At 35.1% G+C, this 72,089-nt stretch overlaps 4 protein-coding genes and 1 long non-coding RNA gene across 5 annotated transcripts; all 5 read left to right on the forward strand.

The window, feature by feature from the left end:
- Window positions 1-6,746: 6,746 nt before the first annotated feature.
- Window positions 6,747-8,711, forward strand: LOC110911073 (E3 ubiquitin-protein ligase KEG). The gene is made up of 5 exons (XM_035984280.1): window positions 6,747-6,827; window positions 7,008-7,153; window positions 7,760-8,096; window positions 8,266-8,423; window positions 8,498-8,711. Exons 1-5 carry the CDS (start codon window positions 6,747-6,749, stop codon window positions 8,709-8,711), a joined length of 936 nt encoding a protein of 311 aa, XP_035840173.1.
- A 1,319-nt stretch (window positions 8,712-10,030) lies between these two features.
- Window positions 10,031-13,566, forward strand: LOC110911075 (probable alpha-mannosidase At5g13980). Its single transcript, XM_022155654.2, has 8 exons — window positions 10,031-10,147; window positions 10,263-10,382; window positions 10,464-10,550; window positions 10,625-10,696; window positions 10,799-10,912; window positions 11,001-11,101; window positions 11,186-11,279; window positions 11,370-13,566. The coding sequence occupies exons 5-8, from the start codon at window positions 10,826-10,828 to the stop codon at window positions 11,529-11,531; spliced, it is 444 nt and encodes a 147-aa protein (XP_022011346.1). The 5' UTR covers window positions 10,031-10,147; window positions 10,263-10,382; window positions 10,464-10,550; window positions 10,625-10,696; window positions 10,799-10,825; the 3' UTR covers window positions 11,532-13,566.
- An 8,075-nt stretch (window positions 13,567-21,641) lies between these two features.
- LOC110911076 (trafficking protein particle complex subunit 5) lies at window positions 21,642-26,088 on the forward strand. The gene is made up of 8 exons (XM_022155655.2): window positions 21,642-21,853; window positions 22,088-22,176; window positions 22,544-22,607; window positions 23,920-23,997; window positions 24,153-24,229; window positions 24,674-24,740; window positions 24,826-24,933; window positions 25,883-26,088. Exons 1-8 carry the CDS (start codon window positions 21,782-21,784, stop codon window positions 25,910-25,912), a joined length of 585 nt encoding a protein of 194 aa, XP_022011347.1. The 5' UTR covers window positions 21,642-21,781; the 3' UTR covers window positions 25,913-26,088.
- A 10,881-nt stretch (window positions 26,089-36,969) lies between these two features.
- Window positions 36,970-38,063, forward strand: LOC118487171. The gene is made up of 3 exons (XR_004880588.1): window positions 36,970-37,057; window positions 37,175-37,372; window positions 37,766-38,063. It is a non-coding gene; the product is annotated as an uncharacterized LOC118487171 (long non-coding RNA).
- Window positions 38,064-59,594: 21,531 nt separating this feature from the next.
- LOC110911077 (amino acid transporter AVT1I) lies at window positions 59,595-62,840 on the forward strand. Its single transcript, XM_022155656.2, has 3 exons — window positions 59,595-59,876; window positions 61,212-61,819; window positions 61,997-62,840. Exons 1-3 carry the CDS (start codon window positions 59,699-59,701, stop codon window positions 62,510-62,512), a joined length of 1,302 nt encoding a protein of 433 aa, XP_022011348.1. The 5' UTR covers window positions 59,595-59,698; the 3' UTR covers window positions 62,513-62,840.
- Window positions 62,841-72,089: the final 9,249 nt, after the last annotated feature.

Raw genomic sequence — 72,089 nt, forward strand, 5'->3', positions numbered from 1 at the left:
TTTTTGGTTCCTTGTTCGAAGAATCAAAAGAAAGCATAAGAGGCCTTAGACCATCCACATTTATATCCCAACTCAATCCAATCTTTATTAAAAAACTAATTTCTCTTTCTTCTATTTACACAATCCAACCTTTCATACCCACTAACAACCCAACCTAAACCAACTTTTATAAATAAATATTTATTTTATATTAAAAATGTGTTTTTTAACAAAATCTGTTTTTAATAAAATTTATATAGGGATGTTCACAAAATTATTTTAAGAAATACTGTGTATTTAGTTTTTCTTATAAGATTAATTATAAAAAGTTATTTAAGTAATTAAATTGATGGGAGGAATTAGTAGTTAACAAAAAAAGGTGCACCAATCATGTTTGGACAAGTGGATGTGGTTTTGGGTCTTGACCTAGGTTGCTCCAACAACCTAGTCGTTGGTTTCATTTTCTTTTTTTTTTTTTAACTTTAGTACAACCAATAATATTTTAACAACTGACAACCCAACTACACAAAGGTCACGGGATAGTCTTAGGGGCAGTTTGACTTTTTACAAAGAAAAAGGTTTGCTTACAAGCCAAAAAATAGTCATTCTTGTTCTTTTGTTTGATTAGAAAAACTATTTTTTCTTAAGAACTTTGAATCAATTTTCTCAAGTTTGTTAATATCAAGGTCAGTATAAAAACCTTGAGTATTTGTTTAAGTCCTATTATAACGGGATATGGACCTTAGTTGACAAGATATCGGTTTTTGCGACTGGTTCTACCAACAACATCCTTCCGAATAGCACCATAGTAACCAGCCTCATGATTTTTGTGGATCCATCCACCTCCTAGGTAAAGTGCATGTAGTTATTCAAAGATCATGTCGAGTTTGTTGGCCCTAGCAAAGAGACTGTTTAACGCACACCACAAACCATCAACCTCATCATCTCCGTCATAAGAATGAAGAGGTTGATTTACTCCAACACAACTTGCATATGATACCAACTAACGCGAAGTGTAAGCTAATAAACAGGGAGTAATTCATAAAGGAAAAAAATATATCACATTTAGTAGTAAGGTACCTTAACCCATTACATCAATCCCTCTTTAACAAGCCTAGTTATGAACCGATCATGAAATCAATGATTTATGCTTTTAACAAAATAAAGTACCTATCTAAAAACAAATTGACTTACTAAATAGATGCATGAATATTCAAATCAATGATTCATGCTTTTAACAAAATAAAGAACATAAATTAATTAAATCTTTTACTTCACAAGTTAGGAGAATGTAGTATAGAGAAGGTAGCTTCGGCAGGGAGAAGTCTGTCTTCGACCCTGCTTGCCTATGCGTATCTGGTCCATGCAGTGATATGTTGATTCTTGGATCTGTTTAGTATCAACAATCGCTCTATATAACAAATTAAATGCATTCTTTTTAATAGCTTGTAAAATTTAACTATATTGTAGCTCGGATATGAAATCAAATCAAATCAAAACCCAACAAACAAAGATGATGCTTAACAATTTAAAGATGATAAAATTAAGAGCTTATTAAACATAGGAGAAGGTTCATTTGAGAAGAAAACTAAATTATGAAGAAAAAGAACAAAGGGTACAAATATAAAATATTAAATAATTTTTCTCTCAAATCATTTATTATTATCTTTGACTGATTAATTAATCATTAAATACTATTATCCTCCACACTTAAATTTTTGCTTACACACGTCAAAATTTATTCTACACGTTTTGAAATTTATTCTACACATATTGAAATTTATCCTACACACACCTCGTAATTCATACTACACACCTCGTAATTTATGCTACACTTTACATTATATATTTTTTCTTCTTTTGAAAAAATATGTTTTTTTTTAAATAAGTTACAAATTTAATGTAATTAGCTATTAAAAAGGAAGACTACCAATTAATGATCCATTTAAGTTTACCAATATACCCTTACACTAAAATTAAATACAAAAATTAAATGAATTAAAACGAAACATTTTTATTGGTTGAAATTTCTTCTTTTTTATTCTTACAAAAAATTTCTTCTCATTTGAACTCTCCACATTAAACATATCCCATGGAATCAAAAACAGTCCATTTTATTATTCTAATGATTTTACTTAAATATTAAAACAAAATCCAAATTCCTGGTTACAAAGATGTAGATAATTAATTTACATCCATATATAATTTGGTCGAACTTGGAGATTTTCTTCCTGGTTTGCTCTTCAATTCTTGTACCTCTTTAAAAGTGTATTCATGGATGTTTGGGAACCTAATAAGAAAACCCTTATCTGTTGATGGATTGAAGCATGGATTGGTTTCTGGTGTCAAGCATGCTAAAAAACTAACCATTACACTTCCGCAAGATCGGTTATTCTCACAAGTGTTCCATAAAATGCCACAAATAACTTAATTTCCTGTTAAACTATTTCACTTCTAGTTCTAGTCCATCGACAATATTACCAGAGTTTGGTAAATAATTGAAGGAATTACGTACACACACCCTACAAACCTCAAGCTGAAGTCTAACTAATAATATACTGAGTTTTTTTTTTTTGCAGAAGTAGGGGTTTTGAGCCCCCAAAGATTACTTTTAGGTGGCAACCAAGAAAATAAGCGATTTTAGGTACATTGCCAAATGATTCAGCGAGCTTCCTCAAGATTTCTGCCTAAAGCTGATGCAGGTTTCACTTTTCTAACAATTGAGTGAACCTCGCTGTTTTTAACAGCCAACTACTGAAGTTCGCTGATTTGATCAGCAGACCTGTAATGAACATCGGTGTTTATATGAACCAAGTTAAAAAGGCTCGCTGTTCTATAAGTTTCTTGTAGATATTTTATAAACCCTTATTGAGTACCTGCCATTCATCCATCTTTCTGTGGCTTCCTGTTTCATTGGGATTACTTATTAAAACTGGTTATCTACTTATCCAACCTCCTTATTCGGTCATTTACAGGCGAAATAAGAACAAGTTTGAAACAAACAGTTGTAACAAACACCCCATAAGTTGAACTAAAACATTTATAATTCATCCATACCCGGAGGCAGCCTCTTGTGGGTGTGACCATTTCGGCGTTGACCAAGAAAGTAGCGGTGGTCAAACATCTGGAAAAGACCATTCATGCATCCTACTTGCTTCTGTTTATCACCTCTCAAAGTATGCAAAACCTCCTTATCTCCCATTTGCACCACCACCACTGCATCGCTTCTTATTTTCAAATAATCAAAACTTAAAGATCTTATAAAAAAGATTATTGAATTAATATCATAAGATGCTTTCTTTTGTTGGGTGCAACCTAAAAAGTTCCAAGATTGTAGCTTTTTTGGTTCTTACTGTTTGCAGAAGAGGATATATATATGTAAGCATTGTTGATTTTTTTAGTGGGAACTGGGAAGTGAATTGGGTGTCAATATTAAGAATGAGAGGGAAAATATTTAACAATTCTAGAGAGAGAGAGGGGAATTAGTGGGTCAGATGTGCACTGGCCATCCATGTGGACAAAATAATGTTTGTGGGTCTGGAGTCTGGCCTCTTCATGTGGTGTTTGTCAGGTGATTGGAGTTTCAGTAAAATGTATGGAAACTTCAAGTTCTAAAGGTCTTTTGTAAACTTATCTTTTTCCAAAATTACCAAATTACCCTTTTGTATTCATCATATTCCTCATTCTTTGAGTTTTCTTGGTGGGTTGAGTTAGTAATTTAACATAAGTTTACTGTCTTTTATCTATAATACTATAAAATGGAGAAGTGATGTACACACATATAATTTTATATGGCTTTTATATGGCGTCCATCATTTTATGCAATATGTACAACTAAACAATGCTTATTTTATAAGTTATAAGGGTAAAATTGAAATGTAATTTTACCAAAGGTATAAATTTTAAAGCATTACTTACAAGGAAAAACAAGCTAAATAAAAAAAAAATTTAAGACGCCATGGGGGCAATTAAGAGATTTCATCAATGGAAACTGATACATTTATAACCTGTAACTTCAATCGTCACTCTCGCATATTTAGAGAAGAGCAGGGGTTAGACCGTGTGTAATGGGGCGTTTTTTTTTTAAATTTTTGCCCGAAAACGCCGCATAACGCCCACCCCCCATTACAGGGGGCGTTTTAGGGCGTGTTTTTCGAAAAAAATCCCCTCCGGCGTTTTAAATATAACGCTTAAAATCGCATGGGGCCCACCATTTTCGACCGTTTTCAAACGGTAACATTCCTTTATTTTTTTTAATTTAAAATATTCCCCACTATATATATTTACCCCACATTCACACCATTTTTTATACAAAAACTCACTATCTCTCCCACTTTCTTCCAACTTTTATAAAAAAAAAACCCACTTTCTTCTAATTTTTATACAATCATGCATCCATACCGCCCTCCTTTTGGTGTCCCCGCTAGACCCGCAAACCCGAACACAACCCAACCGCAAACCCCGTACAACCTTCAAGACATGGACCCGAGCTTTTTAACTTACGCGGCTTACTTGAGTGGCGCCCCTCCGTTTGTTCCTCCCACTTTCGGCTATGGTCAAGCCGGCGAGTCTCAACCGTCACAACCCGAAGCCGAACCCGATGTGGAAGTCGTACCGGAGACGCAACCCGAACCGGTGCAAGAAACATCGAAACGCGGCAAAAGGTCGCATAAGAAGAAGGATAAGGACGCACCGCGGCGTACAAAAAATATAATCAAATGGACGAAGGAAGAGGAATACGCGTTGACTCGGGCGTATGTCGACAATTTCGGAGGACGAAGAGACCGGTAACTATTTTATATAAATATTATTTTACTTATTTTGTTAATTTATTTTTTAACAAACAACTTATTTTATTTTTTTTTTTGTAGCAAACTTTCAAACGGGCCCGGTTTTTTGGGATAGGGTTCGTGCACTCTTCTTTAGCACGTGGGGTCAAGGCGAACATCGGGACAAAGACTCCATTTCTAGCAAATGGACCGACATCAACAACAAGTGTCATGGGTTCCAAGAAGTCTTCCAACGTAACTACGATAATCGGCCGAGCGGTGAAGGTGGCGTGGGGGTTTTAACGAAGAGTTTGGAGGAGTTCGAGAGGACAAAAGGCCCTTTCACGTACTACAAGTGTTGGGAGCTACTTCGAAAAAGTCCAAAGTGGGCGGTAGTTAATCCAATGACGTCTAGTAGTAGACGTCGGGCTAAAAGGTCAAAAACATCATCCTCCGTTGACCCGTCAACTCCGACATCGGATGCCCGCAATGTTGATTTAAATGAGGCGGTGGACGAGGGCATTCAAGAAGAGTTGGTCCGACCCACCGGTAGAAGAAAGGGAACCGGGAAAAAAACGGTCGAGTCGTCTTCCGATCTCGAGTTAAAGGATGATTTCGAGGAGATGAACCGTCGTCTCCAAGACATTCGCGACCTCGGCCACCAACGTTATGAGATTATGAAGGAACGAGTGGCCGAAACAAAAAAATTTAACGAGATGCAAGAGGCGAGGCAAATGGAAAAGGACATCGAGTTTTTGTCCAAACCTATCGACCACCTACAAGGCGATGCGTTGATTCTTGCGCAAATACGTCGCCAAAAAATTAAAGAAAAATATGGACTCTAGATCATGTTATTTTTTTATGTTTTTTTTTATTTTTTTCAGCTTTTTTTCTGTTTTTTTTTTATTTTCGGTTTTTTTTTTTTTTTCAAGTAATGTAATTTTATTTTTAAATTAATGAAGTTTTTTTTATGTTTTAAATTAAAAAAAATAATTGGGAAATGATTGTAAAATGATTGAATGGAGGTTATGGTATAATGCCCCACTACACCACTTTTGCTATAATGCCCACTAGGACGTCATGTGTCGTATAACCATGGTGGGGGCATTATAAGCTTCTACCACTACACATGGTCGTCTTAGAGAGTGAAAGACCGAGGGGAGAGAGAACGGGAAAGAGGGACAGAGAGAGAGGCAACGGAGAAGGTGAGACGAGCCGATGACGATGACAGTGATCGTGTCACTTGGTCGGAGAACGAAGATGGAAACAATAGGGATGGGGGTTCCGGTGATGAGATTGCTGGTGTATTCTTCATACGATTAGGTCATATGGTTCGGTTCTCTTCTTTACAAAACACACACAACCGAGAGAGACCAACTGAAAAGGGGAGTCGGCCAATAGGTTTCCGGCGAACCCCTACGTTTCCTGTCAAGAGAGAGAGATGATTGATGTGTAAATGATGGTGACAAAGAGAGAGGTGAAAAGCCAAATGGTGTATGAGGGCTATTTCCTTGGAAACCCTAACCTGAAATGAGAAATCTCCTTCTTAGACAGAGCTATCTTCGCCTTTAAATCAATATGTTCTCCAAGGTAATGCAAATACTCTATTTAGAGATTTCCTTTTCACGCGATAATCTTTTTAAGTTTACAGTATTTGGTTGAATTGGCAATGACTCTGATTTCTGATTATATGGTCTAAGTGTTTTGCCCTAAATTGATTATTGGTATTTAATATAAAATTTTCTTTTTTATTATTTATTCTGCAATTAATAAAATAAACAAAGCTTAGAACCTGGAAATTTAATCAAGTTACTTGTGTTTTGTAAAAAAATGCGTAGTAATATGATGAGAGCCTGGTAATTAACCCTTTTCTCACTCTTGATCCAGAATATGAGGCTGCTAAGGTAATTAAGCTAAATCAGTATGACCTCTAGGCTATTTTCATTTGCTTATTTATATATTTATTTATTGTTATTTTAAATTGAAGTGTTTGGGCAAATGGTTTTCAAAGGGTACTGGAGGAAGCCGGTTCACTGGATTCTTTCATCCCGCTCTGGTCTTGCAGAGACTGAGTTGGAGGTAAGTAAATTAACAGCTTCTTGTTATTGCCGTTATGAAGGTTTATGTAACAAATGTTTATGAGACGTATACTTGATAACAACATCAAAGCTTAAAATCGGGTCGTCGGTTTTGTGTGATTACCCGAGACCAATCATCAAAGCTTAAAATCCGGTGTGTAATACTTAAGTTTCGTTCTAGAAATTATCCAAGCTTGCAATTCCATACTTTTCTCGAGTTGGTCTCACGCCACTTTATCTCAATTCCTCGAACACCTTCATGAGTTCTTTAAGAAGAGTAGAAGACCAGAGATTGGTTGACCCTGTGATCCTTGATGTTCAGTTATGGTATTTGAATGCTTCCCTCCTGTTGATAGATTAGGTTACAGGTCCATATTATTTAGTTAACAGGCTTGGGCCTTTTTTTGTTTTTTTTTTAATTTTCGGTCCAGTTTAAATAAGTTCGGCTGTATTCGGTTATATTTGGTATAGGACCGAGAACTGACACGATACATGTCAAGTGTTATCATATTGCTTTAGTGGTTTTGTATTTGCACATTATGGGTGTGCCTATTAAACTTGCCAGATAGTGAAACTTTTATCGAGAACACTCCCTCTTCACATCTCCAAGATTCTTGCCTACACATTTAGATTAAGCGAAAAAACATGCAAATCTACTACATGTGAAGTGTTATCATATAGTTTTAGTGGTTTTGGATTTGCACATTATGGGTGTGCTTATTAAACTTACCAGATAGTGAAACTTTTACTACGTAGTTATAGTCTTTTTAGTTGTATAAAGTTATTTGGTAACTTAAGCTGCAAGTGTGCCAAAACAACATAAGTTGGTGTGAGGTCAGTATTTAGTACTCCTTTGTATGTGCTTTATAATGCTTACCTTTGATTTTTTTTTCGTTTAATGATATGTTATACGGTTCCTCTTATGTCTTAAAGTGAGCTGTTAGCAAGGGCCTCATCAAAAAACGATGGCAACTCATTTCGTTCTCTGCTTGAAGCACAAAATGCTGATGGTCAAACTGCTCTTCATCTGGCATGCAGGCGGGGCAGTGCTGAACTTCTTGAGGCTATTTTGAGTTATCCAGAGGTCAACGTTGATGTTCTTGATAAAGATGGGGACCCGCCACTTGTCTTCGCGCTTGCAGCTGGATCCCCAGAGTGCGTTCGGGCCCTTCTTAGTAGATATGCTAATGTCAGATCTAGGCTGAGGGACGGGTTTGGCCCGTCTGTTGCTCATGTCTGTGCATATCATGGCCACCCCAATTGCATGCGCGTAAGTGTTTTAACGAACTTTACTTATCAATATATGGTTTTGATTGTGTTTTGATTCAAACGGGTCAAATTGGTCGAACGGATTGAAAGCCACCCTAAGTCTATATATACAATGTATACAACCCTCTTAATCTATTGATCATAATAATATTGTTAATAAATAATAACAGGAATTGCTATTGGCTGGTGCCGATCCAAACACAATTGATGATGAAGGTGAATCTGTACTGCATAGAGCCGTGACAAAAAAGTATACAGAATGTGCTCTTGTTATATTAGAACATGGGGGCTGTAAATCTATGGGTATCTTAAACTCGAAGAATCTAACGTAAGTACACAATCAAATTTCCTTTTTTCTTATAGATGTATGTGTCCTAATAAATTGGTTTTACAACTGCATAGGCCTCTACACTTATGTGTCACAACATGGAATGTAGCCATTGTGAAAAGATGGATTGAAGTTGCATCTTCTGAAGAAATTTCTGAAACGATAGATGTACCTTCTAGAATCTTCTGGATTCTCTCGTGTGGCAAGTCTGCCAGCGTGGAGTGGTATGGTCCCTCTAACATATGTGCATCTGTGATTCGGGATCATACCTCTTCAGGGTTCAAGTGAGAGGTTAGTGTATTTGTGTGTGAAAGCGACGGACAAGTTCTTGATGGTCGGTCACAATGATGGTAATTAACGCCTCATTGCATAGCGGTGATGTGGTAATATATAGCAGCAGTTGGCAATCGAACAGGAGAAGCGACCAATGGTAGAGATGTCGCCGATATGTGGCAATTCACAAAGTACCAGGTCAAGCTAATCTGCACATGGGAGTATAATTATTGATGTATTAGAAGATCTGGGTGCTTGTAACTGATCAGACCTTGAGGTTTGTAAATTTTCTTACTATGGTATTTCACATTTTCTTAAAAGTCGTCTTTGAAAAAAGAATTATATGTTGTATTTTTGTTATGCATCTGGTTGGTCATGTAGCTAGGCTCTTTTGACAATTTAAACGAAGAACCAAATTATGAAATGATTTGCCAGGTGATATATGAATCCTCACAAAACTAGCTTTATATTTATGTAAGTCAATATAATTTCCATTTTCTAAAAAGTATATTTTTTGAGTCGTTTGGTCGTGAACCCATGGTGTTATATCTACTGTGGCCTGTTTCCAAGTAACAAAGTTGATTCATTATATTATAAAAACTTGTACCATCGTATGCTATGCTGATGTTGGATATTATTGGTGGTCAAAGGTCTGGTTTTTAAGTAAGATATGTTGATAATGTATACTAATATACTTTAATATTTGTGGATAGATAAGATGCTTTAGTAGGACAAGAACATATAATGTATTATACATCACATCGTACGCTACCCAAGTCTTCCTATACTCTGCTCACATGCCGATCACCTGTTAGCTAAATATTAAAATAAAAGCAGTGACTCCGCCGCAACGCGCGGGTTTCCCACTAGTAAGTTATAAGGGTAAAATTGAAATGAGCATGAAATTTTAAGACACTGTGATGTGAGGTATAATAGTAATTCGACCTACCCATCACACTCACACACCCAAAATCCTTTCCGTCACTGCCCTCAAAGAAACTTAACAGCCCTCAAAGAAACCTAACAGACTTCTCGCAATCAAACCCAAGAGTGAATATAGCAAATGAAAGGGTCGAAGCAATTATAGATGAAATCAATTGGATGAGGGAGAGGAAGAGAAGAATACAGAGAGGGGAGAGAAGACCTAGGGCTCTCCGGCCACATCGACATCAATGACGATGGGGGATTTGTGTTGAGAGAGACGATCTAGAGAGAGTACATGATTGAAGCTCGACCTAGGGTTTCCGATGGCAGCGCCCGACACATGGATGGTGGTCGATCATCCGAAAAGACTGGTCGTTCGGCTGATCTGGTGGTGGTTAAAGATCAGGTGATGGATTAACCGAGGGTTGGTGGTGGTTAAAGATCAGTTTAATGTAACGCCACCGATTGGTTGGCAAATAGACCCGTTTGGTCATTCAGCTGTGCAAGCTTACCTATTGGGGGCAGAGGTTAGTTATTCTGTTCTATCGATAGTCTGTAAACCACCATTATCGATGCATCTTAGATTATAATCTTGCTACATGTTTTTAACTCATCTAAACTTGTGTTCTTATGGTTGTTTAGCTTGGATTTGATTCTGTTTTCTTTGGGAGAATTGATTACCAAGATAGAGCTAAGCGAAAAGGGGATAAACGTCTTGAAGTTATCTGGCGGGGCTCCAAGAGTCTTGGTTCATCTTCACAGGTGTTTTCTTTAATTTTGGTATCATTATTATCGATTTTTGTAATTGGAATTACTGTCTAACATGATCATTAAAATTGACAGATTTTCGCGGGTGCTTTCCCCGAGAACTACAAACCTCCACCTGGTGGTTTTTACTTTGAAGTTAATGATGATTCCCCGATTGTCCAGGTAACCTATTAAATAAAATTTAAGGTTTAAGAATGTTCAAGACATGTACCGTAATTTTTTCTTTTATACTGAAGGATGACATCGACCTGTTTGATTACAATGTTGAAGAACGAGTTAATGATTTTGTTGCTGCTGCCTTATCACAGGTATGTTTTAAACTTTTAATGGCTATGTGTATACTTTTTCTTAAAAGATCTCAAGATGAAAGATTAACTAAATAATTAGTTAACGTTTTCTTATACTACCAGGCGAACATTACTCGTACAAATCATGTAATGTGGACGATGGGGGCCGACTTCAAATATCAGTATGCAGAGTCATGGTTTCAGAATATGGACAAGTTTATTCTTTACGTCAATAAAGTTAGTTATTCTATCAATCCTTTCTGAACTTCTCATCCTGCCACATTTTCTTGTTTGGTTTTTGAATTTTGACTACATATGCATACAGGATGGCCGGGTCAATGCTTTCTATTCAACGCCATCTATATACACTGATGCTAAACATGTTGAGCCTGACTCATGGCCTCTCAAAGAAGACGACTATTTTCCGTAAGTACAATAACAGAAATTTTTCAATTTACAATCACATATTAAGATATTGTTGATATTTTAAGCACTAAATTTACTTGTTAGATATGCAAGCGATATAGATGCCTACTGGACTGCATACTTTACTAGCAGGGCAGGTCTAAAGGGCTATGTCAGAATGTTGAGTGGCTATTATCTGGTGGGTGACACGTTTTTTTAATTATTTCACATTATCAGTTAACGTTAAAAAGTTCGATATTTATTTTCATTTGACTTCAATTAATATCAGGCAGCAAGACAATTGGAAGTAATGACGGGAAGGAATAAAACGGGGCCGACTATAGACTATTTGGGTGATGCTTTGGGGATTGCTCAGCATCACGATGCTATTAGTGGTACTTCTCAACAACATGTGACTAATGATTATGCAAAATGGCTCTCAATAGGTTAAAAGGAGGTACAAATTAATTCTATGTTTTATTGCAAATAATATTTTGAGCTCAACAATGCAGGGTATATCCCAAACGGGTGCAACATATGATCTAAGAGCTGTTGGGATCGTAGGCACATGGACCGTGGTACGCTTCGGTATGCAGAATGGAAACAGGTACTTGTTTGTGAATATTTTCTTTGCAGATAAGATTACTGATTTTTCATACCATTTGATAACATTCTTCAAATCATTACATCATGGAGGAGTCGATATGATCCATAGTGGGAGGGATAAGATTGAAACTCTACAACAGGTTATCTATCTATTTTATGAATTATTGCTGTGGACTTTTTATTTATTGACATTTATGAATGGGATTTTAGTTTATATAATTATTCATTGGGTTCTGTATTTATCGCTCATTTTTATGTTTGTTCTTGCCATGGAATAATATTACTTATGTAATTTTTAAGGTCAATGGAAGAAAAAGTGTCTAGCCGGCTTTGGAATTCCCTCACGGTGTATTTGACCCATGCGAGTAAACAATGTGCTTCTTAAGTTTATTGTTAAGGTGAAATTGTTATAAAATTAACAGAATTTTAAAAAGGTTTACAAAAACACAAAAAAAAAAGATGTAGATTAAAGTGGCGAAGATTAGGATGGGAGGATTGGCTCAAAGGGGTGGGGTTGGTGTTGGCACTGGTCTGACCCATTTAAAAAGGGGAGAAGTACAGTTAACATTAATGGTCTCTTGTTTGATATGGTTCAAGGGTGCTGTAAAAAAGGAGTTTGAAGAACTTTATTTACTCATATTTGCTCCTTTGTATTTAAAGGCTCAAGCCTAGGCGCCCAAGCATGGTGAACCATTCTGAAAACCTAAAGTACGCAGCCACGGTGAACCATTTTGAAAACCGGCTTGGACCCGCCCTGAAGTCTGAACCAGTTTGGAATACACCTATTTTTTTTTTTGGAATACACATGCGCCCTGCTTTCTTTGGGGCCTCGCTTAAGTGCCTTTAGCTTAGCCGACAAGCTCTCACCCTTTTGCGCCTTGAGCCTTTGACTACCTAGATTAACTTGGTATATGTTTGTGAAAATTTTTTCATTATGACAGCTTGGTATAAGTATGTGAAATTTTATGAATCCGATAAATCTGGAGATCTTTTTGCAACCAGAGGATCGTGGGGTCGTGTAGTTTTGTTTGAGACAGAAGACATGTCTGTTTATATCAATAATCTTTGTAGTAATTTGTTCATCTGATTTGTTTAAAATTATTTTTAAAATTTCTTATTGATTCCATTTGTAACATGTATGCCAGGCTAATAATAGAAGACATCTAGAGGCCATGGATTGTTCCACCTGTTCGACACCTTCAATTCCGTTTTTACCAGATATGATTTTACTTTTTAAAGGAATGAATGCAATTTATAATATAATGTAGATTGTATAGATCTTATCTTGATTTTTAGGGTCTTTTGTGAAGAACTACAGTGGCACTAACGATGCTTCGGCAGGCGATTGGAGCGGTGAAGAAGGATCAAACAAGCATTAGCATTGCTAAGTATGGCACCAGAGTTAGAAGTTGCCATAGTGAAAGCCACCAGTCATGATGATGAACCGACCAGTAAGAAGTAAATTCGGGGCAATCCTGCAGCTTACGACGCTAAGTGAGCGCCTGCGTTCATGCCATGTCGAAACTTTGAGCAAGATGCGTGATTGGTTTGTTATGTTAAAGTGTTTTGTTTTAATTCACTGGTTGTTGAATGACGGGGATATGGTTTCTAGCAGGAGATTATGTATGCTACTAGAAGAGGAAACGGGTTGCTTAACATGGCGGATTTTCGTGATAAGGCGCACTTTAATTCATGGGATCACTCTGCTTTTGTGAGGACTTACGGGTTTTATTTGGATTAAAGGCTGAAATATGTACCAAATTTTATATATAATACATTACTTGTTTCCTTTTGCAAATTAAATAACATGTTTTCCTCTTATTTCTTTGGGCTAAAACTTGTTTGATCTTATTAACCAAATAAAGGCTAAAATTGGTCAACGTCCATTGTTCACTCAAGATTAACTGTTTACCCAATAACCGAATTTGCAATAGAAATAGGGTGATGCTATACGTAGTTGGATTAAAGGCTGAAATTTGTACCAAATTTTATATAAAATACATTAGTTGTGTGTATTAAATTAACATTTTTTTGCCCCAGGTGAAGAGAAATACCAGATGACATGATTCTCGAAACACCATCTTTTGCACTCAGCGGCAACGCGCGGGTTCCTCACTAGTAACTTATTAAATGGAAATGCAAGGCATGTATTATCCTGCAACAAAGACGTACTTGATGTAGTAAAGTCTAAATGGGTGTATCCATCTTGTCAAGTTAAATGCTTATTTAATTCTTACATTTATTACATCAATTCCTTAAGATATTAAATAAAAACAGCGAAGTATTGTAACTTGGCAAAACCAAACAGCAAAGTTCTTTAAATTGTGGTTCAATTCAGCGAGGTTCATTACAGGTCTGCTAATTAAATTAGCGAACTTCAGTAGTTGGCTGTTAAAAACAGCGAGGTTCACTCAATTGTCAGAAAAGTGAAACCTACAACAGCTTTTGGCAGAAATCTTGAGGAAGCTCGCTGAATCATTTGGCAATGTACCTAAAATCGCTTATTTTCTTGGTTGCCACCTAAAAGTAATCTTTGGGGGCTCAAAACCCCTACTTCTGCAAAAAACTCTAATATACTGATGTATAAATAGGTAACATTTGGGCCACTGTCATAAAAGGCAGACAACAAACCAGTTTGCCAAGTCACAAAATACATCAAAGTTTCAATAAAATCTCTACAAAAACATTTACAACAACGGAGAAAGAAGGAGAATTGGCTTCTTCAAGTTCACAAATAGTGACTCCTAGCTTATATATTCCTCGCTATATCTGCCAACAACGTGTAAGTACATACAATTGCAACCATAATCTCGATGAACACAATGAATCCAATAAGCACCCACACTAGTCCAAATTTCTTGTAAGTGCCCCCAAGTAACACAAGGATGGCAATATGATTGATGCTGTGACACTTAAAAATGGCCCCACAAGTGACAGCAAATAGCCAAAGAAAGGGAGTACTATTGTGCTTATTACGATTGATGTTCTGATCAAGAGGCTAAACTTTCTAGTCTTGTAAAACGATAAAAATCTTTCTTCAATAGTGTGGATAATTGGTGTCATCATCAGGGGCGGTTCTTAGAAGGCCACTGGCAGGGCCACGGCCCGGGCAAGTTTTTCGGCCGTAGTGCTAATTTTCCGCATTTCGATCGAAATTTTTTATATATACTATGTTTGGCCCGGGCTTGCCCAGGCTTTTTTTTAGTGCCCGTGTCAATTCGGCCCTGGCACGTTCAACGGGCAAGATCTGCCAGTGGTCATCATCAATGTATATTTAGCTATTGGGTTCACGAGGGTAGTGCATACAGCCACTATTGAGCGTATTTTGTAGGTAGGAAGGTTTAAGGTAACCTGTGACTCTACCTCTGAACCAACAACTACCATCCACGAGTAAGTAATTGTGCAGAAGACAAAACAAACTAGCAGCACCTTCATTTTAGAACGCATAAAAGAAAGCTATAGTTATAGCAAGTTAAGAATCTTGAACTTTATGAACTAACATGATATTTTATCTCAAACCATATATAAACCATGATAAACGGATCTTTAGTAGTCTAATACAAATGTATAAGACCTCCTCGATTATTATATTCAAAACATTATTTCATGACTGATATAATACAAATCTTTTTAAATAGGGAGCGCGGAAGGGGGAGGGGGAGTTTTAAAGAAAAAAATATGGGGGCTGGACTCAATACATATCAAATTTTCAGAAACTTTCTGTACAATTTACACTTCAAAGCGAAAAGAACAAAGGGGTCGAGGCCTCGCTAGGGCCAAGTAAGTTCATCCCTTGACTATAATCATACTTGACACATTAACTCTAAAAATGAATAACTTTGCTTTGAACCTATTGCACCTCTTATACAAACATACGGTAACTTTAGATCATACCGCAACATAATGCAAGAAACATTGATCAATGAATAGGGTGAAAGTTATTTATTAATATTCTAACCTAAATTTTTTGTATGCCTATATGATTGAAAAAAAAAATTGAAAGGAGGGAAATTGTTAGAGAAATTTGTTTGTATCAAATTTGATAAAATGTATTATGTTTTTTCAATACATCTTACATACATATATATAGGGTATAATGCCCTCTTTGATTCTAGCTGATGAATAAAATGATACTTGATGTGTATATGTTTACTCTTGCCATGATAGACGGGATCTAGGATCTTTCGCTAAACAAATTGTGGATTTATTATCACAATATTTGACTATTAGATGATTAACCTAGATATGGATTGGAGCTCATCGATAATCCTTTTTAATCAAAGGGCTTGAAAACCTGCCATGGACAAAGCCATGTACTCGTCTTTGGTTGAAGACAAGGAAACAACTTTTCATTTCTTAGATTACTAGGATATGGCTCTTGACCCTAAACGAAATGTATAACGCGATGGCCTTTTATTATCATCAAGATTTCCAGCATAATCACAATCGCTAATATATTTTACTATTTGTTTCTCTGCTTCCCAATGGGGTTTCTTTGGTAATTGAAAACATGATGTCAGGAAGAGTGTTTGTTATGTATATAAATATAAGACTCCCTACTAAGCTCTGATAGATATTGGGGTTTACATCTTCGAAATCATCCTCAGACAACCTTAAACCATATTCCATATGTGTAGCAATCCTTCATTCGAAATCGACCAAGTAGATCTTTAGCATATTTGTATTGTGATATTTTAATATTTCTTTGATCATAGGTAACTTCCACACCCAAAATAGTTCAATTTTCCAATGTCCCCCATTTCAGCTTCCTTTTACTTTGATTCTTTAAAGGTAGCTATTTATCAAGAGAATTGCGTTCAATGATAAGGTCATCCGCATATAGGCACACAAATAGTCTCATATTCCCAGTTTGTTTCATGAATAATGTATGTTTGAAAGCTCACTTTTAAAAGCTATGATTGTAAAGCAATAGTCTATATTATTGTACCAATCTCTCGGTGCTTGTTTCAACTCATATAGTGCCTTTTTAAAAATACATACCGTTATTGTCCTTTATAATTGCATATATAAAACAAAACATTAATAAGTTAAAGCATGATAAACATTCATGAAACCTGTTTGCATTTTCAACCAATTATCAAACAAAGATAAAAGGTCGGCACATGATCAAACAAACCTAGAAAGATCAAAACATGACATATCATCCCCATGCAAGAATAGCCTTACTGTTCTTTGTATTTCATGATTTATCCAGACCTACCTTCTTTTCTTTACTGTCGTTAATAATACTTCCGGTCGGGTCTCTCAACTTGCAAGCTATTTCGTCGTTCAGTACCAGCTGATTTCCAAGGTACTCCAAGGCTTTTGTACGATCAGTAGACTCAGGGATGTCAACAATTGGAGAGAGGGTTTTCATGTATTTTTTATGTCTTTGATTACAAGAGTTGTCACCATTCCGCATAAGCTTCTTATAGTTCCTTCTTCGAGGGTTTCTTTTTCGAAATTCTTCTTAAGAATGTTTTGTACTTCTTCGTTGCTTCCATTATGTTTGTTAGTTGAAGAAGACATGTTTTGGCGGTATGTATTTTCTGAGAAAAATACTTGGGTGGCTTATTGGTAGAAAAAATAGAAATATATGTTCATCTACCGCATTTAAAGGTATTAAACGCGGTGAGTTAATGTTATTTGAATGGTAGGTATAATCTATCAGGTTTTCTTTTAAAAATATGTAAACATGCATTACTTCTAATAGTGTTATCATATATCCTATATCTTTTGTGTAAGCTATTATTGACTTTCTCATATGATGGCATCATCTTCATCATCGCCACCAGCAGACGACAATGTGAAGGGTGAATTAATTAGGCAGGTTCTTCTACAATACAACAGGGATGTATTATGTAGTGATGTGTTAAAGCAGAGTTATACACGTTTATCGAAGTGTATTGACAAAAAAGACAAGGTAACTACGAAACTAATGTCCTTGCCAGCATCTGCAATTCGTGATCTCGTCATGGTTTTTACCCTTGACGAGAAAAAGAAAGATCTGGAGAAGTTCGAAAAAATTGCGGTCATTTTAGATTACCTAAAGTGTTCTATTGAATTGAAGTTGCAAATTTTAGAATCCTATTAAGTTTGTTAAATGTTATTGCTTTGTGTATGCTTTACCGGTTATGTATTAGTTCTTTATGTACTTACGTACTGTTGTAAATAACTATTCGTTTTGTGTTTGTGGTGGTTTAATCTTTCTATTTAAAGTTAGTAATCGTTTAGTCATAACACAATGGATGTACTAGTCATAGTATTCATAATTTTTTACTTGTAGTTTGGTCATTAAATAACTTATTGAATTTGTTAGTTTTTGTAAATAAAATAGTATTTATATATTGTGTAGTTAAGGAGAATTAGAAATTTCCCACGTTGTAATATGTGTAGTTAAGGAATAGTTCTTAATGGAATGGTTTTTGTGGAATATTGTCATTGTGTATTTTGTGTATCATTGTGTTATTTGTCTTCTGTTTTTTATATATTTGATTTTTTTTTTTGTAGTTGTCTATTTTTATATATAACATTGTGTAATTAACTTCCTACTTTTTTTTTGTTGTGGTTCTTTTTCTTTTTCAATAAGGCAATTTTTATAAAAAAACAATAGTTTTTAGAAAAGACAAAGTAATATATAAAACACAATGCCACAAACAAACTAAGAGGTAATTATTTTCACAATGACAATAACACAATGTTAGAAATATAACACAATCATTTATAAAAAAAAAATCATTAAAAAATATACCCGTGTATGTGTATATGTTTACCTCAAAATTAGAAACGGTTTCTAATATATATAGTTATCTACTTTTATTTACCCCCTATCGCCTATAGTATGTAAAAACCAGTTACTACCTAGTACCCATAGTTTTAGGACTTTTTACTCACGTGTGTTAACTATTAGTTCAGGTAGTTTTATGTAGTTTTTCATTTTTCAAAGGAATCACTTTGCATATATGTTTTTCTCCTCTCTGTGTTGACGAAAGTATTTCTACTTCAAGCATAATCGTAAGTGAATATGAAGGATCTTCCTTCTCGGTTAATATTGATGAGGATTATTCCAAGACTTCCGGCAAAGGCTGTTACACGGTGCAAGGCTGTGTGTAAAAGATTGATTAGCCTATCTTTCAACGCCTGAGTTTGCTAAGAATAATTGTCATTTCTTGCGAATATTAGATGACCAGAAAATAATTGCTCTTGACAAATCATCATGTGCGATTCATTAGTGGATGGTGAATATCCTAGATGTGTTTCAGGCATTAATGTTCACATTCCCTTCGACGCTCATCCATGTAATGTGATATTTCTTGCAAGTTTGGATGGGATAGTATGTGTTTGCCTATCTAATACTGGTGCATTGGTTGTTTGGAATCCAATGACTCGTGTGTTCAAGATGCTCAGGGCTTTTACAATATGGATGATGATAGTCTTGGGTTTTGTGTTCACTCTTCTGGTGATTACAATAGTGTGCACATTAAACACACTCATTTCAGGTTGACTGTTAACATTTAATCATTTAGTGAAGGTTCATGGTCAACTCCAAGGTTCTTAATTTACAATCCATATTATATTGGTATCTATAGTTGGTCCGTTGGGACGTCTTGTGCAAATTGTTTGTATTTTTATTGACCAAATTCTGGTGTATGGGTAACACAGCGGTACTTCGTTTGGATGTTGATTCGAAGGTAATTAAAAATGTAGGATTCCCAATACACTGAATGTGGAATCTATAGGTCAGTTGGTGACTATACGAGATGAACTTCATATGTTGGTTAGTATTGGAATGCGTAGTGTAGATGTTCAATTGTGGCGTCTGCAAAACGAAACTTGGTCGAAAGTGGTGTCTTTTGTACCCCGTGCGTTTATGCCATTGATTATACTGTGCACTATATTGATGGAACTAACAAGTTAATTATAGTACATAAATGGGGTGAGGTTGCTGAGATAAACGTAAGGGCAAAGAAAATGCAAGGTTTTTTTTCCTATCATCTTTACGCAAGGCATCATAGGTGCAACTGTGCAAGTGTGCAACCTATATCGAAACTATAGTTTCACCACATGTTTAGTTATTGTTTTGTATTTAGTGTTTATTGTAATCTTTGTGTTATATACATACTATTATGCTTGTGGTTGGTGTATTTTTGTATATGGATATTCAATGTTTAGCAATTAATATGGTACTTTAATTGGTCTGTTATGTTTAGAATATGTTTGTTAGTTAGTGTTGATTGTATAAACTTAGTAGAGTAAACAAAATAATTTTTATGATTTATTCAGTTATAAAATGTTGTGTAATAGTTGATTAAACAAAAAAAATGATTTATTCAATTTATGAAATGTTGTGTATTTTTTTTACGCCAATAAATATAATCTATGTTTGACTGTCATTGATTGTTTTTTTTATTTTTAATACTTTCGTAAACATGTAACATTGATAGATTTCATTTATCTTTATTTAATGGTGTTAGCAATTCCTACGTTAATCAATTTACAAATAATTAATTGAATATTTTAAATTGTGCGAACTAGATGTGAGATTTTAAGTTTGTATATATGGCAATTCAAGAAAAATTGTGGTTACTAATCAAAAGTCATCATTATCTTAAATACAGACGTCTTATAAGACCGTGGGGTATGGTGGGGCAGGGGTTGGGCTTGGGTTAGGGCATTAGTTGACACGTGGCTTGAGGGGGGGGGGGGCAGACATGGGCTAACCCACATTCAACACGGTATGGTGGGACGGGGGTTTGGGGCGTGGGTTTGGGGCGTGGGTTTGGTGGGCTTCGCTGGGTTGACCCGCTGGGCTTTTGAATATTATTTAAAACAAATTTATTTTTTTTAATATTTTTAAATAAAGAAAATTACAAAAAAAAATTCCTAACTTTTATATTTGTTTTTTATCTCTTCTCTCATCGCCAAGACTAGTTGTAACTCGTCACCCTCTAGGTGATCAATGGGCTGGGATAAAAATTTCAAATCATCCCGTTTTTGTTTCTGGACATCTCTAGCGGCATCTCTAGCTTCTTTGCTCCTTCGTATTTCGGCCCTTTGTTGTTGGAATACGTTGAATGTATCCAACTTGCATGAAATGTCATCCAACTGCTCGCTGTATATTCCCCTACGCGAGCCCGAACTCCCAGCTGAAGGCGATGCCATACCAGATCTTGATTTTTGAGCACGCCTTCTTGCGATTGGGTGGGTGGGCTAGGATTATTTTCTTGGAATGCATACGGGTTGTTCGGGTCATAAGGACGGTTATAAGGATGCATTTTTTCGTTCTGTAGAAGGAGAATTGAAGATGATTATAGAAGATGTGGTTGAATGTGGTAAAAAATGGAAGAAAAATGTGAGTTTTATAATGAAAAATTAATTTTTTTTAACATAGCCGTTGGCCAACGGCTAGCCCAACAGCTATTTTGTTTTGGCCATACACAGCCCGCCATATCAGCTCGCTTCCCTCGCCCCACGCCCGGATTGAAACCCAAGCCTCAAGGGCCACACCCAACCCAAGCCCACCCGGGGTGATGCCTTGGGCGTTTTCCCCCAACCGACGCCCCAACCCAAGCCCCATACCCCATAGCCTAAACTAGGGGTGAGCAAAAGGAAAAACCCGTCCCTACCCAACTATTACCCGACCCGATCCGAGAACCGATCTAACATAAAATCTAGAACCGATTCACTACCCTAAATATAGGGTCGGTTCCGGTCCATAGGTCAAAGTCGGGTTTCACCATGAAAAGAACCGAGAACCGACCCGACCCGACCCGATTTTATATGAAAAATTGGAACCGATCTAAATACCTAGATACTTGGGTTCGGGTCAGGTTGGGTAATTTTCGGTTCGGTTCTCGGTTATTTTCGGTCCGGACCTAAACTTGCTCACCCGTAACCTAAATCAATCTCAGCGGATGGGTTCATATTAGGTGACGGATTAGGTTCGAGTCTTGTTTTTCACATACAAACACCCCACTTCTTTTAATTTACTAAAAACTTTTCATATTTCTTCGCAACCAGATCAACAAGATCAGTCTACAAATTAGTAAGGGTTTGTAGTTCTCACTTGAGGAAGCAAATCACCATTCGAAAACGATGATCGGGGCAGGGAAGATGAAGCAATACACAAATGTTCTCGATAAACCCCTTAGTAAAGGCAGACAAGAGGTAAGATTTCATCGATCCACCCAATTTCATCAAGATCCCACTATTCAATTTCCCAAATTAAAAAAGATCCATATTCATTTCGACCCAAAATTCCAACTTTGAATCCAATTCTATCACCGTTAATTGCTAAATTGATTAGGGTTTTGAGAATGGTTCTGTTTTTCTATTTCTTGTTTGAAAGATTTGATTTTTATTGCAAAGATTTAGGCATTGTGTTTGATCTTTGATTTGCAGGTGAGTTTAAGTGGATTTGCTTACTTGTTTTCAGAGCTTGTTCAGTATAATCAGACTCAGGTTGACAACATTGGGGAGCTAGAAAGGAGGTAACAACTTGTTGTTTTTGTTAAAAAAAAAAAAAAAAAACTTTATAAATTCAATAAAAATTGGATTTTTGATGTGCTACTTTAAGAAAATGATATATAAGAGTAGAGTTACACATGGGTTTTTATTATTTTGAAAAGAAGGGGGGGGGGGGGGGGTTGTATGTATTGAGAAAATTTAGATGAGTAGATTCACTGAACATTAGATGTTGGTGGTCGATTGATAACGGGTATCGTTAAGGTTGTTGATGTCTTATAAAATGACCCGTGGAATCTTTGATATGAACTAATGAGTGTTCAATGCGTAATACTGGAATTCATATCTAATACGTACTTTCATGGATGCTATAAAATTATGTTTGATGATCAGATTGGAGGACGCGGGCTATGCCGTTGGAGTACGAGTTTTGGAACTGCTGTGCCACAGGGAAAAGGTAGTGTCTTGCAGTTGGTGTATAGTTGAATTTTGACATGACCTAATAGTCGAATGCTCGCTTTATCGTTGAATAGCCGAAATAAATCAGACCGAATATTTCTATATGCATATTCATGCTTACTGTCAGGTTTCGCTAAGAGATAAATGTTTTTTTTTTTTTTTTTTTTTTTTTTTGCATTTCTTGTGCCTTGATATGAACAAAAGGAGGTTATATTAGTTAAGAATCATCTAGAAATTGAAGTAGAAAAAAAGTTACTTTTAAAAAAAAAAGAAATGTGTTTAAGTTGTTATTTGTTAGTCATGGTACTAAAAAGTTCAATTTTTCTGCTATAAAAAGTTTTTTTTTTCTGTTGTATCCTTTTTTTTTCTATGGATTCTCAATATAAAATGAACCGTACTGCTTTGTTTTCATGTATTAATGACCCTGGATGTTAACAATTACTGAACCAAGTAAATATTGTCTTAAATTGATTGTTTCCTGCTATAATTTACAGCATGTATGGTTAGTGATCCAAACATTTATATGTATATTCATGCTATATTATGCATATATAATTCTATAGAGGTGGAAACAGACTTTTTGGGTTGTGTAATGGGTCAAAATGGGTAATATGGGTTGAAACTGTTCATGATGGGTTGGCCCGAAACACTTTTGTCCAAACAAATTATATGTATATTTTTATGAAAAGTTAAATGTGTCAAATAAGGTTATAAAGTTAGATTAATTGTAATACTAATCTGTTTTTTTTTTTTTTTTTTTTTTTTTGGTAGAAAATGTAGGAGGTTTAATGCATTAAAAGAGTAAAATGACATTTCCGTCCCTAAGGTTTGGCCACTTTTGCGACTTTCATTCAAAGGTTTGTTTTTCTGCATCTAGGTCCTCGTGGTTTCAAAATCTTGCCATTTTCGTTCCTAAGGTTTGGCAATTTATTGCGACATTCGTCCCTCGAGGTTTGGCCCTCAGGGATGAAAATGACAAGATTTTGAAACCACGAGGACTCAGATGCGGAAAAACAAACCTTTAGATGAAAGTCGCAAAAATAGCCAAACCACTGGGACGAAAATGACAATTTACTGGCATTAAAATTACACTAGCTTGGACGACTTTCAACCTGTTTTCATCTAAGCTAACTTTTTAGACGTTACCTGTTAGAGATAAAACTTAACCAAACTGACCCATTTACAAGTTAACGGGTCGAAATAGCCACGTCTACAATTCTCCATGATCAATCATCAAACTACACTCAAGTGTTGTTTGTTTGTTTATTGTTACCTGATACCAATATTTTTTTGTTAATTTGTTATGCTAGGGTAACAGAAGGGAGACACGTTTGTTGGGCATTTTGTCCTTCGTACATAGCACCGTATGGAAGGTGCTTTTTGGAAAGGTTTGTTACTATAGTAATCCTGAAGTTGGTATTTTAAATAGTTGTAAACTTTGACTTTTATTTCTCTCCTTAAGTGATATAAAGATATTAGTGACATTTGACTTTCACTGGATTTGCTTTTCAAGTTTGACCATGTTACTACAATAACGTAATAGGTAGCCGACTCACTTGAGAAAGGTACAGAACATGAAGATGAATATATGATTAGTGAAAAGGAGCTTCTCGTCAACAGGTACCCATGGTTTATATCATAGCTTGTTAATAGCGCTCATAGCGTAGCGAAGCGGTCATTCATCGCTATCTGATTTTGGCGCCTCCATAGCAAGTAAATAGCGGGATTTCAGGTTGTTTTTGGTTTTAATATAAATTTCGATAAAATATACTTATACAACAGCTGGATTTTACGTTTTTTGTTAAATATACGTATAGAAACACCGTATTTGAATATAATATACATATAAAATATTTATAAAATTTTCTTCTAGTGTATCGCTAAACATAAAATAGCGTCCGCTATTTCATCGATATCGTTACGTAGGGTATAGGTTGCTTGTTGCTATTGTCCGCTATTCGCTATTAACAACTATGGTTTATTTTATAAGCTTCTTTTATCGGATTTTATGATATGTGATCTTCACTAATTGCATACGCGAATGTCTTCTTTTTTCAAACACAGATTTATTTCAGTGCCGAAAGACATGGGGTCGTTCAACTGTGGTGCTTTTGTTGCTGGGATAGTAAGGGTATGCGTTTAACAGTTTAACTTTATGCGACTATATTTACACAACTGTTATATAAAGTTTTGACTTGCGAAGTTTCTTTTTGTAGGGTGTTTTAGACAATGCAGGATTCCCGGCTGTCGTGACTGCTCATTTTGTTCCGGTGGACGGTCAACAACGACCTCGAACAACTATTTTGATAAAGTTTGCTGAGGAGGTAAGATACGATATCATTTGCATTGTCGAACAACTATTTTGATATATGTTGGTGTTTTAGTTGTAGTGTTAAATATGATTTGTAAACAATTTAGAAGTGTTTTTGAAAATAAGGGTGCCTTCTGTACGTGAGTCGTGCACCTTTACCGATTGTCTCGGCTTTAGAACCGTTTTTGTGCCTTGCGTACGTGAGCCAGAGCCCCTTTTATAAAACCGAGGTTTAAAGCTTTGGGGCAGTTTCATACATACCCTTAAAACTGAATATCATATATATCCAACCAAAAAATAAGAGTTAACTGGCATTTTCGGTCCCAGTGGTTTGGTGGAAAATGCTACTTCAGTCCAAAAAAAAAAATTTGCGCCAGTCCGTCCTCAACATTTTTGAAACGTGCCACTTCAGTCCAAAAAGATAACGCGCCGTTAAAAATGTTGAGGACGGAACTGACGCAAGGCGTTATCTTTTTTGACTAAAGTGGCACGTTTCAAAAATGTTGAGGACGGAACCGGCGCAAATTTGTTTTTTGGACTGAAGCGACATTTTCCACCAAACCACAGGGACGAAAATGACAGCTAACTCAAAAAATAATATCAGATATACCCATTTAAAATACTTAAATTTTATATTCACCCGAATCGTTTAAACTTGGCCGTTTTAAGCTTCTTCTTTGGACTCCAAACTCTCTTATCCTGATGCGAGTTTTAACGTTGGGGCATAAGTTTCATAAATGTGAAAATGGGTATATTTGATATTATATTTTTTTATCGGGTAAGTATGATTTAGGAGTTATTATGCTCTAAGAGTAGACTTTATTTAGGCCATTGTTCATTGGTTTGACCGGTTTTCTTTCAAGCTAAATTATTTTGTTTTACCCTTTTGACCTGTTAGAGATAACATAATACCCGTTCATAAGTAAACGGATTGAAATTGTTTTCCTGCCTTTTGATGCAAGGTACTTCGAAGAGAAGCAAGGTTGGGATGATTTGTTGTTATGTGTTTGTTGGCGGGCTTTGCAATACTTATATACTTTAAAGAATCAAATTGTAACAAAGTTTATCTATCTACTATTTGTAGCACCAAGAGTTACTACTCTTTTTAACATTCATCTTAGCAATTGAATGACTTTTAAATTCTCAGGGAAGGGGAATTGTTTTAGTACTTCTGGAGTTATTTTTATGGATAGAAAGAGAAAGAGTAAAATACAATAGTGCTTATCATGCGTTGCGTACGCGAGCAGGAGATTAAGACGCGTGTCATTCCTTATTTTTTTTTATAATGTGCATGATTATGTATATTACATGCGTAATTTTGAGTTTAACATGCGTAATTTTCATGTTTGGTGGCATACAAATTATGATTTTTTATAACGTGCGTAATTATGCATGATAACGTGCATAACTAGGGTTTAACCCTACTCATGCGTAATTATGCAATAACGTGCGTAATTATGTCAAGTTAATTACTAATTTACTACTATTGTGTCATTACATTCAATTGAAGGCATAGGGTAGGTCAATTGTGTATGCAACACATGATAACCAATATTGTACATTAACCGGTCTCAATTAAAGAAGTGTTTAAAATCGTTTTTGAGAATGCTAATGGCCAACTTAATTTGAGGTGATGGAAAAAAATGAATTTTCAATCTAAATGGAGAACGTGGATTTATGGAATTATTTATTCCGTCTGCTCTTCTGTGCTTGTAAACGGATCTCCGAACTTTTGATTTTAGTTGTTCGCGACAAGCCATTTTTTAACCTAACAACCCCAGGTAAAAAAACCATTTTCGTTAACAAAAATATGAACGAAACACCACGGCCATATTTAATCAAGAAGCTTCAGTCTCACTAATCACAAAAACTTGAATGAGACTCTGTGCAGCCAGGGGCGGTGTTATGGACTAATACCATTGCAAGGTATGGGACTTGTCCCACATCGGTTGTATGGGCAACTGATGTGGGATTTATATACCAAATGGGCTCTCTCACCCACCAGACTAGTCTTTTGGGTTGTTATCTCTTGTTTGGTATGTAACATTGGTATCAGAGCCAGAACTCGGAGTGGTGGCCCACAGAGTGGTGGTCTGGAGAGAGCCAGCCGTGACCAACGTGGCCGTGACCAACGAGGCTCGGAGTGGTGGCCCATGGAGTGGTGGCCTGGAAAGAGCCAGCCGTGACCAACATGGCCGTGACCAACGAGGACGTTGGCCCTTAAGGAGGGTCGATTGTTATGGACTAATACCATTGCAAGGTATGAGACTTGTCCCACATCGGTTGTATGGGCAACTGATGTGGGATTTATATACCAAATGGGTTCTCTCACCCACCAGACTAGTCTTTTGGGTTGTGTTCTCCTGTTTGGTATGTAACAGGCGGACCCACCACCAAGCCAAGGTGGGCGGGCGCACCCCCGAGAAAAAAAATTTTTAGTGTAATTTTCCGAAGAAAATCCCGTCCGCACCCCGTGGAATTTTTCGTCCGCACCCCTTGGAATTTTTCATCCGCACCCCTTGGGTAAAAAAATATTATGGATTTATATTATAATTTTTTTTAGTAAAGTCTGATTTTAAAAAAAAAAAACTACCTATATTAATACATTATACTACTTAAACCCAAACCAAAGCTTAACCCATTAGTCCATATCCATTATCCAATACCCAACAATAAACAAAAAGCCCAATAGTCCATTAGTCAATTACCCAATACCCAACAATAAACATTAACAATTAGCCCAAAAACCCCTTCAATATCCTCCCGCCCTTCTGTTTCTGTTCCACGACATCCTGCCCAGCGACTTCATCACCAAGCCAGCAGCAACAGCAGCCAGCGACAATCAAAATTCCAGCCAGAAACTGACTGGAATCCGGCCAGGCAGCAGCAACACAGCAGCGACATCATCAAGGTTAGTTTTTTGGGTTTTTTTAATGATTTTACTTGATGATATACTGCCATAGATGATTTTTATGATGATTTTACGTGATGATTTACTGCCTTAGTGCCTTAGATGATTTTTTTGATGATTATGTTTTTTAGATGATTTTTAGGGGTGATTAAACAATTCTAGGGCTTGATGATTATGTTATTTAGATGATTTTTAGGGGTGATTTTAAGTGATAGTTGTGTATGTTATATAGAGAAAGACTTGCTTAAGAAAGTAGATGATATTTTGGATAGATTTCAAAAAATGAAAACCCGTAGGGCGACGTTTTAATTATGTTTGTACAAAGTTTGACGTGTTTGCCAAATATATAAATTTAGTTTGATGTTCTTTTGACCCGACCCGACCCGACCCGACCCGACCCGACCCGATACAACCGATTTTTTTACTTATGTACCTAGGGGCCTAAAATTTTTAAAAATCTTCCGCACCCCCATAGAAAAAATCCTGGGTCCGCCACTGTGTGCAGCATGCATCTATATGTTAAACGATGTTAATTATTTTTTTTACATGTGTAGCTTTGTAAAATGATTCAAGAGGCCATACTTATTTTTTTTACAGTATGCATCTATATGTTAAACGATGGGTAGGGGTGAGCAAAAAGAAAAACCCGACCCTACCCGACCATTACCCGACCCGACCTGAGAACCGATCAAACATAAAATACAGAACCTATTTACTACCCTAAATATAGGGTCAGTTCCGGTCCATAGGTCCAAGTCGGGTTTCACCATGAAAAGAACCGAGAACCGACCCAACCCGACCCTATTTTCTATGAAAAATTGGAACCGATCTAAATATCTAGGTACTTAGGTTCGGGTCGGGTTGGGTATATTTTCGGTTCGGTTCTCGGTTATTTTCGGTCCGGACCTAAACTTGCTCACCCCTAACGATGGGGACTCACCCAAACGAGGTCATCCAGTCATTTGGTAACCATTTCAAGTAACAACACACTGCGTCGTTTACAACAAGCCAAACGATACCACCATACCCACAAACAACAATTCGCTAAGGCGCGAATCATTTTTCAGGTGATAAACCATTTCTCTAATTAGTGTCCCCAGTTAATTTATTTGTTATTCAAATAGTTGTTTTTAATTAACTATTAAAACAAAGGGCTGGATTCAGATTCCTAGTTTTCGGGAAATTTTAACAAACGAATCAATTAACGTAATTGATCTATCATAAAACTGATTTGGTAAATAGCAAGTTATAGGTTTGTGTACTCGTTGACGACGATGTGTTTTGATTTGCTTGCTTATAAGGTACAGATTCCAGTTCTTGATATCATAGTATTTTATTCATATCCGTTACTTTGTAGTACGAATGTTTTCGTTAGATGTTTTGGTTCGTACTATTATATGATTAGTATTTATTGTAGCATGCAACAGACCTTAGATCTTGTGCTCGTTGTTGCATATTCCCCTTTAGACTTATGTCAAGATACATTTATTTTTTATATGACGTTGTACTATGTCACCCGAGCAATTATAAGTTAAGACTTGTCGTTTGGGCGTCAACAACATGACACTCATCGTGACATTGCGAAAATAAAGTTCATGATGTCTCTAACTTGTATTGGATTAGTACCTTGGCCACTTAGACGCAGATAGATCGATCTTAGTTTTGACTCCTGACTCCTGTTTGAGATGGAATAATGTGTCATGTGTGTACGCCTACCCCACATATACCAACCTGCTTATACATCGTTTAGTGCTTAATCCAACAAAAATATGATACTACACGATACAAAACGTAATTATATAATGCGACACATAATGATACAATACAATATGTATAAAGAGATTAAAATTAATTTGAAAAAATATACGATACGATAAACTACAAAACATATAAAATAAATATTTAAAAAAATTAAACACCTGCATTTGCCAACTTTTGAACAATAAATTAATTTAGGTCGTATACGACTTGTATAGCTCTATACGGGTCGTATAAGACCAGTCGTCAGACATTGTCAGTCTGTAATTGTTTAAGGCTAACCTTATACGACTGTTAAAAAAAAGACAGTTAAATATTTAAATAAACACTTGGGTGTCCAAATAAATTAATCCCATAATAATTCTTCAAAGGCTACTTGACACATAAAATATTATCACCTAGTTTTCTTGAAGGGGTTGATAACAAAGCAACTAATTCGTTTTACTTCAAATATTATTCACTAGTCCATTTTTATACTTTTCATAAAAGTCATGATTTTAATGTGGTACTCTTAACTTTAATTAAAAAAAGTACTTTCCTCTCATAATATATATGCACCACTACTTGACATGGATAGCACTGTTAATTATTTTATTTTATTCTCTTTCATTCAACATGTGACAACAACTCCAAAATAAATATGGGCGTCGTTTGTTGGCATACGTATGTCCTTTTTCAAGTACGAATGTGTATTGAAGAGATCATGTTAAACACTACTAGACATCGATCCACCTCATACCTTGGAGTTTATAGGTTGTGTATCAATATTAAACTGCTATCTTTAACATTTTAACGTGGAAGTTTATGATGGTTATCTTAAATGTTTTGGAATATTTTTTGTAGGCACAAGACCATTATGACGGAGGAATACGAGCTAATTCATCTCCTTTACACCGACACTTATCCCACAATCCTCGTATCTTTTCTTTTTTTTATTAGTGACTGCATACGTTTTCTCTCTCCTCTCCCTATCACATAAATGACGGATGCTACAAAAGTCCATAATCAAAGACTTTGCAGTTTCTCTCTCTTCCCCTCCATATTCACAACATTAGTGCCTATGAGAGTCTATGAATTTTCATTGGAGATGGTTTAATAGAGTTAGTGCCCACATAATTCATTTCATAGGATTAAACTGAGTATTCTATTGGTAAAATATAATTTAAGATAGACAAATTGGATTTTACTAATTCAAACTATGAAATTTTCGACAATAATAATTTATACGGAGAACTCTTAGATAATTATATATATATTATTGGCCAAGGTCCATGAATAGTTCCTTTTTTTTAGTTTAGTGGTCTTTTTTAATTTGATATATATATATATATATATATATATATATATATATATATATATATATATATATATATATATATATATATATATATATAGGTAGAGGATCCTGTAAAAAGTGCTCAAAGTGTGAGAAGTGTAAGAAGTGTATTATAACACTATATATAATACTATATAACACCATATAAACACCGTATAACAATATATAACACCATATAATACCATATAACACTATGTAAAACTATATATCATTATATAACAAATATAACACTATAGGTTGTCTGATAGCATGTCTATTATAGATGTATAGTGTTATATTTGTTATATAATGATATATAGTGTTACATAGTGTTATATGGTATTATATGGTGTTACATATTGTTATACGATATTTATATGGTGTTATATAGTATTATATATAGTGTTATAATACACTTCTTACACTTCTCACACTTTGAGCACTTTTTACACTATCCTTACCCTATATATATATATATATATATATATATATATATATATATATAGGACAAAGATCCGTTAGGAACCACCCTTTATTGCGAGAACCGCGAGAACCAGTGTGAACACAAACAGTAATACCTAAAAAAATCTAAAAAACACCCAAAATTTTTTTTTTTATTTTTTTACTATTTTTTATATAAAAATCGCTACTTTTAGTATCCAAAAAAAAAAATTTTTTTTTTAATTCTTTTTTTTTTTTTAAATTTTTTTTTTGGCTACTAAAAGTAGCGATTTGAACATAAAAAATAGTAAAAAAATAAAAAAAAAATTTAGATTTTTTTTTTATTTTTTTAGGTTTTTTGGGGGGTTTAGTTTTTAGCATTTTAGCTTGCGGGGGGGGGGGGGGGGGTTTAGGTTTTTGGGGGGGGGTGGGGTGGGGGGGGAGTTAGGTTTTTTTTAGGTTTTTTGAGGGTTTTAGTTTTTAGCATTTAGCTTTGAGGGGGGGTTAGGTTTTTTTTTGGGGGGGGGGGGGGGGGGGTTAGGTTTTTTTTTTTGGGGGGGGGGGGGTTAGGTTTTTTTTGGGGGGTGGGGGGGTTTAGGTTTTTGGGGGGTGGGGGTTAGGTTTTTTTTAGGGTTTTTTAGCTATTTTAGCTTGTGTTCACATTGGTTCTCGCGGTTCTCGCAATAAAGGTGGTTCTCGCATGAACCTTACCCTATATATATATATATAGGATTAGGATCATGTGAGAAGCACTAGTCTAATTGAGAAACTTGAAAAGCATTCTGGACCACACATTTTCCCTAACATTTTCGTAATATACACATATGTATAGTTTAAAATTGACTATATACATATATGTATATTGTCAAATCTTGAATTATACACATATGTATATAGTCAATTTTAAACTATACATATATGTATATTACGAAAAGCTTAGAAAAATGTGTGGTCCAGAATGCTTCTTAAGTTTCTCAAATAGGGTGGACTTCTCTTAGGATCCCTACCCTATATATATATATATATATATATATATATATATATATATATATATATATATATATATATATATATATATATATATATATATATATATATAGGGAGCCGCTAAAATAGGAACCACCCCCAGTTGTAAGAACCGCGAGAACCACTCTCCACCAATCATATTCAGCCAACAAAAAGGGTATATTGGTCATTTACCCTAAATGTCAAATCCTACCATCTCTCTCTTCATTTATTGTGATTAGATCATATCTCTCTCCTCTCTCTCTATTTTAATCCCTTCTTTCTCATTTCTCTCTCTCAAAATTGAAATTATCTCTCATATTTCTCTGCAAATTCTTCATCTCTCCTCAAATAAACTCTCATCTTCATCTGATGATGAAGAATCTCAATGTTGGAGAAGAAAATCAACCACACCTCCTCCTCCACCACGAGCATCGAACCACCGCCTTTACCTCCGCCGCTACGCCCGATCCTCAACGGTGGTGGTGGGTCACCGACACCCACCTGATCACCTGTGATGGTGCCCCCTCGTTACGACGGCCCCACCTCGGTTCTCCGGCTACCCTTAAACACCACACCAAACAATCGATTTTCTCCGGCTCCCCACGTTTCTCTGGCGACGGTGGTGAAGGGTGCCGATGAGGATTGACGACGGTGGCATCTCCAGCAGCTTTCCGGGGGTATCTTTGGCCCCCCTTTCCTCTCCACCGCCACCCTTGCGACTGGTGTTTGGTTGTGGTGGCGTTGGGGTTGGTGGCGGAACCCTAGGCGGTGGTGGTGGTAGAGGTGGGGGTAGAAGTGGTAAGAATTTCAAGCCTTGAATTTGTGGTTTTTGAATTTGGTTCTTAGTGATTCTGGAATTTGGGTCTTTGTAATTCTGTGATACTGATGATTGGTGTTCAGGAATTTTTGGTCTTTTTGTGATTCTTGATGATTTGCCCAAAGGTTCGATTTGTTTCTGTTTTGATTGGGGTTCTTTGATTCAAAAAGTTGGGGTTTTTTTTTCGCTTAAAGTTTGGTGGGTTTTGATGATTTTGGTGGGTTTGTAAAAAATAGTGGTTGAAGTGGGTTTTGATATGTTGGGAGGTTTTGATTTGTGATCTTTGAATATGTGGGTTTCGATACGATCGACTGGTGGCGATGATGAAAAAAAACGTAGATTTTGATGACGATGGCGCGGCAAGGACGGCGGAGGGTAGGTTTTTGGACCTGCAACCCCACTTTTGCAGCCTCTTGATTATCGGATAATCTGAGCCAAACCCCGTTTTTTTCGATATACACTTTGTTTTAATGTTGTTAGTTCCCTCCCCCCCCCCTAGTCAATGATGATAACAATATATCTGAGACACCCCCCAGTTTGCGATTTCTGTGTGCGTTCGTTTTTGCGTAAAAAAGTTTTTGTAAAAAAAAACACTTAAACCGTAAACTTTTTAACGTAAACCGTAAACTTTTTAACGTAAAAACGTAAAAAGTTTTATGTAAAACGTAAAAAGTTTTACGTAAAACGTAAAACGTAAAAAGTTTTACGTAAAACGTAAAAAGTTTTACGTAAAACGTAAAAACTTTTACGTAAAACGTAAAAACTTTTACGTAAAACGTAAAACGTAAAAAGTTTAAAATTTTTAACGTAAAACGTAAAAAATGTACAAAAAGGGCGATGTTGTTGGTTTTTTATTCCCCCCCCCCCCCTAGTCGATGATGATAACAATATATCTGAGACACCTCCAGAGTTTGCGATTTCTGGATGCATTCGGTTTTTGCGTAAAAATGTTTTGTAAAAAAAAAAGTTATACCGTAAACTTTTTAACGTAAAATGTAAACTTTTTAACGTAAAAACGTTAAACGTAAAATGTAAAAAGTTTGACGTAAAACGTTAAAAGGTTTACGCAACAGTAAAAAGTTTTACGTAAATCGTAAAACGTAAAACGTAAAAAGTGTTACGTAAAACGTAAAAACGTAAAAAGTGTTACGTAAAACGTAAAAAGTAAAACATAAAACGCAAAAAGTTTACGCAAAACGTAAAACGTAAACAAATAAAACATAAAAAACCGGCGCGTAAAATGTAAAAACGTTAAAAATGTTGAGGTAAAAAACCGGCACGTAAATCATAAAAAAACGTTAACGTAAAAAACCGGCGCGTAAAACGTAACAAAACCGGCGCGTTAAAACGTAAACTTTTTTATCGTAAAACGTAAACTTTTTGACGTAAAACGTAAAAATATGGCGCGTTAAAACGTAAAAATTTTAACGTAAAACGTAAAAAAACGGCGCGTTAAAACGTAAAAAAATTAACGTAAAAAAACGGCGATTTTCTGTTGCGTTCGGTTTTGCGTAAAAACGTTTTTGTAAAAAAAAAATTAAACCGTAAACTTGTTAACGTAAACCGTAAACTTTTTATCGTAAAACGTAAAAACGCGAAGCGTAAAAAGTGTTACGTAAATTTTTTTCGTAAGTTTTACGTAAAACGTAAAACGTAAAAAGTTTTTCGTAAGTTTTACGTAAAGTTTTTCGTAAGTTTTTCATAAATTTTTTTCGTAAGTTTTACGTAAACTTTTTCGTAAGTTTTTCGTAAAACGTAAAAAGTTTTACGTAAAACGTAAAAAGTTTAACGTAAAACGTGAAAATTTTAACTTAAACGTAAAATTTTTTACGTAAAACGTAAAAAGTTTAAATTTTTAATGTAAAATGTAAAAAGTTTTACGTAAAACGTAACAAGTTTTACGTAAAACGTAAAACGTAAAAAGTTTTTCGTAAAACGTAAAAAGTTTAACGCAAAACGTAAAAAGTGTACAAAAAGGGGCACGTTAAAAAAAGTGAAAAAACGGCGCGTTTAAAACGGCGTGTAAAAAAACGACACATTAAAAAAATGGAGAAACGGCGCGTTTTTAAAAAACGACGCTTGAAAAAACGGTGCGTAAAAACGCGTAAAAAAAGGCGCGTTAAAAAACTTCGGAAAAACGGCGCGTTAAAAAACTTCAAAAAAACGGCGCATTAAAAAACTTCGGAAAAACGGCGCGTTAAAACGGCGTGTAAAAAGCGTGTAAAAAATTTGGCGCGTTAAAAAACGTGGAAAAAAACGGCGCGTAAAAAACGTGTAAAAAACCGCGCGTTAAAAAATCGCCGACTGAGAAAAACGACGACTAAAAAAACGGCGCGTTAAAACGGCGCGTAAAAACGGCGCGTGAAAAACGGCGTTAAAAAACGGCGCGTTAAAAAACGGCGTGTTAAAAAATCGGTGCGTTAAAAACGGCGCGTTAAAAACGCCGATTTGAGAACGGCGCGTTAAAAAACGGCGTTAGGCGCGTTAGAAAAACGGCGTGTTAAAAACGCCGACTGAGAACGGCGCGTTAAAAAACGGCGCGTTAGAAACAGCGCGTTAAAAAAACGCCGATTGAGAAAAACGACGCCTTAAAAAAACGGCGCGTAAAAACGGCGGGTAAAAAACGGCGCGTGAAAAACGGCGCGTAAAAAACGGCGCGTTAAAAACGGTGTTAAAAAACAGCGTTAAAACGGCGCGTTACGCTTGAAAAACGGCACGTAAAAAACGGCGCGTTAAAAAACGGCGTTAAAAACGGCGCGTCAAAAAAACGTAAAAAGTTTAACGTAAAACTTAAATTGTAAAAAGTATAAAAATCTTTAAAAAAAAATCTGAATTTAAAAATGTTTTTAATAAAGAAATTATGTTTAAAAAATAAAAGTAATAAAAAGTAATTAATGAATAGGACAAAAAATGTAATTTAAAATTAATATATATAAAAAGACAAAATAGAGTTATTTTACTTAAATACCCTTTTGTATTATAATATTAAAGACATAATAAGACAAAAAGCTTTTAATATTAACATTAACTACTTTTAATCACATCCATCTATCTAGTTGATCTAAGGGCCATAAAGTGGTTCTCATGGTTTTTATAACTAGAGGTGGTTTTCATTTTAGCGATCCCCTATATATATATAGTGGAGAGTTCAAATGAGAAAAACTTTATGTAAGAAGAAAAAAGAAGAAAAAAGAAGAAAATTTTAACCAATAAAAATGCTTCATTTTACTTCATTTAATATAAGTATTTAATGTTACTATAAGGGTAATATGGTAAACCTACAAAGATCATTAATTATTAGTATTCCTTTTTAATAGTTAACTACATTAAAAGTTGTAACTTATCTTCAAAATATATATTTTTTGAAAAAATAAAATAAAATAATTTAGAGTGTAGGATAAATTACAATGTGTAATATGATAAATTACGGGTTGTGTAGGATAAATTTCAACATGTGTAGGGTAAATTTCGAAAGGTGTAGGGTAACTTTTGATGTGTGTAGTCAAAAAAACATTAGTGTGAAGGATAATAGTTTTTATGACTAATTAATTAGTCAAAGATGATAATAAATGAGATAAATGAAAAACTATTTACTGCTTTACAATTATACCCTTTGTTCTTTTTCTTCTCAATTAAATTTTCTTCTCAAATGAACCTTCTCCTATATATATATATATATATATATATATCTACCTATTATACTAAATGAATTCTCTTAGGCCACATGGGCTATTCTTAGCCAATCATTTTGTTGATGTGGACACTCTCTTTTGGCTGATAATTCACAAAGAGCGCCAATCCTTTTCCTTCACGCGTACTATACAATCATTCCATTCTAAATATTAAACCCTAATTTCATTCCTTCATCTACGCTCCTTTTCAATCTGGTTCTCTATCTAAATCTCACAATTTTTCAAATCCATCTCTAATAGAACCCTAATTAGCGGTTCCTCTCCATTGATCGATCCTAGAACCCTAATTTGGTTGTGTGTATAAATTTGCAGGATTCATGGGAGCAATGATTTCTCTCTGGTTCTCTCTCTAGACGTCTCTTGCTGCTGGATCCCTTATTATGTTGATTTCTTGGGCTACAAAAGTTGCTGAAGCACCTAATACTGATATGGAGTTCTGGAAATCGATTGTACCTGGCCCATACCCACTTCAAAAATCCCTATATCTCAAGCATTTGAACTCTCATCCAGGTATGTTAATCATTGATCTAGGTGTAGAATTGTCGAATCGTTTCTGATTTTGTCGTTCAATCCAACCACGTAAAAGTGATTCGATTTTCAAATGGGTTGCGTGTCTAATTTACTAGGGTTTTTTTTTACCTGAGTTACACACAAATGGAAAACGAGAGCTGAGTCCTACAACAACTTTGGAGTCTTCAGAGTGGATGTTAATGAACAACATCATGTTTATGTATCGTGCCCTAATTTTGATTTTGTTATGATAGTTTTGTGTTTTAATTTGATGAAAGTGATATGTTTTGTGAGTGTCTATTCATATACATATAAATTATAATTGAAATCTGAAACAACCATTTTTGAGTGTCTATTCTAATTTTTGTGAATTTATTCTTATTTGATTTTCAGAGAGTAATTTGAAAGCTTCGGAAGTGGTTAGCAACAATTCAATCCAGTCATGGGTTAGTACTTTTATAACTTTAATTTGATTCTATACATGTTATTTTCAGTTTGTTGTTTGTATTTTGATGGATTGTATTTTGATTTTTAATCGACAATGGAACATGAGGCTTTTCACTGGTAGATGAAAATAGGTTAAAATGTTGAATGGGTCTAACTGAGTTGAACAAAAAAGATGAACGAGACTAACTAGGATGAAAAAGAAAGAATGGGGATATTTTTATTCAGATTTTTGTTTTTTTACATTGTGCTTAGAGAACAAAATGAGCTTTGATTGCAAAAATTTGGTTTCGAAATTGGTAGTTAGTGAGATATGACTGTTATACAAACTAATCAGATTTGCCAACGATTTACGAGTGCCGAGATTGAGAGGTAAGAAGATCTGAAACTCATTGGTGGAAAAGATTGTTTGGGTGTTGATGTAGTCGGCATTTGGGATCTCAAGGTGAGTTTATATTGTCTAACAATTATATTGTCTAACAATTATGATAATCTAAGAACAAGTGGCTGTAGGATTCTAAGAACGTTCTTCCACTACAAGGTGAGTTTATCTTACAATTATTTTCTTTTTTAGTTCTCTGACGAATTCGATTTTAAGATTAGAGTTTATTTTTTGTTCAGATTATGTTATTTGAGTTGATAAGATGACAAAGAACTTGAACACTACGACTTTCATGGGTGGTGATTTCCAGATTTAGGATGACAGTTCACTTTTTGGCTTTTGCCAATTGTCTCTCGAAGGACGGTTCTGTAAGATAGTAAATGAAGGTTTTTGGATTTCTATTGAACTTGAGGTAATAGTTGCGGTACCTTTTTTTCTTTCTAAATTATGCCTTTCTTACAGTTTTACACCTTGATGTTGCACAGGGAAGCAAGGTTTAGGCCGTTCTTGAATATCACAGGACTGTGCCCTATGTATAAAGATCAGTAAACAAAAGAATCGAGATAAATAAATGAAGATTAGATCCATAGTTTAGCTATGATTTTCTTATAACTGTTTTTTATGGTTCAGTCAAAGCATCTACAATACAAGAATTAAAAACGCCAGCCACGTCACTTCTTTATAAACCCGTGAGTTCCATAATAAATTTCCTTCATAGAATTTTGTTAATATCATTGGTAAATGCAGATGAAAGGCATGTATACAATCTGTTCATCGGCTTCAAGCTTCCTAAAGTTTCTAAAGGTAAGTCGCTTTTTATGCTTTATACGTTGTTAGGTCATTCGCAAAATGTTTTCTTACCAAATTCTTTTTCAATCATGTTGCGTGTATCTAATTTGTTTTCTATGTGCCTCATGGTTTATCCAATTTCTTTAAATTTGTTGCTTGCTGACAATTTTTTTGGATGAGTTCGATTTCTATTTTTGTTAACTTTTCTAGAAAGACCCATGTATGCTGAACCATATTGTAACATGGATGTGATTTACAAAACCCCAGGAGATCTTGAGTCAGTTATCACCTATTATGAAAGGTAATGACTGTTTTTTATCATCTTCCAGTAGGGTAACCATTATTGTGTTATTATTATGTTATGCGAATTGACTCTGTATGATTTTCTTGTGTTTATTTCTCTGGGTATAGATTACATGGAAAGGGTGGAATTGATTCAACTTTTAGTAAGGTTGTGAGTATTTTAAATAATGGTTGTGAGATTAGTTCTAAATGTATTAGTTCTATTTAGAAAGATAGTTGAAAAGAGTTGCTTGATACAAATGACACAAAGTAATTCTCACAATTCTAAACCTCAGTTCAGTTTAGATGTATAATAAAAAAGATCTAATTATTAAAAACTGATTGATAAAAAAAGATAAAATTATAATTGAATTTACGGATCGTTGGCATTTCATGAATGTAACACTGATGCATTTGCATGATGCAATTAAAATAATATAAATTTATAATAATATATAATAAAAATGAAAATTGAAAGATTATCGGCTTCCATATGTCCACCATTCTGTTTTTATAACTTTTAATTACATTCCAATTTAATAGGAAGTCAATTATTTAATTACATAATAAGAGAGAATGGTTGAACTTGTGTCATGCATTATACTATTTGAGATACTACTAAGACTGTCGGCAAAGACCCTAGGTCGATGTATGTTAGTTTCCAATCATGTATACCATCCTAATTTATGCATCCCATCTTCCAGATTTCTGCGTGGCAGGCATGTTATTTAGTTAATGGTCAAGGATTCCTATTTAATTTTCACTTTTGAAAGGTAGTAAGACTTCATAAATTTTCCCACTATCATTCATGGGTCACGGGTTGCTCTGGGTTGTTCTTTGCTAGATGAGTCAAATAATTTATATAAATGTTGGTTTAGAATCAAAACGAGTCAAATGGTGTTTTGGATCAAACGGGTCAAATGGTTTTATTTTACAAAATACTTAAAAATGTTGTTGTGGTAAGTGTTTTCTATAACAACATTTTAAGTATTTCACTTATAAGAGCTTTTTATTCATTTTTTTCATATTAGACCTTTTTTGGGTCAATGTCGACAAGAGGTATCTGCATAGTCAAAACAGTGTAGACCAGATCAGTGGAGGGATATGCAATGCCATTATGGGGGGATGATCATTTTTGTGATAAAGTGGTTAGTGAGATTTTAATTAAAAGTGCTAAGTGCAAACCATAATAATTAAATAAATGAAACCATTATGATGATAGAGGTTTCAAAACTTTATGAGTTCTTTTTTGATGGCTTACTTGCAATTTGTCATATTCGTTATTTGCAGTGGGGCAAGTTCTTCTTGGAGGAGTTCCAAGCTTATTTGATACTAGATTGAAATGTGGGATAGGCTCTCAACAATCTTAACTGTGATAAAAAAGGGTACTATGGTGATTAAGAAAAATCCAAAGGAAAGATGCAACTCTGTAAGTTAGTCAATTAGAGCAATTATGTCAACTTTGACTTTGTTTGGGTCAACTTTTACTTCTGGAGGAACAAGGAAAACCAATGGCAAAACAGTAGGCACATATTTTTTTTATTTCCGACTATGTGGCATCGGTTAACTAGCAAAGAGTGTCTTCATGATGTTCTATCCCCAGGTATATAGGTATATGCCTTATCTATTGAGGATCTAATCAACTTTCATTTGGTCATCGAAGGTTCGGATACAAAGAAGGGAATGTCGCAATCGGTGATCCTAATTGGTTGTTAGGTTTATGGATGTCTAGAAACTATGTAGTTTTCAATTCAGAAAAAAAAGTGGAGATCGGTAACAAGCCGGATGAAATCAGAACGCTTGGGTCTATTTGGGTCATAATCGTTCAAAAATCGCATCCCTTGACTGGACACAATGGAGCAGCTTTAGTTTTTGTAGTTAGCTATTAGGATTTTGTAACGAAATGTTGGGTGGCTAGCTTTGGCTAGCAATGTATATTCTTATATTTGGTGGATAGCTTTGGCTTTGTTTTTTGTGGCAACTAGGACGAGTGTTAATAATATTGACCATTCAAAAAAGGGATTACATTGTAAATGGTGTTATGGGCAATTTTTGAAATTTGCAAAGTGTTATTGTAAATTTAAACTTTTTAAGCCATTATCATTTTTTGATGGTAATTTTTTTGGCAATGCCTAGACTTTTATGTTCATACTAGACTAAAAGGCTAAAACAAGAAACTCCAGGTAACCGATATTTTGGGTTACTTTTACTTTCAAAGTAAATAATCAATCAAATCATACTATCAATATAAATAAAACAATAATGTTTATACAATAAAATTATAATTTTTTGTTTTATTTATGTATTTCTATTATTGATCGAATTATCAAAATATGTATGGTCAGTTAGCAAAATGCCACATTTTCGTGTAGATATGTAGTAAGTGCAAATTCTGGTAAGAAGCAATCATTAGAAGAGATGTTGCTGGCAAAATTGCACATTCTGCAGGAGCTTCATTGAGCTTGCCTTATACAAGGTGTGTTGTTTTGGCCAAATTTAACTTACTTAATAAGTTTTTCTTATAGAATTTTAATATATCTTCATATTAATTCCAATTTTCTAAAAATATTGTTTTGACCTTTATAGTCAAAGTAAGACAGGTAAAGGAGCAAGGACTAAATATATAACTTCATTCACCTCAGCAAGCTGTGAATACAAGATTGTCCATGTATTGAGTCATATTTACAAGATTGTCCATGTATTTAGTCATATCCTAACCTTGGGCTATAGAATCTCACTTTGTTAAATATAATTGTTTATCATAGGCCGTCAACTTTGGATGATTCCTTTCATCATGTACAATCTTACTTGGTATATGGTTTGATTCGAACCTTGGGCTATAGAACCCGTAATCGCTTATTTCAACATCTGTCATCTTACTTGGTATATGGTTTGATTCGAAACTCAACAAACTTTAGATGCCTTACCTTATTTTTAGCTTAATTTTTTAAAGTTAGATTGAATCTAACTTCATTTGATACATTGCGCACCCGCGGGTAGAGAGATGGATTTTCTTACTTGAACATTTATTTCTTTCAAAGGATTATTTTAACAATTTTAAGTTATATATTTATGTGTTAAGCCACCCGCGAAACTCGCGGGGCCTTAGGCTAGTATATATATATATATATATATATATATATATATATATATATATATATATATATATATATATAGGGTAAGGTCATTGTAAAAAAGAACAAAAGTGTGAGAAAGGTAAGAAAGAATCTCAGCCATTAGATCTAAATTAATTGAAAAGGGTAAACAAGTAATTTTATCATTAATTCAATTAATTAATAACTTCCCATAACCGCCACCTTAATTATAGGAAGTATATAACACCATTCAGCAAATATATAACACCATTCAGTAAGTATATAACACCATTCAGCATTCAGCAAGTATATAACACCATTCAGTAAGTATATAACACCATTCAGCAAGTATATAACACTGTAAGTATATAAACCATTCAGCAAGTATATAACACCATTCAACAAGTATATAACACCATTCATTGACTAAACATCTGATCGAAACATATTTTTTTTCTCTATATAAGTATAGCAAAATGGTACTCGTATTAAAGATAAAAAACGCTCGTTATTATGGTGTAATTTTTTTTTAAAGTTACGTATAAAAAGTTATTGACCTTTAAAAAACACGAGGGGAAGTTACATGTGCATTACCTAATTTCTAGTGGGTTTAAAAGACTATATTGCCCCTAGATATTTCAAATCAGTCCAAATTAATGAAAATATTTTACAATTTGGTCTCTATTGATCTCAACCATTAGATCAAAAGATCTAATGGCTGAGATTCTTTCTTACCCTTCTCACACTTTAGGCCTTTTTTACAGGATCCTCTACCTATATATATATATATATATATATAACCAACTGGGGTGTCCCAGTTGGCCAGTCCCACCTCTACTCTTCACAGAGACCCGGGTTCGAGTCCAGGCAGGGGGTATTCTGCCACCTTCTTCCCAGAGGGAAACGGACTCAGCTCGGGATGGGGTATTAACCGCCAGGCAGCATTGGGACGTTGCTAGCTTGTGGAGTGGGATCACTCCAGCGGCCGGGAGGTCCGTGCAATAACCCCCCCTATATATATATATATATAGGGTAGGGTTCCAGCGTGAACAATCTCCCAAGAGTGAACTGCGTGAACAAATCTAGACCCTTGATTTCCTTTTTAGTTGTTAAGGGTAGGATTGTAATTGTGTAAAAAATTAGATTTAAATCATTATTTTAATAATTGAATTAAGTTACATCTTTCCTAATTTAAATTCATTATCCACATTATGTTTTATTTATTAATAAGATAATTATCAAAACAAACAACAAATCACCATATTTCAATTTTAATTTTTATTTCAGAATCATCACCAGAATTCGAATTTTGATTAAGATCCACGTAACCTTCATATTTCAACGGTATACACATGTGTACTTGGATATAAATAGAACAGTACACATGTGTACTGAGCATCGTACATATGTGTAATTAGCTACACAATAAATACATAGAAACAATACCCGTAAAACTATTTTATATTTAACAAATTACAAGTTCCATAATGTTTTCCGAACCAAACAAAAAACATATAGTTACAAGTTCTAGTTTCATAAAAACAATAAACCTAACATAATCGAAAAAACAAAAAAACATAACCTTTTACAACTATTCGCCACGTTGTATGCTGAATCATCCTTATCGGCCAAGCAAACAAACATACGTGAATCATCCTTATCGACCTCATACGTGAATCATCCTTATCGACCTTTCATCTCCACTTTTCTCGTTAACGATGTTTCCTAAAATAGCACAAAAAAACTCAGTAACTAATACTTTGCATAATTCACAAGTGTACATCAACAACTTTACACATTCAATACACAAAAAAAATATGAGATATCACAAAAGCAGACGCTATACACATGTGTGCATTGGGTTAAAATTAGAGCAAAATCAGAATACACATGTGTACATCGCGTTAAAAACAGAGCAAAATCAGAATACACATGTGTACATCACGTTAAAAACAGAGCAAAATCAAAGAATTGAACAACAAAAACTCAACAACTAATACTTTGCATAATTCACAAGTGTACATCAACAACTTTACAAATTCAATACACACAAAAAAAACTAAGATATCACGAAAAACGGACGCTATACACATGTATACATCGCATTAAAAACAGAGAAAAGTCAGAATACACATGTGTACATCACATTAAAAAAAAGAGCAAAAATCAAAAAATTGAAATCCAGAAAACTTAAATGGTATAGCCCTAAAATAAGTTGCTGATTTAATGCTTTCTTCTTATCAAAAGTCTTAGTCAAAAGATGTCTTTCAATACACAAATAACGTAAAATTAGAATTAAGTCTAAATGAAGTTTTCAAAATCAAATTAAAAGCTTTCATCAATATATTAGAAGTAGTCACATAAAATAAAATTTCCCTTTTATTATTGATTTTCAAAACGAAAAGTAGATGTGAGAAGCATCTTCTCCAAAATAAGACAAACAAGGTTGTGGCACTCTCCAATTTTACTATTATTTTCTTTCGGGTTATGATGAACTAGTAGATGACTATATGTAATTCTCATCATGGTAACTGAACTAAATAGCAGCCATATTATCACCAGATTTATCACATGCAAATGAAATATTCTTGTGATAGAGGAATATTTATGTAAAAAGAACAGAATGGTACGCTAACTAGAAAGGCAGGCAAAAATTACCTCTCTAAGTCATGGTCATATAACACTGAGTTGTCACCACTGATGACCTTCCGACATCGCCGCCATCTTCATAATCAACATCAACCTCACCACGTCGCCGGAAAACATGAAGGTCATCGGAAAATCACAACCGCCACCGCCTCTGTCGCTTCCGTCTCTGTCGCCGGAAAACATGGTGAGCGGCGGCGCTTCCGTCTCTGTCTTAACCACCTCCACAGCCACCGTCTCTCTTCCTCTCCCTCCGACTGTCGTCGCCGTGCGCCGTCGTGAGCGGCGGCTCTACTGGTTAAACCGGTCACCGGTCTTGTGTGGCGCCGGAGTAGAAACGAGAGGGTGGGGGGTCTTTCGCTGGAAAACACAGCCGGTAGTCGCCGGAAATCCGGTCATATGCAGATAATAGGGAGAGATCGGGTGAGGTGGTGGGTGAGGGAATCTTGTTTTGAGTGTTTTGAAACTGATACAGAGATTTTAGGGGATTACAAATGAATTAGTTTCCATATCTTTAATATGAAAGTTCCCTATTTTACCCTTTAGATTAAAGTTTAAATTAAATTTATTATACCTTTAATTACAATTGTGCCATTGATCTAAGATCTATCATCTACAAAATCAAGGGCCCAAATCAGTTCACGTAGGAGAAAATGTTCACGTTTGAACCTAATCCTATATATAGGGGAACGTTCAAATGAAAACCAATAGTTATTGTGAAAACTCGAAAACTAATTAAAAAAGCCAAAAAAACATACAAATTTTTTTTGCAACCAAATTTCGCAGGTTTTTTTATATAAAAAAAATTCAAAAAAAAAAAAATTTGTGTAGTGCACACATGTGTATGTGTACTACACATGTGTATTATAACACATGTGTACTACAATTTTTTTTTTTTGAAAAAAGTTTTTTTATATATAAAAAAAACCAACGATTTTTATAAAAAAAATTGAAAAAAAAAAAATTTTTTTTGTGTGTTTTTAGGCTTTTTTTTAGTTAGCTTTCGAGTTTTCACAATAAAAGTGTTTTTCATTTGAACCATCCCCTATATATATATATATATATATATATATATATATATAGGGAGAAGATCATGCGAGAACCACCTCTTATTGTGAGAACCGCGAGAACCAATGTGAACACACCAAAAATGCCTAAAAATAGCTAAAAATCACACAAAAAAGTTTTTTTTTGAATTTTTTAATATTTTTTATAAAAAAATCGCTACTTTTCGAAGCCAATTTTTTTTTTTAATTTAAAAAAAAAAAATTTTGCTTCTAAAAGTAGCGATTTTAACATAAAAATATTAAAAAATTCAAAAAAATTTTTTAGATTTTTTTAGATTTTTTTAGGTTTTTAGCATTTTAGCTTGAGGGGGTGGGGGGGGGGGTTTAGGTTTTTGGGGGGTGGAGGAGGGGGTTTAGGTTTTGGGGGGGGGGGGTTAGTTTTTTTTGGGGGGTGGGGGTTAGGTTTTTTTAGGTTTTTTTAGCTATTTTAGGTTGTGTTCACATTGGTTCTCAAGGTTCTCACAATAAGGGTGGTTCTCGCATGAGCCCCTCCCTATACATATATATATATATATATATATATATATGTATATATAGGATTAGGTTCAAACGTGAACAAAATCCCAAGAGTGAACTGCGTGAACTGCCGGCTGTGTTTTCCAGCGAAAGACCCCCCCACCCTCTCGTTTCTACTCCGGCGCCACACAAGACCGGTGACCGGTTTAACCAGTAGAGCCGCCGCTCACGACGGCGCACGGCGACGACAGTCGGAGGGAGAGGAAGAGAGACGGTGGCTGTGGAGGTGGTTAAGACAGAGACGGAAGCGCCGTCGCTCACTATGTTTTCCGACGACAGAGACGGAAGCGATAGAGGCGGTGGCGGTTGTGATTTTCCGATGACCTTCATGTTTTCCGGCGACGTGGTGAGGTTGATGTTGATTATGAAGATGGCGGCAATGTCGGAAGGTCATCAGTGGTGACAACTCAGTGTTATATGACCATGACTTAGAGAGGTAATTTTTGCCTGCCTTTCTAGTTAGCGTACCATTCTGTTCTTTTTACATAAATATTCCTCTATCACAAGAATATTTCATTTGCATGTGATAAATCTGGTGAAAATATGGCTGCTATTTAGTTCAGTTACCATGATGAGAATTACATATAGTTATTTACTAGTTCATCATAACCCGAAAGAAAATAATAGTAAAATTGGAGAGTGACACAACCTTGTTTGTCTTATTTTGGAGAAGATGCTTCTCACATCTACTTTTCGTTTTGAAAATCAATAATAAAAGGAAAATTTTATTTTATGTGACTACTTCTAATATATTGATGAAAGCTTTTAATTTGATTTTGAAAACTTCATTTAGACTTAATTCTAATTTTATGTTATTTGTGTATTGAAAGACATCTTTTGACTAAGACTTTTGATAAGAAGAAAGCATTAAATCAGCAACTTATTTTAGGGCTATACCATTTAAGTTTTCAGGATTTCAATTTTTTGATTTTTGCTCTTTTTTTAATGTGATGTACACATGTGTATTCTGACTTTTCTCTGTTTTTAATGCGATGTATACATGTGTATAGCGTCCGTTTTTCATGATATCTTAGTTTTTTTTTTGTGTATTGAATTTGTAAAGTTGTTGATGTACACTTGTGAATTATGCAAAGTATTAGTTGTTGAGTTTTTTTTGTTCAATTCTTTGATTTTGCTCTGTTTTTAACGCGATGTACACATGTGTATTCTGATTTTGCTCTATTTTTAACGCGATGTACACATGTGTATTCTGATTTTGCTCTAATTTTAACCCAATGCACACATGTGTATAGCGTCTGCTTTTGTGATATCTCATAATTTTTTGTGTATTGAATGTGTAAAGTTGTTGATGTACACTTGTGAATTATGCAAAGTATTAGTTACTGAGTTTTTTGTGCTATTTTAGGAAACTTCGTTAACGAGAAAAGTGGAGATGAAAGGTCGATAAGGATGATTCACGTATGAGGTCGATAAGGATGATTCACGTATGTTTGTTTGCTTGGCCGATAAGGATGATTCAGCATACAACGTGGGGAATAGTTGTAAAAGGTTATGTTTTTTGTTTTTTCGATTATGTTAGGTTTATTGTTTTTATGAAACTGGAACTTGTAATTATATGTTTTTTGTTTGGTTCGGAAAACATTATGGAACTTGTAATTTGTTAAATATAAAATAGTTTTACAGGTATTGTTTCTATGTATTTATTGTGTAGCTAATTACACATATGTACAATGCTGAGTACACATGTGTACTGTTCTATTTATATCCAAGTACACATGTGTATACCGTTGAAATATGAAGGTTACGTGGATCTTAATCAAAATTCGAATTCTGGTGATGAATCTGAAATAAAAATTAAAATTGAAATATGGTGATTTGTTGTTTGTTTTGGTAATTATCTTATTAATAAATAAAACATAATGTGGATAATGAATTTAAATTAGGAAAGATGTAACTTAATTCAATTATTAAAATAATGATTTAAATCTAATTTTTTACACAATTACAATCCTACCCTTAACAACTAAAAAGGAAATCAAGGGTCCAGATTTGTTTACGCAGTTCACTCTTGGAAGGTTGTTCACGCTGGAACCCTACCCTATATATTGAACAGGCCCATAATGTATTGATTTGTTTATATATTGAACATGCCCTTTAGTGTATTGATTTGTTTATATATTTTTTGTTGTTGCATTTGATCGTTTGTTATTTTTTTGTTGAGTATAAATTATTTATTATTTTTTTAAAATTAAATTTCGTTTATAGGTATTCGGGTCTTGTGAAGAACTTTTTCACTTTCGTGTTTATAATAAAGTATCTTGATTATTTATTTATTAATATTGTTATTAATACTAATAATAGTATAACAAAATATAAAAAAGTAACAAAAATATTATAAAATAAAATAACATAAAAAACATAATTATTACTTTTGACTTTAGAATAAAATAATGTATTAAAGTACTTAATCATTACCAAGTTTGACTAATTGGTATATTAATCCATATGTTGGGTGTATTTATCACACCCCAAAAAAACAAGGATGGACCGGTAGAATAATGGTTCGCTGCAGTGGACGGTGGGCCCCATGCACCATATATATATATATGATAAAAATAAAAAAAAAACAACCTTTCTTGGTTTGTTTGTTTGTTTTTTTTTTTTTTTTTTTTGTAAAAAATGAATTCTTTTGTTTTTTTTAAAAAAAAAAAACATTTTACCTAATAAAATTATACATAAAATACATAACACAAATTACATAAACCTAATTGAGCTATTACACAAACCGAATTATAATATTACAACACACCTAATTTAAATATTACATAAATCTAATTAAATACATTATACAAGCCTAAAATTAAAACAATAATTAAACATAAAAAATTAAGTCCTAATTAGAGACATAAAAGCCATAATACATCCCCTTTCTATCAAATAAACTGGCCTGTTGAGATGACACTACGATCATTATCATTACCGCCTGACCTCGTGTCTCAATTACCACGTCCGAAGTAAGGAGATGGAGGGTATGGTTTATCGCCCAACGTAGATATGCATTCCCCACCCGGGTTGGTTTTGTACCCTTCATCCAGCTGGTACGACTTGTGTTGGACGGAGGTTTGTGAGTGGAGAGATTTTGTTGAAATTTAATTAACCCTCCCTAGGTCGTAGACGATCAAATTGCAGTTGAGCCAAGGTGTAGTCTGTAACAACCTGACTTTCCGGGTCATTACCTAGATCTGTCGCTTATTGTTTAATTGACTTGTACTCTCAAGATTTCGATTATCGCAAAAAGGTTTAAACGATATTTTAAACTATATTCTACAATGTGTTCACAACGCCTATTTCAAACGCAGTTATCGCATTTCACGCAGATTATGACGCATACTATTTAAACACATTTTATCGCATGTTACATGGTTTGATTAGACTAAACGCTATCGCAACACAAACTCAACGCAAACTCGAAACGCAGATTTACTTTATGCTTTACTTGTGTTATGTGTTACTTGTGTGATTATTTGTTTAATGTTATGTGGGTAACTCAACGCAACGCTTACACGCTCGACGCTTACTCGCAACTCGCTTAAACGCAACGCTTAACGCACGAAACGAAAGTTGGAAAACTAACTCGCGCAACTCGGCGAATCGAATGACCACTCGATCGAATGGACATCCGTCCGGATGACAATCCGATCGGATAGCCATCCGACCGAGCGCACTTCACTCCACCACCTTACTCTCTCTCTCACCCTATAAATACCTGCTTGTACACCACTGTTCACTGATCTGACATCTCCATTCGACCAAAAACACTCAAGACGCTCTCAGACGCTTTTTCTCTCGATTCAAGGCCATTTCGTAAGTATTTCTACCTAAATCTTGTACAACCATCATCACTATACACTTCTACATCATCTTCTCCATCAAAATCACTAGTTTTCTTCTAGAAATCACCTGGTTTGGACTTCTTGAAGATGGTTCTCACATGGTTGCTTATGAAAACTATTGTGTGACATCATCTCATCAAGATTAGCTCAGATCTAAAGGATTTCCACACATTTTCACTTAAATCTCAACAAGATTTCAACATTCTTCAATTGATTTCAAACTTTTCTTCAACTTTTCTACACAAAACCGATGGAATCTTGTCTCATTTAGACTTCTACTCAATTCCTAGTTAAGAGCCGACTTGAAAACGGATTTCCACCGGAGAGATGACCGGATAACGAGTTGGACATGAAATTCCATCGAGAATAGTGAATCTGATCGAATGGGGTGATTCCCATCCGATCGAATGAGCTGAACCTCGATGAGTTTCCGCTGTTTGACACGTCGTCACACCGTCTCTGTTAAACCTCAAAATTTTTAACTTAGAAAATTTTACAAAGTTTACAAAGTAACAGATTACCCATTCAAATGATCATTCGATCGTATGACCATCCTATCGAATGACCATTCGACCTGGTGGTCTGACCTTTATACTAATCCTTGTTCAAAACTATATGACCAAACTTCAAACTATAAACTCCTCGATCGAATAGCCATCCGATCGAATGGCCATCCGTCCGGATGACCATCCGACCGGATGACTTGGCATTCATACTTCGCATTGTTTATATGCAAATTTTAGGATTTACAAAACATAGTTAAAACTTAAATTTTGTTTTGATGTGCAAAGAAACAACACACCCTAGTGGCTGGTGTTGTCATGTGTTTTGTTTTACAAATATTTTATTTTTATCATATTTTATTGATTTATTTTGATACCTAGCAAATACATTAAATGACATATACTTTCTAAACGTAATGTAAATTTAACTAAAATAATCAACAACTTGATCATTAAGTTCCATTAATGTTGGATCGGTTTTGACACCGTTCGATTGCGTAACGAACGTTCGACGTGCGGAATCCGTGAACGTGCGTGACCGAACACACAATAACGTACACTAATCGGTGATTCTATTTATGATGTGACGAATACAAGCTCCGTGAATCACGTTTTGCCACTTTCTCTCTCTAGTTTCTCTCTCTAAGCACCTAGCTCTCCAAGCTCTAATATGGCAAAAGTTCTAAATTTAAACCCTAAGGCTCCTATTTATAGGCACAAGATTATAAGGGATTTCCCCTTATTTACAATAATGCCACCTTGCCTATTGCTTACAAATTACAATATAAAGCCTATTTTACTTTTATTTCAGCTACGGTTCCGATTGACGAAGGCGATAGACATTCTGCACTAACAGACTCCCCCTTGGATATTGCCGCAGTCAATCTATAGTCAACTCGTAGCAACTTGACTTTCTCTCTCTCTGAGTCTTCTTGAAGGTTTGACGGTTTCAGCAACCATAGACTCCCTCTTTCTCAAACAGAATCCCCGTGGATCTGTTTACAAGCTTCCGTTGCTCCCCCTCTCGCTTAGACTCTTTTTCTTCAGGCTCCCCCTTTCGTCAAGCTTTCGTGCTTTTGGGATCGACACCTGGATTTCCAGATACAAGCTCTTCCAGGAACGATACCTGGCTCCTTACACGCTTCCGTTTGCGTTGAGCTCGTCTTCAGACTCCCCCTTAGACTCAGCTGTCGGGATCGTAGTCTGACTTTCATCGTTTCACAAGTTCAGGATCAATTCCTGGCTTTGTTCTGCATCTGCTCAGGATTTGAAACCTGGTTAACCTGCACATCCTCTACCTCAACATAAGTTTCACAAATTTATAACAGTTAGATTTAAGAAAATTACTGGTAGAAATCATTAATTCATCAATCTGTATAGTTACATGAAGTTCAAATGAATGACCTTGATTAACTAAGCACACAATCTTTCAAAACATTTATATATGACATTCAAAGTTTTCAACATATTCTCCCAAACCTGTTCATCATGTTTAGCACTCGAATTTTGAATATCAGCTCTTCAATATCAGTTGTCGAAAATCTTTTTGAATTTTCAAAATTTTATGCTAAAACACTCCGAAAATCTTTTTGGATTTTTGTTTTTGAATGAAATGCAGTAAACAAATATATACAGATAATATTTTTGTGAGTTTGTGTAAGAGGATCATATCAGTTCATGAGACAAATCACTAGCACCGTTAAGCTTTAATCATTTTAAGTTCTAAACGATTCACGTAGATTGACGATATAGTTATCCTCTTAAATTTTCACACAATTTTCAATCTATTCAGGATACGATTTAGATGTTTTAGGAACTTAACTCATTCATGTGTCCCACCTCTTGAATATACTCCCGTATCCAGAATCTCAATATTCAGTCTTACAGGTGAGTGTACTACAATGATATCTGTACATAATTTAGGGGTTAAATGCGAGAACTGATGGATCTCAGGTCGATACTTCCGTATGCGCAGAGAGATATCAGTTTCGACTTTGCAGTATGTCCCCTTTAGAGGATCTTTTTTAGCTACAACAGATGATTATCAATTTTATTGTCTAATCAGCTGAGGGCTTTATGCTATGTTTCAAGCATTTGAGGCAAAGCATTATCCAAGGACTAGGTCAGAACTTCCGTTCAGCAGAAGTCCCAGAATAATACCCCAGACATCATTGAGTTTAAAAACCTAGTATATCAGAATACGAGACCTTTCAAACAAGATTTCAGGGGTTACCTATATTTCCAAGTAGAGTTCCCCACGAATTTCGCAAGTTTGAAATTTTAGGTTTATATCCCAAATAAATCTACTAAATGTACGAAAACCTACCGACACATCACTAGTGAGACCGTTTATCACATTTGCCATTTCATTTCTTTAGCATGCTGTGATAGTCCACTGATGTACTATCATTTCCTCTTTTCTAAACAAAACTCATTTTTGCTTTTTCAATGTTTTTGGTATTTTCAATTTTTCTAATTTTTTAAAAATTTTTCTCCCCCTAAAATCAAAATATGTTTCAATTTTGATTTTCAAGGAAAATTTGAAAACTGTACAAATAAAATGACAAACTGATATCGAATCACTTCAATTCGCCATTCATTTGGCATAAACAATCAGAACTCCCCCTGACAACAAACTATTTTCCCATTTAGATTTCAAAACACTTAAGTTTGTTTTAATCAAAATGGTTTTTCCGGAAAATTAGTTTTGTGTGTCATTTCAAAAATTCGGGGTTCTTTCATCACATTGTTTTCCTTTAATCACTTGTCGGAAAGATAAATCAAGTACAATTTAATGTCCTTGATTACTCTTCTGTAATTCGAAATATCACAGTTACCAACCTGTGAATTTCTCAAGAAAGATGCCGATACCTGTTCCACACTTACCAACCTGGGAACTCCGGCAAGTCAGGGTTTTTTTTATTTAAACAAATTCACCCAAGCCTGACCAGCCTTGGGTGTTTTTGACAATTTTACCTCAAAACTTGGCTCTTCTTGTTTTGACGAACCAGAATCATTGCCTGAATGTGGCTCGTCTGACTTTGATCTATCAGATTCATCGCCGACATGTGGCTCCTTTGTTTCCGAAGAAACAAATTCCTTGCCATGAACTTTTTCTTTCTTATTTAACTTGTCTGTCCTCAGATTTGTATCTGATGAACTCAGTTTGCTTGATTTGTCAGTTTTTGATGAGCAATCTGGATTATCAGAACTCTTTTATGATTTTATTGTTGTATCCGAGGACAAAATCTTTTCTAGATACTCTATGGCCTTCTTCCTCTTCTTTCGCAGTCTGTCTTTTTGCCCCTGAGAAAGCTTTACTTTTGTTTCCTGAACTTTAGGTTCTTGAACCTTCTGTTCTTTGGGCTTGACGTTGACTGGTTTCTTTGCCATTCTTTGAAATTCAACCCTTGATCTTCCCATCGATCTCCTCGGGCAATCTCTGGCAATATGTCCTCTGATATGACAATTATAACACCTTCTCGTTTCAACTCTCTGACTTTGGCAGTTAACAGCAATGTGTCCTTGATAGCCACAAGAATAACACACTCTGTTATCATACCTCTTCTCTCTTTCATATCGTACACCATTTTCATACCACACACTTAAATCATAGCATTGAGTTGCCTTGTGGTAGTCACCATTTCTCTGTTTTCTATCATTGTAATGATTTGTCCTTGAAGAATCTTCATCCCATCTTCTCCTGTAAGCTGGATTTGGCTTTTGAGAACTGTGGTCAAACCTGCACCACTTATTACCAACACTTTGTGAGTTTTCATTTTTAAATTTTTGTGATTTTTGAAAATGATTGGATGACTTATCTGATGAGCTTTTATTTTCCTTTTTAGAATTTTTCAAATTTTTATCTTTTTGTTTCTGTTCTGCATTCTTCTTAACAGGTTTTTGCTTTGAGCATTCACCTATTTCAGTAGATTGCAAAACAGTATTTTGAAATTTTTCTTGTAAATCTAAAAATATTTTTCTTTTCTTTTCTTTTTCATCATCAGATATTTCATCACAATCTTCAATTTTGACTTTGTCAAAATTTGTGACATTGTCACTTATTGGAACAGAATTGATTGGTTTTGGACAGGGAAAATTCAATCTATCTGATGAAGTCACAAAACCCTTCAATTTCTTTTCAAGTTCATCAATCTTGTTTCTTGAATTCTCAGCTTCATTTTCAAGCTGAGATATTCTTTCAAAATGAGACTTGATAGATTTTTCATTTTCAATTTTAAGATTTTCAAGCACAGATTTTTCATTTTCCAAAACTTTTAATTGTTCTTGAAATCTTGTTTCATTTTCTTTCAAATTCTTGTTCTCCATTTTTATCCAGAAATCTTCATTTTCTGAAGATTTTCTTTTGCATTCAAAGTCTTTTTCTTTTTCTTTCAAAATTTTGTTTTCAGATGTTAAACTATTCAAATCGTTTAACAGTTTATCATTCTCAGATTTTAGCTTTTCACAGTTCAAGCGTAACTCCAGAATCTGTTCATCATCGATTTCTTTGCTATTATCAGCACACTCTTTATCAGTTTTATCTGCTTCAGTTTCGACTTTTCTTAAGGCTTCCTTTTTCAAATCTTCAACTATCTTTTTCATCCTTTCTTCTGTTCTCTTCTTCAATTCTACCACCTTCGGTAGACTTGCTAAACAAACTTCTCTTATCTTTTTCTCCAAATCCGGCAAATACTCTTTATCAGATAACCTTCGTGTGTTGAAAGTGGCTTCTCTTGGAAGCAAATTTATTACTGCTTCAAAATTCACCTTTGATGGATCAACAACTGGATTATCCCATGGATCCATGTAACATTCCAAAACGTCAGTCCATCTTTCGGCTTTCTTGGCTTCTTTGAATGGTTCATTGAGTTTTCCGATTTCCCATCTTGCATAATCTGCTTTCCACCATCTATCATGATCAACATTAGCCATGTTCTTATATTCGTGAATTACCTTGTAAATTGCCTCGTGTCACCTGCAAACCAACAATCAAACAATCAGTTTAAACTGAACTGAATACGTGAAATTGTGTTTGTGAAGCCAATCTAAGATTCGTTGTCAAAAGTTTCTCGGATTTGTTTCAATGTTGATGACGTGAGAACACGAATGAACCTGAAAAAAACAATTCACGAGATATGGGCTAAAGATGAACTGGGCCTTTGATTTTGATTATGTGGGTCGGTGCAATATCCTGATTGGGCCTCTATCTTAAAATCCAAATGTTCAAATATGATTAAGCCACACACATCACTTAGTTATAAACGTGTCCGACAAAAATTAATGCATTTACTAACCATTTTGTGTATTCAAGAGTGATTGGACCTTAGTTTTGTTGTTCAACACGTGTGATTGGACCTGAAAAGTTAGTGGGTCGGTCACTAACCTTATGAACTTTATACATGCATCCAACAAACTTTATGAACTTAAACAATGATTGGACCGTAACATGCAAATCAAGTGAATCAATTTTAATAAGTCACAACCGTAATCAATTTTATTCTCAAACGTGATTGGGCCGATAACTATCACCAATGGATGGGCTGCAACAATGAATTCACATGACTGAAACACGGTAGATCACATGCATACTGATTCAACAACACCTTTTAATGAACAATTTGTAAATCGATTTTAATAGTTTGGCCGACAACAGTTTGTTATATTGTTTTATTTAATTGTATCAATGTGAAGATGATGACTAAAAAGCGAACTTATTGGATACCACAAAAGCGAACCACCACTAATCTGACTTAAGAGCGGACCTATACTGTATATGACACTATAAGCGAACCTGATTGTTGACCTATAAGCGGACCAGAATTGTCGCAAAAGCGGATCACAAAAGCGGATCTAATGAGCGAACCACTAAGGTTTACCCTATGAACGAACCTCAACAGCCACAAAAAGCGAATCTAATGATCTTATGAGCGAACCTGACTTTTTGACCGAATAAGCGAACCTGTGTATTGTACGAGCGAACCTATCTGATTGTTATCGCAAAAACGAACCGAAAAACTGTGATTTCTCCTAAACGACTAGGAGATTTGATCTGAAACTTGGTAGGGTTGTAAATCAATGATTTTCGTACAACATGTTAAAAATTCAGACGAATCGGACCGTGAAAACCCGTTCAATTTGACGTTTTTCAGTAAAAGCGTGAAAAATAGGTAGAAGATGAAGAAATAGATGAAATCGGATCTGAAATTGGCTGAAATCTGGTACGAATCAATGTGTTTGATCGTGCAATCGAGCTCCTAGCTCTGATACCACTTGTTGGATCGGTTTTGACACCGTTCGATTGCGTAACGAACGTTCGACGTGCGGAATCCGTGAACGTGCGTGACCGAACACACAATAACGTACACTAATCGGTGATTCTATTTATGATGTGACGAATACAAGCTCCGTGAATCACGTTTTGCCACTTTCTCTCTCTAGTTTCTCTCTCTAAGCACCTAGCTCTCCAAGCTCTAATATGGCAAAAGTTCTAAATCTAAACCCTAAGGCTCCTATTTATAGGCACAAGATTATAAGGGATTTCCCCTTATTTACAATAATGTCACCTTGCCTATTGCTTACAAATTACAATATAAAGCCTATTTTACTTCTATTTCAGCTACGGTTCCGATTGACGAAGGCGATAGACATTCTGCACTAACAATTAAGAATTGTATTTATTTTATTACAATAATTAACTTTCTAAAAAAAATAGATATATATAGTTTTATGTCTTTAAGAAAAACAATAGTTATTATTGATGGTTAAGTATCATGTTTTCAAAAAAAAAAAAAAATAGAGGGTACGAATACAAGGGAGATAAACAAATGTCTTAAATATACCGGTTGTTACAGAATACATGTTGCACCAAAAAGTGTATAAAAAGTAAAATGAGTTCGAGTATACTCACACTGATTGCGTATAAAAATCCTTTGAATTATCGCACGAGTAAAGATTGAGAAAACCCAAGAGAATGAGCAAAGCGATTATCCTAGATATGAAGTACCACAAAAGAGGCGATTACTATAGGTTTAAATATCCTAATAGTTATGATTTGTATTTAACTCGTTATTGTTATAAAATAAAATAAGTAAGGAAAAAAATAAAAAGGGGTTAAAATAAATTGTTAGGCATATCACAAAGAACCTAATCAAACTATGTATTATTTAAACAGGGACAACGATTAACTTGTTTAAATGGGCTAGATCATTCATATATTCCATAAGTGAAACAATTTGAAAAAGTAGAAACTTATTTAACTTAAAGCAATAAGACACTTGCAATAAACATGATGTACTATTTATTTACAAATTAAATAGTGTTGCATAAATTTGTTAGATAAATAATTAGATAAATTTTACTTTGATTCAAATAATTTCTAAAAATCTATTTCTGATTTTATAATAGAATGAATAATTTGTTTAAGTGAGATAAAATATTTGTTTTAGTTTTAATAGATTTTTATTTACTAAACTTATTAAGCCAGTAAAGTTTTAAAAAAAAGTATGAAACATCAATAAATGGGCTTTGCTTAATTTAATGATTTTAATATTAAAACACAATGTTTAGCCATCACTTTCGTTAAAAGTGACAATACCAACCAAACCCACTGTTAGGAATTGTTTAGTCACCTTTAACTATGTTTCTTTATCTATGACATCTTAACAGTGGATCGAACAAGAAAAACAAGGGATTAAAGAAAGGTATACCGATAAGTAAGGAAGAGAGGGAATTCCGGCGAAGTCTTCGGTGTCGTCTTCATGTTCCGGCAAGTCAGTCGAACAGAACCACAACCAAAACAAAACTCCCAATTTCCGTTGTAGTTCCTGTTGGTTTTTCGTCTAATGATGTTCCATTTTATAAAACTAAGAGATCGAAACGATGGGATTAAAGGAATATACCGAAACAATGGGTGATGAAGCGAGTTTTCCGGCGAGTTCCTCGAACTCCGGTGACCTCCAAGTTGTCCGACCGTTGGATTAACGTAAAACTAAACGAGCTGACCGAAAGAGTTAGAAAGATACATGAAAAACAGGCTGAGCTCCAAGTTGTCATAGACGATATGCGTCACGTTCAGCCTAACAATTTTAATAAAAAATTAATAGCACTATGTATTTTACTAGTTATTATTATTTTATAACTTTTACGATAGGTTGTTCTTTAAACATCAATCATGGGCATCCACCTCTACTCACGTCATCCTCGTTCAGTCTCTCCAATTCACTTACCCTTCTCAAATTTCTTGCCATGGTCATCCGTGGCCAAGAACAAAAGCTCCTTTTTGCTAAGGTTATAGACTCATAAATTATATCAACACCATAAAGGACATGAAAGCCACCAGACACCCGTTGCTTGCAAGTGGTCTTAGATTTGCGCTTTCTCTACGTTAAAAACATTTCTGTTTTTTTTTTTTTTTTTTAAATGCAAAATAATCGGTATATCAATCTAATTTAGGAAATGTCAATTAAAAAAGACTAATCAGTATCCTCTTAAAAGAATGTTAAAAATTAGTAATATATTTTATGAAAAGATGGACCATAGGACCAATTTATTAGCAATGACTACATGGGTTGGTAATGGTATGGGCCCCTAAAAATCAATGGAAGACATATAGCATACCAACACAACATTGATACATACGACAAACTCCATGCAGTCACCCTTACCCTTATATATAACTCCATATATAACCTTCCAACCCTCTGCATATTCTTCCAACAATCATCTCTTTCTTTCTCTAAAACTTTGATGGCGGCTGAAAAACTGGAAGATTACTCGGTCACAATACCTTTACTGCTCAACCACGAAAACCGAACAAAGGCGGCCGAGCAGGATGTAACCACCACAGCCGCCGCCACAACGACCGTCACCACAGGCACTTCTTCATTCTTCAACACATGTTTCAATGGTCTCAATGCTCTATCAGGTTGCTATCATTTTTTCTTGTGTATTCTATTATTGATTTTGACTGTTAGACAGTCGTCGTCGTCATCATTAAATCCCATCAATAGCAAAGCTAAGGTAGGGTCTCAGGGGTTTAAGACAGTAAGAGTAAGAATGATTAATTAGGAATTAGATTGAACCTTGTATGCACTTTACTTTATTGTTTCAATTTTCTTAGTTGAATATACTTGTAGTTGGGAAATTAATTGGTAATGCTTTAGTTTTAGTAAAACTATGATAATATGATTTTGATTTAATGGCTATTTAAAGATAGGTTTACTTGATAGGGTGGGTATGGAGTTTGGTAGAAAATGTCTATTTTCATGATTTTCTATGAAACAAATTGATAATGACTAAGCAGGTAATATGCATCCATCCAGCAATTGCAAATTTCTTTTTGACTACTACCTCCTTTAAGATGTTTTGTCCATAGTCACCGCAGATAGTACGTACCAGAATCGAATCGGGTACAAAAGCGACCCGAACGCCATGGGTTCGCGATCGGATCGGGAAGCTAGGGCGTATCCGCTTTTCAACAAATTCGACCCTAATAACTAAAAATCGTGTATCCGATTGTTTAATTTTTTGTTTCGGAAATGAAAAGGCAGATTCAAACCTGAAATTGGACTTTGACAATGAATTGAAACATCGTTTATGAGTTATGAATGTGGTGAAGAATTAGCCTTTGTAGGTTTAAATTAGTTTATGTAATTTTACTATTTAACCTCCCTATTTTTCACTAGTTTACATTTGTTCTCTAAATTTGTAAATTTTTACATAAAAAAGTGTAAAATTTGTTTGTATTTGATACGATGCACCATACTATATGGTACACTGTACCACGTACCGAATTGATGTTCCGAATGAACCTACTGGATTTTAGAAATGCACGAACCCCGTACCAGTTTTCGTCCGCGATCCGTGTGACTATGGTTTTGTCCTTCTATGGCTCAACATCAGGGGCGCAGCTTTGTAGGGGCCGGGGGGCGCCCGATCCCCCGAACTTTCCGCTCAGTAGTGTCTCGTATGTAGTTTTCGTATGGAATTTTTTAGGTATATACGTTTTCAACCCCCCAGTTTTATAATTTTGTTAGGTATATACATTTTCGACCATCCGGTCGGAAATCTCAAGCTTCGCCACTGCTCAACATCTTGTGTTTCATATTTGTAAACTATATTAATTAAGAGCATCACACTGTAAAATTATGAGGATGGGGTAAAACAAATGCTTTTATTAGAGTTTTCCTTAAAAGCATAACTTGAAGTATGTTAGAGATATATTTTACACTCAAAATTATTGATGGTTTTTGTTTCTTAGGTGTTGGGATTCTATCAGTTCCATATGCATTGGCATCAGGAGGGTGGCTAAGCTTGCTACTGCTTTTCACAATAGCCATCTCAACGTTCTACACAGGAATACTTATTAAAAGATGTATGGAGACCGATCCAACGATAAGAAGTTATCCGGACATTGGAGATAGAGCGTTTGGTAAAACTGGAAGGATCATAGTGTTAGTCACCATGAACATAGAGCTTTATTTAGTTGCTACAGGTTTCTTGATCCTAGAGGGCGATAATCTAAGTAACTTATTACCAGATATAGACTTTGATCTTTATGGGATTCATGTTGGTAGCAAGAAAAGCTTTGTCATTATTGTTGCTGCCATTATACTCCCCACAATTTGGCTGAATAACATGAGCATTCTTTCGTATATATCAGCAAGTGGTGTCCTAGCGTCTTTGATCATCTTAGGCTCGATCATGTGGGTTGGTGAGTTTGATGGTGTCGGGTTTCAGGAAAAGGGTAGAATGGTAAACTGGAACGGGATGCCTTCGGCTGTGAGTTTGTATGCCTTCTGCTATTGTGCTCATCCGGTTTTCCCTACTTTGTATACTTCCATGAAAAACCAACATCAATTCTCAAAGGTACTAGCAAACATCTAAACTCTTGTGCAATTGTCCCATCCTTTCATTTTTTTCTTATTCATAAATGTAGTAGAAAAATTAAGGTTAGAATATAAATCATTCTACTAATCTATCATAGAGTCCAAGATTCTTATATTGCTATAGCTATAACTTTCTTTTATGGGTTCTAAAATGCAGGTGCTGCTAGTGTGTTTTGTCTTCTGCACAATTACTTACTCGTCTATGGCAGTCGTTGGTTACCTCATGTTTGGTTCAGAGGTAGAGTCACAGATTACCTTAAACCTTCCAACCGACAAAATAAGCTCAAGAGTGGCTATATGCACCACCTTGGTGAACCCAATAGCTAAATATGCACTGATGGTGACACCAATTGTCCACACAATTGAAGAAACATTTTTATCTTTTTACAATACTAGAAAGTTTAGCCTCTTGATCAGAACAGCACTCGTAATAAGCACAGTAGTCGTAGCCTTGGCACTCCCTTTGTTTGGGTATTTGATGTCACTTGTGGGAGCGTTTTTAAGCGTCACAGCCTCGGTCATATTGCCATCCTTATGTTACTTGAAGATTTCAGGCACTTATAGGAGATTTGGACTTGAGTTGGTACTTATTGGATTCATTGTGTTCATCGGGTTTGTCGCCGCAATTGTAGGTACTTACACGTCGTTGGAAGATATAGCGAGGAATATATAAAGCTAGGAGTTACTATTTGTGAAACTGAAGAATGATGTTAGCATATATAATACATCAGAGTATTAATTCAGCTTGAGGTTTGTAGGGTGTGTGTAATACAGTCCATTCATTACCAAACGCTGGTAGCAATTGCTGATGGGTTAGTAGTGAAATACTTAAAGGTACAAGTAAAGAGCATAACAGGCAGAATATCTCCAAAAGTGACCAAGTTATGGATGAAAATTATTTTTCTAAATCTTTGTTACCACTACTAATCAGGAATTTGCAATTTTGTTTTGACTTTTGTGTAAAATCATTAGAATAATAAATTGGACTGTTTTAGTTATCATGGGATGTGTGATAAATTTCATATTTCATTAAGACTAAAAAGGGCCCTTCTGAATGTGAAGTAATCATAATCATAAAACTAGTGGGAGCTACCTCGCGTTGAGAGGGCACGGTCCTGTGGTCAGTACTATGTGTACTTTGAGAGATTCAGCATATCTGGGAGTTGATTACGGCCCCGTGTCCATAGGACACGGCCCCTGTCTCTTGTCTGCTCTGTCTTGTTCTGCAAGGAAAATTAAACACAACTATGTACTTAGGTTTTAGAAAAAGTTAACGAATATAAATTATTATGAATATTAAATTAAATGATAAGGGAAACATGATTTAAAAAATAAAAAAGAATTATTAAAATAAAAAATTAATATATAAAAAATAATCATTCAAAAGTTGAGGGTTTAAAAATTAAACTTGAATATATTATATGGTAGGAAACAACTTTTACAACTCCAACACCTAACTTTATTGATTCAATATGTATTTTTAAATGTACATATGAAATTAAAAAAGACCACTAAAAAAAACTATTCATAGAAACATGATTTAAAAAATAAAAAGGAATTACTAAAATAAAAAAATAAGCATACATGATTTAAAAAATAAAAAAGAATTACTAAAATAAAAAATTAATATATAAAAAAATAAGAATTCAAAAGTAGAGGGTTCAAGATTGAACTTGAGTATATTATATGGTAGAAATCAACTTAACCACTCCAACACCTAAGTTTATTGATTCAATGTGTATTTCTATATATATATATATATATATATATATATATATATATATATATATATATATATATATATATATATATATATATATATATATATATATATATATAAGGGATGGTTCAAACAAAAACCACTTTTATTGTGAAAACTCGAAAACTAACTAAAAAAAGCCTAAAAAACACACAAATTTTTTTTTCAATTTTTTTTTATAAAAAACCGCAAGTTTTTGAATATAAAAAAAAACCTTTTTCAAAAAAAAAATTTGTATTACACATGTGTAATAATACACATGTGTATGTGTACTACACATGTGTACTAATACACATGTGCACTACAATCTTTTTTTTTTTTTTTGAAATTTTTTTGATATACTAAAAGTAGCAAAAATTATTATGCAAAAAAAATTTGGTATATTTTTTTTGGCTTTTTTAATTAGTTTTCGAGATATATATATATAGGGTAAGGATAGTGTAAAAATGGCCTAAAGTGTGAGAAGAGTTAGAATTGTATTATAACACTATATATAATACTATATAACACCATATAAACACCGTATAACAATATGTAACACCATATAATACCATATAACACTATATATCATTATATAACAAATATAACACTATACATCTATCAGACAAACTAAAGTGTTATATTTGTTATATAATGATATATAGTGTTACATAGTGTTATATGTGTTGGACCGTTCTTTGACCCGAAAAGTCAGTCAGAGTAGCTCATCCTCACATATAAAGGCGGAATCAGAATATGCAAGTTAACAACAGCTTGTCCTATTAATTTCCTTTGCTTTTATTGCTTTTCTACTGAAATTTTGACAGAGTTTCGCTCCAGCATACACACATACGCCTCATGAACCGCTCAGACAAACATCCCTATATATAGACTTCCTGGTTCGCTCATATGACATGCCATATGAGCGAACCTGGTACACTTGACATAAAAGCGAACCAGCAATGACCAAATAAGCGGACCACAATGTTTAATGACACATAAGCGAACCTAACTCTATTTTTCATAATATTTACAGTTTGACCCCTTGTTGACCAATCTTGACTTCAGACTTGTTGTAGACGCAGTCAACAGACATTCCGTGCATCAACAGACTCCTCCTTGGATGTTGACGTAGTCTTTTATCAGTCTTCAGTTCCATAGTCTTCAGTCTTAGTCTTTTCTCCAACTCTGTCTATTCTCACAAGCATTCTTCACAGATTTCAGGATTAACACCTGGCTTCTAACTTCAAACTTCCCATTAGCTGTTGATCCAGACTCCCCCTTTCACAAACTCCCCCTCTCAGTATACTGAGATCTTGAGATATCTGGTTCAAGCTTTGACAATTTGCCTCCGTGGGAATAATAAAGTCTCCAAACCTGTTACTCTACCCATAACATTAAAATTCATCTTTTTCAACCAATAAAAACAAACTTAATCAGTTCTAGCAATCCACTCAAGTATTCAAGTTCAATTTAATGACCCTGATCACTTGATTAATCTACCAAGTTCAATTTAATGACCCTGGTTGATCTTTTTGACGAATTCAACTGATTTAGTAAAATCATTTTTAACTTTTTCTGAAAATAACAAGTATCAACTTAATGAACTTGTATGTGACTTTGAAAACAATCAAACTTCCATCAATGTAAGCTCTCCTCATTTTTCAGCTCAGAATCTCCTGCATCTGCTTCATCTTTCTAGAATCCGACAATCAACTTTCCACTCTGGTTTGTCTAAAATAAAGCAGAAATAAAATCTTCTTGGATTTTAAGGTAATCTAAACTAAAAAAATAAAATAACAAAAACTTAAATTGTGGAAAGTAAACTATTTACAAGATTTATTTTTGGTGAGCGTGTCAGGGAATCATATCAGCTTTTCAGACAGATTACAAGTACCGTTAAGCTACATTACATACTCAGACTTAAACAATTCACCTCAATTGTCGATATACTGATCCATCTTAAATTTTCACACAAACTTCAATCTATTCAGGATACTGTTTAAGTGTTTTAAGAACTTAGATCAATTCATGTGTCCCACCTCTTGAATATACTCCCGTATCCAGAATCCCAATATTCAGTCTTACAGGCAAGAATACTACAATGATGTCTGTACATAAATTAGGGGTTAAATGCGAGAACTGAGGGATCTCATGTCAGAACTTCCGTTCAGCAGAGAGATATCAGCTTCGACTTAGCAGTGTGTCCCCTTTAGAGGATCTTTTTAGCTACAACAACTGATTATCAATTTTATTGTCTAATCAGCTGAGGGCTTCATGCTATATTTCAAGCATTTTGAATAAAGTATTAGCCAAGGACTAGGTCAGAACTACCGTTCAGCAGAAGTCCCGGAATAATACCCCAGACATCATAGAGTACAAACACCTAGTATATCAGAATACGAGACCTTTCAAACGAGATTTCAGGGGTTACCTATATATCCAAGTAGTGTTCCCCACGAATTTCACAAGTTTGAAATTTTAGGTTTGTATCCCGAATAAATTTACTAAATGTGCGAAAACCTATCGACACATCGTTAGTGAGACTGTTTAACTCATTTTATCTTTCTAAATCTTTAGCATACTGTAATTGTCTAGCTGATGTACTATCATTTTCCCTATATACACAAGCTCTTTTTCAATTTTATCATGTTTTTGTATTTTTGCATTTTTTACTGCTTTTGTATTTTTCTGCAAATAAACTATACCAAAGAACTGGCATCCTGCAGTTGTTGATTTCGCGTTGACTTTGCAGCATCCGAAATCTGAATCGGAATACCCTTCGAGCGTAAAATCGCCTTTTCTAGGATACATAACCCCAATGACGGAGTACCTTTCAGGTAACGTAATATCCTCTTGACAATAATCATGTGTGATTCTCTCGGGTTAGACTGAAATCTTGCTGCGAGGCATGTTGGGTACATGATGTCAGGACGTGAAGCAGTCAAATACATCAAAGAACCTATCATGGAACGATAAAACGTTTCATCAGCCCTGTCTCCGATGAGATCTGGGTGAATCCCATGATTAGTCGCAAGTGGGGTAGCAGCTGGAGTAGAACTTGACATTCCAAATTTCTCTAGAATATCATGCACGTACTTCGTTTGATGAATGAAAATTCCTTCAGGAAGTTGTTCAACTTGTAAACCCAGAAAGAATTTCATCTCCCCCATTGATGACATTTCGAACTTCTGCTTCATCACCTGTTCGAAATCTTTGCATAATTTCTCATTTGTTGACCCAAAAATTATATACTTCGCTTGGAACTTCTATATTTCCCTCCAGATTAGTAACATTCTGCTCTGCATCTTGTGCACCAACTTGGTTTGTTTGACTTGATAACTGGATCTGCTCCCCCTCAAGATCTGAATCACCATGGTAAAAAACTGGCATATTTTCAGCTTCTTGATCATCATTCAACTCCGACTGATTACCAGGAGCAACTTCATCATCATGTTCACCAGCATGACTAGGACCTGCTTCATCGTCATTTGAAGTTTCCCGAGGTCTTCTAGAATACTCTGCTGGAAACCTGAGCTGCGACTCATACTCTCGCAAAATATCCAGCTCATCAAAGAAATCTTCTTCTTCCTCTGATTCTTCTCTCATGTCAAACGAATCCCAAAGTTTGTCATAATGATAACGCCATGAATCACCAGGATTCTGTGGCGGCATAGTGTATCCCTGACATTCAACATTTGCTGCCTCAATAATCTGCTTGTCGCTTGGAATGAAGACGCGTCGCAAAGGACTTAAATAACCCACAAAAATTCCCTCAACGCTCTTCGGACCAAACTTTCCTTTAGGCTCTATTACCGTACAGGGTGACCCAAACGGTTCTAGATACTTCAAATTCGGCTTGCGTTTATTGAGTAGCTCAAAACACGTCTTGTTGAACTTCTTTACAGTAAGAACTCTGTTGAGAGTATAGCATGCAGCAGAAACAGCTTCAGCCCAGAAATTAATTGGTAACTTAGAGTCTGCAAGCATCGTTCTAGCTGTCTCGATTAGCGTCCGGTTTTTGCGTTCTGCAACTCCATTCTGCTGCGGAGTGTACGGAGCACTAAACTCATGCAGTATACCTCTTTCGTCACAAAATTCTTCCATCTTACTGTTTTTGAATTCAGTACCATTATCACTGCGAATTCTACAGATCGGCCTCTGGTACAGATTCTCAATTCTTTTAAACAATGCCATCAAACTATCAAAAGTCTCATCTTTTGATTTCAAAAACATCACCCAAGAAAATCTGGAATAATCATCAGTCACGACCAAACAGTATAAATCTCCTGTTATACTCTTGACATTCACTGGACCAAACAAATCCATGTGAAGTCTTTCCAAAGGTCTTGAAACTGAATTGACTTGCTTTGAGGGATGTGACTTTTTCTTCTGTTTGCCTTTGACACAACTTATGCACTCCCCTTCCAGATGAAAACCTTTAATATTCACTCCAGTAACCAAATCGTTATGTACCAAGTGATTCATTTTCCTTAGGTGAATATGCCCCATCTTTCGGTGCCATAACCTTGACTCCTTCTCCGTTGCTATGGACACAAAACAATGAGCCTGACCCGTGGTTGTAGTAGCAACGCTCATGTCCAACACGTACAGATCGTTGACTCTTGGTGCCCTCATGATGATCCACTCTTCAGGTATCGCAAATCCCGGTTTCAAGATCAAACATTCTTTGTCGGTGAAATGAGTAGTATACATCCTGTCACAGATCTGGGAGATACTCAGCAGGTTGTTCTCCAGCTCAGCAATGTAGTTAACTCTCTCAAACGTTATAATGCCATTTGACAATGTTCCTTCACCTATGATCCTTCCTCCTTGATTACCCGCAAAACCCACATAACCACCGTTAATGCTATTCACATCATACAGCAATGCGGTTTTCCCTGTCATATGCCTTGACGCTCCACTATCCATTATCCACCTGGATACAAGTTTTGGAAGATCCTGCACATAACAAATCATCATTTAAAACAACTTCAAGAAAGATGCCGATTCATGCTTCGCAAACCAGGAAGCTCCGGCAATTCAAATTGTTTAGTCAAACATTGAGTCCACCCAGGCCTCATCAGCCTTAGGTGCAACCTTGACTCTCGCAATTTGAATTTTGAAATTTTCAGCCTTGAGAGGCGGAAAATTTGCATCATAATCAACAATAATTGGCTCATCAGCCTTTTTCTCTTCAGAATTTTGTAACTTCCTTCTCAACTTTTGATTCAATTTTTGGTTTCCACACCTGTTGAGTTTCTGCAACCCGTTTATAAAATTTATCATTTTGAGTTACCAATTTCTTTACGGGTTCAGTTTTTGCTTTTACGTTGTCGATTTTAACGTTTTTCTTCTCAACCACTTTCTTCTCAACATACATCGGTGCTTTACCCTTCACATCAACCTTCTTTTGTTGAATCTTCACAGCTTTAGTCCTAGGCTTCACATATGTACACTTTCGTGCAATATGACCAACCTGTTCACATCTAAAACAAGTACGAGTATCAGCTACCCGACTCGTGCCTTCAGACTGAGCCTGTGAAGCTCTCTTCTCAAAAAATTCTTTGTTTGATTTTGAAAAAATTTCTTTTTCTTCATCAGCAAGTGAACTTGAACTGTTCACAAACTTTTTCTTTTCGACAAACCTCTTGTGTGAAACATTCTTTTTCTGAAACGATTTACCCCCCTGATAACCACCCGACCAGTTGTTTCTGTTATTATTATAAAAACGCGGTGGATAACCAGTTCTCTTGTTGTAAACCCTGTCTTTCTTTTGACTCAAAGTATTCACTGCTGACAACTCGACTTCAACAAGTTTGAAAACATTTGTCAATTTGTTCATGTTAACATTCTCGATCGGAAACTCTGAATCCGAAAACAACTTATCCGAACCCATCATCTTGTACATGACAAGGTTTGATTCTTCATCTGAGTTGTTCTTGGATTTTTGTTTCGGAATGTATCTATCTAGAAAACACCCATCCTCCTCAGAAGTGTCACAATCCGGTTTAAGCACTTTTTCTACCACACTTTTCACCACATCATTTTGGACACTTTCGTCATTGGAAGACGTGAACATGACATCAATATTCTCCGGAAGTTGCACTTCACTTCCTTCTTCAAGTTCAACCAACCCAGATTCCTTTTTAGTGTAATTGTGCAAAATTGGCGGTGGAACTTTGTGAAACCCTACACCGGTACCATCTGAAAACACATCCTCGCCAGCTTTGTTTTTTCCTATAGGTTTAGGGACAATATGCTGCAACACAAAGCTTGCAGAGTTATAACTGTTAAGTTTCAACTGAATTCGCTCATTCTCTATTTCAGCTTCTTGAACTTTAAGTTTCAATTTAGCGATCTCATCCAGTTGTTTATTAATTAATTCTTCTTTTATTCTCACCACAGCTCGCAGATGTTCATTTTCTTTAAACGTTTTACCATTTCGTTCATCACTTTCTTTAACTGTGGTTTTGAGTTTTTCAAATTTTTCAGAAATTTTACGATTTTCAAGAATTAACTTTTCATTTTCAGTTTTAACCTTTTCATGATCAATTTTATCTTTTTCCATTTGAGAAGTTAACTCTTTGATTCGTTCAGTTGAAGCTCTCACAGTTTTGTCACGACCAAGTATTTGATCCTCAACACTGCTGACCTTAGCTGTCAGGTTTTTAATTTTCTCATTGTTGAGGTACGTGACAGTACTACAGAAATTGCATTCTTTTGTGCAATTTTTGCAGTCAATGTTTCCATCAATCTTCTTACCTGACGCATTAGCTGACACATTTGGACTGACCTGATCCTTAGACTCAGAAACAGAATTAGGATCTACCTCAAGTGCTTTTGCAGCTAGCACTTTGTCAGCCATCTTTCCCAGATTTTCAGCTGTCAACTCCTGCGTAACATCGATCAAGCCCGTATCAATCTTTTTCACTTCATTAATCTCTTCTTCTTTCTTTTCTTTCTCCTCTTTCTCTTTCTCTTCTTCAATCATCTTTGACGTTGGTGTTCCCCACCACTTGTGCTGCCAATATTCATCTTCTTCTTTATACTCCTTGATGATGGCCTCGATATCAAGCGTTTTGTCATCAATTGCGATGTTGCCATACTTATCAAGGTAGCACTCTCTGTCTGGATCCCAACGATTCGCTCTTTTTGCCTCTAAATATACACCAGAAAGTCTGATAATCTTGTTTTCAGCAACCATCTTCCGGTATTTATACTTCTGTTCCTCTGTTCGATTATCTTTCCATGGAATAGGCTCATTCTTTGCCATGAATGCATATCCCACAGCATCTTCTTCCGGCAAAACCTCTTTGCTCCAATCGTAACCCTCATCATCATAAATCACAGCTAAAGCCCTCGATTTGTCTCTGTTCTCTTCCTGCTGCTTCAATCTGGGCGGCTCAGATTTATTCTGATGGTAGATTGCCTTCTTGTAATAGTCGTCTCGAAACGGATTCTCAGATTCATCAGCATATGCATTCCTGCATTCCCTCTTGAAATGACCCTTTTGTTTACACTTAAAACATGTCACCTTTGACTTATCGAACCCCAGCTTTGTAGACGGACCTCCGATTGTCTTCCTCCCGGTAATTTCCATGAAACGCTGAGCACGTCGAACAGCACTCGCCATTGCCCAACGAATATCGATCAGTTCCATTTCCTCCGGGTCTATCTGATCGTAGTCTTCTTTTGTCAGATTTGTGTTCCCGATCTTTCCGGCCACCAAACCTTCATAGGAATCCAACACAGACGCCAGAAAAACCATTTGTTGCTTGGCCGACTCTTCATCAAAGTTCTGTGCGTTCTTCAGATCTATCGCGATGTTGCACGAAAACTTTGCATCAGAACGATTTGCAGAAGACGTAGATCCACTGTGATAACCACCGTGGCTTCCACTACTTGGACTGCTTTGATTTTCTTTACTTGCTGGGGATACATTCTCAGCTGAAAATGCAGTCTTAGGAGAAGTAGCTTTCGGCATCAAGCTTTTCGGATAGTAAAGATCCAAGTTTTGCTGATAGGATGAGTGATTGACTTTGTAAGTTTTCTTCAATTCAAGCTCATGACTTTCAAGTCTCTCAATCACAACATCTGGAGTCAAATTTTCAGGAGCAATAGTGTTCTTCAACATCAGTGCGTAGTATCTCCAATCCACTTCATCTGGTAATGAATCAAACAGTTTGTCAACAAGTTCTTCATCAGAATACGTAATCTTATGTCGTGCAAGTTCCAGCTTCAGATGACCGAACCTTTAATCATTTTACAAACCGATTCATTTTTAAGACAACTAAACATGTCAAACTCTTTTCTAAGAAGTTTCGTTTTATTTTTTACAATCTCTTTGCTACCAAGACACTTCTTTTCAAGTTTTTCCCACAAATCTTTAGCATTGGAGTAATCTATCAGTGAAATGATATCTTCTCGCACCGATTGAAACAATAATGCCACACACTTTTGCTCTGCCACAAAAGATTCAATTTCGTCAGCTGATGATAACGTTTCTCCA

This window comes from Helianthus annuus, chromosome 15 (genome assembly GCF_002127325.2).
Source record: "Helianthus annuus cultivar XRQ/B chromosome 15, HanXRQr2.0-SUNRISE, whole genome shotgun sequence".
In the NCBI taxonomy this organism is placed as follows: Eukaryota; Viridiplantae; Streptophyta; class Magnoliopsida; order Asterales; family Asteraceae; genus Helianthus; species Helianthus annuus.

Excerpts from the sequence above, each read along its gene's own strand:
- LOC110911073 (XM_035984280.1), top strand. The coding sequence starts at position 6,747 with ATGGTTTTCAAAGGGTACTGGAGGAAGCCGGTTCACTGGATTCTTTCA. Across the intron at positions 6,828-7,007 it reads TTGCAGAGACTGAGTTGGAG|AAATTATCCAAGCTTGCAAT; the intron begins GTAAGTAAATTA and ends GTTTCGTTCTAG. Across the intron at positions 8,097-8,265 it reads GCCACCCCAATTGCATGCGC|GAATTGCTATTGGCTGGTGC; the intron begins GTAAGTGTTTTA and ends AAATAATAACAG.
- LOC110911075 (XM_022155654.2), top strand. The coding sequence starts at position 10,826 with ATGTGGACGATGGGGGCCGACTTCAAATATCAGTATGCAGAGTCATGG. Across the intron at positions 11,102-11,185 it reads AAAGAAGACGACTATTTTCC|ATATGCAAGCGATATAGATG; the intron begins GTAAGTACAATA and ends TTTACTTGTTAG. Across the intron at positions 11,280-11,369 it reads TGTTGAGTGGCTATTATCTG|GCAGCAAGACAATTGGAAGT; the intron begins GTGGGTGACACG and ends AATTAATATCAG.
- LOC110911076 (XM_022155655.2), top strand. The coding sequence starts at position 21,782 with ATGATCGGGGCAGGGAAGATGAAGCAATACACAAATGTTCTCGATAAA. Across the intron at positions 21,854-22,087 it reads TTAGTAAAGGCAGACAAGAG|GTGAGTTTAAGTGGATTTGC; the intron begins GTAAGATTTCAT and ends TTTGATTTGCAG. Across the intron at positions 22,608-23,919 it reads TGCTGTGCCACAGGGAAAAG|GGTAACAGAAGGGAGACACG; the intron begins GTAGTGTCTTGC and ends TTGTTATGCTAG.
- LOC110911077 (XM_022155656.2), top strand. The coding sequence starts at position 59,699 with ATGGCGGCTGAAAAACTGGAAGATTACTCGGTCACAATACCTTTACTG. Across the intron at positions 59,877-61,211 it reads TGGTCTCAATGCTCTATCAG|GTGTTGGGATTCTATCAGTT; the intron begins GTTGCTATCATT and ends TTTGTTTCTTAG. Across the intron at positions 61,820-61,996 it reads ACCAACATCAATTCTCAAAG|GTGCTGCTAGTGTGTTTTGT; the intron begins GTACTAGCAAAC and ends TCTAAAATGCAG.